We start from the raw sequence: 72,089 nt of genomic DNA, 5'->3' as shown, positions 1-72,089 counted from the left end.
ATGCTGTGATTGCGTTTCGCCCTGTCCTGTCGTGTTTTTGCTGTGATTGTGTATCGCCCTGTCCTGTCGTGTTTTTGCCTTCATCAGGTGCTGCGTGTGAGCGGGTGTCTCTGTCAACTACGGCCTGCGCCAGCGACCTGCAGTCTGTGGCCGCTTCTCCTGTCATTCCCCTCTACAGACTAGAGGATTTCTGTTGTTCCCTGTTTGGACTTGAATAAACTCTGTTTCTGTTAAGTCGCTTTTGGGTCCTCTATCACCAGCATGACAGGGATAGTTAAAGGCCAGAGGACCTGAGGGACCTACTGGATACATAACTTAAAGCATGTCTGACATGTATTGGGCTGCCCAGTCATGTATTGAGCTGCCCAGTCATGTATTGAGCTGCCCAGTCATGTATTGAGCTGCCCAGTCATGTATTGGGCTGTCCAGTCATGTATTGAGCTGCCCAGTCATGTATTGAGCTGCCCAGTCATGTATTGGGCTGCCCAGTCATGTATTGGGCTGCCCAGTCATGTATTGAGCTGCCCAGTCATGTATTGGGCTGTCCAGTCATGTATTGGGCTGTCCAGTCATGTATTGGGCTGTCCAGTCATGTATTGGGCTGTCCAGTCATGTATTGAGCTGCCCAGTCATGTATTGGGCTGCCCAGTCATGTATTGAGCTGCCCAGTCATGTATTGAGCTGCCCAGTCATGTATTGAGCTGTCCAGTCATGTATTGAGCTGCCCAGTCATGTATTGAGCTGTCCAGTCATGTATTGAGCTGCCCAGTCATGTATTGAGCTGTCCAGTCATGTATTGAGCTGTCCAGTCATGTATTGAGCTGTCCAGTCATGTATTGAGCTGCCCAGTCATGTATTGAGCTGCCCAGTCATGTATTGAGCTGTCCAGTCATGTATTGGGCTGTCCAGTCATGTATTGAGCTGTCCAGTCATGTATTGGGCTGTCCAGTCATGTATTGAGCTGTCCAGTCATGTATTGAGCTGTCCAGTCATGTATTGAGCTGTCCAGTCATGTATTGAGCTGCCCAGTCATGTATTGAGCTGTCCAGTCATGTATTGAGCTGCCCAGTCATGTATTGAGCTGTCCAGTCATGTATTGGGCTGTCCAGTCATGTATTGAGCTGTCCAGTCATGTATTGAGCTGCCCAGTCATGTATTGAGCTGTCCAGTCATGTATTGAGCTGCCCAGTCATGTATTGAGCTGTCCAGTCATGTATTGGGCTGTCCAGTCATGTATTGGGCTGTCCAGTCATGTATTGGGCTGCCCAGTCATGTATTGAGCTGCCCAGTCATGTATTGAGCTGTCCAGTCATGTATTGAGCTGCCCAGTCATGTATTGGGCTGCCCAGTCATGTATTGAGCTGTCCAGTCATGTATTGAGCTGCCCAGTCATGTATTGAGCTGTCCAGTCATGTATTGGGCTGCCCAGTCATGTATTGGGCTGCCCAGTCATGTATTGAGCTGCCCAGTCATGTATTGAGCTGCCCAGTCATGTATTGAGCTGCCCAGTCATGTATTGAGCTGCCCAGTCATGTATTGAGCTGTCCAGTCATGTATTGAGCTGCCCAGTCATGTATTGAGCTGTCCAGTCATGTATTGAGCTGCCCAGTCATGTATTGGGCTGCCCAGTCATGTATTGAGCTGTCCAGTCATGTATTGGGCTGCCCAGTCATGTATTGGGCTGCCCAGTCATGTATTGAGCTGCCCAGTCATGTATTGAGCTGCCCAGTCATGTATTGAGCTGCCCAGTCATGTATTGAGCTGCCCAGTCATGTATTGAGCTGTCCAGTCATGTATTGAGCTGCCCAGTCATGTATTGAGCTGTCCAGTCATGTATTGAGCTGCCCAGTCATGTATTGGGCTGTCCAGTCATGTATTGGGCTGTCCAGTCATGTATTGGGCTGTCCAGTCATGTATTGAGCTGTCCAGTCATGTATTGGGCTGTCCAGTCATGTATTGGGCTGTCCAGTCATGTATTGAGCTGTCCAGTCATGTATTGGGCTGTCCAGTCATGTATTGGGCTGCCCAGTCATGTATTGAGCTGTCCAGTCATGTATTGGGCTGCCCAGTCATGTATTGGGCTGCCCAGTCATGTATTGGGCTGTCCAGTCATGTATTGAGCTGTCCAGTCATGTATTGGGCTGCCCAGTCATGTATTGAGCTGTCCAGTCATGTATTGAGCTGTCCAGTCATGTATTGGGCTGTCCAGTCATGTATTGAGCTGTCCAGTCATGTATTGGGCTGTCCAGTCATGTATTGGGCTGTCCAGTCATGTATTGGGCTGTCCAGTCATGTATTGGGCTGTCCAGTCATGTATTGGGCTGTCCAGTCATGTATTGAGCTGTCCAGTCATGTATTGGGCTGCCCAGTCATGTATTGAGCTGCCCAGTCATGTATTGAGCTGTCCAGTCATGTATTGGGCTGTCCAGTCATGTATTGAGCTGTCCAGTCATGTATTGGGCTGCCCAGTCATGTATTGAGCTGCCCAGTCATGTATTGAGCTGCCCAGTCATGTATTGAGCTGCCCAGTCATGTATTGAGCTGCCCAGTCATGTATTGGGCTGTCCAGTCATGTATTGGGCTGCCCAGTCATGTATTGGGCTGTCCAGTCATGTATTGGGCTGCCCAGTCATGTATTGGGCTGTCCAGTCATGTATTGGGCTGTCCAGTCATGTATTGAGCTGTCCAGTCATGTATTGGGCTGTCCAGTCATGTATTGGGCTGCCCAGTCATGTATTGAGCTGCTCAGTCATGTATTGGGCTGCCCAGTCATGTATTGGGCTGTCCAGTCATGTATTGGGCTGTCCAGTCATGTATTGGGCTGTCCAGTCATGTATTGGGCTGTCCAGTCATGTATTGGGCTGTCCAGTCATGTATTGGGCTGTCCAGTCATGTATTGGGCTGTCCAGTCATGTATTGGGCTGTCCAGTCATGTATTGAGCTGTCCAGTCATGTATTGGGCTGCCCAGTCATGTATTGAGCTGCCCAGTCATGTATTGAGCTGTCCAGTCATGTATTGGGCTGTCCAGTCATGTATTGAGCTGTCCAGTCATGTATTGGGCTGCCCAGTCATGTATTGAGCTGCCCAGTCATGTATTGAGCTGCCCAGTCATGTATTGAGCTGCCCAGTCATGTATTGAGCTGCCCAGTCATGTATTGGGCTGTCCAGTCATGTATTGGGCTGCCCAGTCATGTATTGGGCTGTCCAGTCATGTATTGGGCTGCCCAGTCATGTATTGGGCTGTCCAGTCATGTATTGGGCTGTCCAGTCATGTATTGAGCTGTCCAGTCATGTATTGGGCTGTCCAGTCATGTATTGGGCTGCCCAGTCATGTATTGAGCTGCTCAGTCATGTATTGGGCTGCCCAGTCATGTATTGGGCTGTCCAGTCATGTATTGGGCTGTCCAGTCATGTATTGGGCTGTCCAGTCATGTATTGGGCTGTCCAGTCATGTATTGGGCTGTCCAGTCATGTATTGGGCTGTCCAGTCATGTATTGAGCTGTCCAGTCATGTATTGGGCTGTCCAGTCATGTATTGGGCTGCCCAGTCATGTATTGAGCTGCTCAGTCATGTATTGGGCTGTCCAGTCATGTATTGGGCTGCCCAGTCATGTATTGATTTTTTTTAAACAATATAAGAATCTTCAAATATATTCTAAAACTGACAGGCAGCCAGTGCAGAGACCTTAAAAGCAGAGAAATGTGGGTTCCCCATCTGGTCTTGGTCTGTCCTCGTATGAGTCCCTGTGGGTTGAGGACTACATACTTTGTGTGTCTGTGTGGTTGTGGAGCCGTTTAACCCAACTTCCTTAGTAGCTATAAATATAATGAATAACTGTCACTGTGTTTATTATTGGCAACCCTCGAGAGGCTAACCCCCCCCCCCCCCTGCCTCCTATTGTCTTTTGCCAGTGTGTAGTTTCGGCCCAGCCCGGGACAATAGAGGGTGTGTCCCGAATGGCACATCTATTCCCTATTTAGTGCATTACTTCGCCCTGTGGGCCCTGATCAAAAGTAGTATATTATATAGGGAATAGAATAGGGTTCCATTTGGTACATAACAGGATATATCCTCCTCTCCTTTCCTCCCCTTTCGTCTCCTCTACTCCTCCCCTCTACTCCTCTCCTTTCCTCCCCTTTCCTCTCCTCTCCTCCTCCCCTCTACTCCTCTCCTTTCCTCCCCTCTCCTCTCCTCCTCTCCTTTCCTCCCCTCTCCTCTACTCCTCTCCTTTCCTCCCCTCTCCTCCTCTCCTTTCCTCCCCTCTCCTCCTCTCCTTTCCTCCCCTCTCCTCTACTCCTCTCCTTTCCTCTCCTCTCCTCTCCTCCTCTCCTTTCCTCCTATCCTCCTCTGCTTTCCTCACCTCGCCTCCTCTCCTCTCCTTTCGCCTCCTCTTCTTTACTCCCCTCCTCTCCTATTCTCTACTTTCCTTTCCTCTCCTCTCCTCTCCTCCTTTCCTTTCCTCCCCTCTCCTCTCCTCTCCTCTCCTCTCCTCTCCTCTCCTCTCCTCTCCTCAAATCAAATCAAATCAAATCAAATCAAATCAAATCAAATCAAATGCATTTATATAGCCCTTCGTACATCAGCTGATATCTCAAAGTGCTGTACAGAAACCCAGCCTAAACCCCAAACAGCAAGCAATGCAGGTGTAGAAGCACGGTGGCTAGGAAAACTCCCTAGAAAGGCCAAAACCTAGGAAGAAACCTAGAGAGGAACCAGGCTATGTGGGGTGGCCAGTCCTCTTCTGGCTGTGCCGGGTGGAGATTATAACAGAATATGGCCAAGATGTTCAAATGTTCATAAATGACCAGCATGGTCGAATAATAATAAGGCAGAACAGTTGAAACTGGAGCAGCAGCATGGTCAGGTGGACTGGGGACAGCAAGGAGTCATCATGTCAGGTCGTCCTGGGGCATGGTCCTAGGGCTCAGGTCCTCCAAGAGAGAGAAAGAAAGAGAGAAGGAGAGAATTAGAGAACGCACACTTAGATTCACACAGGACACCGAATAGGACAGGAGAAGTACTCCAGATATAACAAACTGACCCTAGCCCCCCGACACATAAACTACTGCAGCATAAATACTGGAGGCTGAGACAGGACGGGTCAGGAGACACTGTGGCCCCATCCGAGAACACCCCCGGACAGGGCCAAACAGGAAGGATATAACCCCACCCATTTTGCCAAAGCACAGCCCCCACACCGCTAGAGGGATATCTTCAACCACCAACTTACCATCCTGAGACAAGGCTGAGTATAGCCCACAAAAATCTCCGCCATGGCACAACCCAAGGGGGGGGCGCCAACCCGGACAGGAAGATCACGTCAGTGAATCAACCCACTCAGGTGACGCACCCCTTCCAGGGACGGCATGAGAGAGCCCCAGTAAGCCAGTGACTCAGCCCCTGTAATAGGGTTAGAGACGGAGAATCCCAGTGGAGAGAGGAGAACCGGCCAGGCAGAGACAGCAAGGGCGGTTCATTGCTCCAGAGCCTTTCCGTTCACCTTCCCAATCCTGGGCCAGACTACACTCAATCATATGACCCACTGAAGAGATGAGTCTTCAGTAAAGACTTAAAGGTTGAGACCGAGTTTGCGTCTCTGACATGGGTAGGCAGACCATTCCATAAAAATGGAGCTCTATAGGAGAAAGCCCTGCCTCCAGCTGTTTGGTTAGAAATTCTAGGGACAGTAAGGAGGCCTGCGTCTTGTGACCGTAGCGTACGTGTAGGTATGTACGGCAGGACCAAATCAGAGAGGTAGGTAGGAGCAAGCCCATGTAATGCTTTGTAGGTTAGCAGTAAAACCTTGAAATCAGCCCTTGCTTTGACAGGAAGCCAGTGTAGGGAGGCTAACACTGGAGTAATATGATAAAAATGTTTGGTTCTAGTTAGAATTCTAGCAGCCGTATTTAGCACTAACTGAAGTTTATTTAGTGCTTTATCCGGGTAGCCGGAAAGTAGAGCATTGCAGTAGTGGAAGTGACAAAAGCACTTCTAGGAGCTCTCCTCCTCTTCTTTCCTCTCCTCCTCTTCTTTCCTCTCCTCCTCTCCTCTCCTCCTCTTCTTTCCTCTCCTCTCCTCCCCTCCTCTCCTCTCCTCCTCTCCTTTCCTCTCCTCCCCTCCTCTCCTCTCCTCTCCTATTCTCTACTCTCCTTTCCTGTTCCTTTCCCCCTTTCCTGCCGGCTAACTACAGAACTACTGCAGGAGGCTTTTCAGTTTGTTCTGTTACTTACAGACCCAAGTCACCAACAAATCTTCAGGATAATGTACACCCACACATACACCCACACACACACACACATACACCCACACACCCACACCCACACCCACACACACACCCCACACACCCACACCCACACACGCACACACCCAAACCCACACACCCACACACACACCCACACCCACACACCCACACACACACACACCCACACGCACACACCCACACACCCACACACACGCACACACCCGCAAGTAAGGGTTTCCTTGGCCTGGTTGTCTTAGCTACATGAGTTAGTGCTCTGGATATGGGGTGTTCTGCCCTCCAGGACACCTACACCACCCGATGTCACAGGAGGGCCAACAAAGATCATCAAGGACAACAACCAACCGAGCCACTGCCTGTTCACCCCGCTATCATCCAGAAGGTGCATCAAAGCTGTGGAACGAGAGACTGAAAAACAGCTTCTATCTCAAGGCCATCAGACTGTTAAATAGCCATCACTAGCCAGCTTCCACCCAGTTACTCAACCCTACACCTTAGAGGCTGCTGCCCTATGTACGTAGACTTGAAACCACTGGCCACTTTAATAAAGGAACTCTGGTCACTTTAGTAATGTTTACATATTTTTTGCATTACTCATCTCATATGTCTGTACTGTATTCTATTCTACTGTAGTCAATGCCACTCTGAGACTGCTCGTCCAAATATTTATATATTCTTAATTCCATTCCTTTACTTTGGATTACTGTGTATTGGTGTGAAATTGTTACATATTACTTGTTAGATAATACTCCACTGTCGGAGTTCGGAACACAAGCATTTCGCTACACCCGCAACAGCATCTGCTAACCATGTGTATGTGACCAATAACATCTGCTAACCATGTGTATGTGACCAATAACATCTGCTAACCATGTGTATGTGACCAATAACATCTGCTAACCATGTGTATGTGACCAATAACATCTGCTAACCATGTGTATGTGACCAATAACATCTGCTAACCATGTATATGTGACCATTAACATCTGCTAGCCATGTGTATGTGACCAATAACATCTGATAAACATGTATGTGACCAATAACATCGGCTAACCAAGTGTATGTAATCAATAACATCTGCTAACCATGTGTATGTGACCGATAACATCTGCTAACCATGTGTATGTGACCAATAACATCTGCTAACCATGTGTATGTAACCAATAACATCGGCTAACCATGTGTATGTGACCAATAACATCTACTAACCATGTGTATGTGACCAATAACATCTGCTAACCATGTGTATGTGACCAATAACATCTGCTAACCATGTGTATGTGACCATTAACATCTGCTAACCATGTGACCAATAACATCTGCTAACCATGTGTATGTGACCAATAACATCTGCTAACCATGTGTATGTGACCAATAACATCTGCTAACCATGTGTATGTGACCAATAACATCTGCTAACCATGTGTATGTGACCATTAACATCTGCTAACCATGTGTATGTGACCAATAACATCTGCTAACCGTGTGTATGTAACCAATACCATCTGCTAACCATGTGTATGTGACCATTAACATCTGCTAACCATGTGTATGTGACCATTAACATCTGCTAGCCATGTGTATGTGACCAATAACATCTGATAAACATGTATGTGACCAATAACATCGGCTAACCAAGTGTATGTAATCAATAACATCTGCTAACCATGTGTATGTGACCGATAACATCTGCTAACCATGTGTATGTGACCAATAACATCTGCTAACCATGTGTATGTAACCAATAACATCGGCTAACCATGTGTATGTGACCAATAACATCTACTAACCATGTGTATGTGACCAATAACATCTGCTAACCATGTGTATGTGACCAATAACATCTGCTAACCATGTGTATGTGACCATTAACATCTGCTAACCATGTGACCAATAACATCTGCTAACCATGTGTATGTGACCAATAACATCTGCTAACCATGTGTATGTGACCAATAACATCTGCTAACCATGTGTATGTGACCAATAACATCTGCTAACCATGTGTATGTGACCATTAACATCTGCTAACCATGTGTATGTGACCAATAACATCTGCTAACCGTGTGTATGTAACCAATACCATCTGCTAACCATGTGTATGTGACCATTAACATCTGCTAACCATGTGTATGTGACCAATAACATCTGCTAACCATGTGTATGTGACCAATAACATCTGCTAACCATGTGTATGTGACCAATAACATCTGCTAACCATGTGTATGTGACCAATAATATCTGCTAACCATGTGTCTGTGACCAATAACATCTGCTAAACATGTGACCAATAACATCTGCTAACCCTGTGACCAATAACATCTGCTAACCATGTGTATGTGACCAATAACATCTGCTAACCATGTGTATGTGACCAATAACATCTGCTAACCATGTGTATGTGACCAATAATATCTGCTAACCATGTGTCTGTGACCAATAACATCTGCTAACCATGTGACCATTAACATCTGCTAACCATGTGACCATTAACATCTGCTAACCATGTGACCATTAACATCTGCTAACCATGTGACCATTAACATCTGCTAACCATGTGACCATTAACATCTGCTAACCATGTGACCATTAACATCTGCTAACCATGTGACCATTAACATCTGCTAACCATGTGACCATTAACATCTGCTAACCATGTCACCATTAACATCTGGTAACCATGTCACCATTAACATCTGCTAACCATGTGTATGTGACCATTAACATCTGCTAACCATGTGACCAATAACATCTGCTAACCATGTGACCATTAACATCTGCTAACCATGTGACCATTAACATCTGCCAACCATGTGACCATTAACATCTGCTAACCATGTGACCATTAACATCTGCTAACCATGTGTATGTGACCAATAACATCTGCTAACCATGTGTATGTGACCAATAACATCTGCTAACCATGTGTATGTGACCAATAACATCTGCTAACCGTGTGTATGTAACCAATACCATCTGCTAACCATGTGTATGTGACCAATAACATCTGCTAACCATGTATGTGACCAATAACATCTACTAACCATGTGTATGTGACCAATAACATCTACTAACCATGTGTATGTGACCAATAACATCTGCTAACGGTGTGTATGTGACCAATAACATCTGCCAACCATGTGACCAATAACATCTACTAACCATGTGTATGTGACCAATAACATCTGCTAACGGTGTGTATGTGACCAATAACATCTGCTAACCATGTGTATGTGACCAATAACATCTGCTAACGGTGTGTATGTGACCAATAACATCTGCTAACCATGTGTATGTGACCATTAACATCTGCTAACCATGTGTATGTGACCAATAACATCTGCTAACCATGTGTATGTGACCAATAACATCTGATTTGATTTGATTTTGAGTGTCTGTTAAATATAAAACAAGTCTACAGCTTCCGACTGTAGCACTTACTGTAAAACCTCTCTTCTCAGCCCCGTCTTACTGTAAAACCTCTCTTCTCAGCCCCGTCTTACTGTAAAACCTCTCTTCTCAGCCCCGTCTTACTGTAAAACCTCTCTTCTCAGCCCCGTCTTACTGTAAAACCTCTCTTCTCAGCCCCATCTTACTGTAAAACCTCTTCTCAGCCACGTCTTACTGTAAAACCTCTTCTCAGCCCCGTCTTACTGTAAAACCTCTCTTCTCAGCCCCGTCTTACTGTAAAATCTCTTCTCAGCCACGTCTTACTGTAAAACCTCTTCTCAGCCACGTCTTACTGTAAAACCTCTCTTCTCAGCCCCGTCTTACTGTAAAACCTCTCTTCTCAGCCCCATCTTACTGTAAAACCTCTCTTCTCAGCCCCGTCTTACTGTAAAACCTCTTCTCAGCCACGTCTTACTGTAAAACCTCTCTTCTCAGCCCCGTCTTACTGTAAAACCTCTTCTCAGCCACGTCTTACTGTAAAACCTCTTCTCAGCCACGTCTTACTGTAAAACCTCTCTTCTCAGCCACGTCTTACTGTAAAACCTCTCTTCTCAGCCACGTCTTACTGTAAAACCTCTCTTCTCAGCCCCGTCTTACTGTAAAACCTCTCTTCTCAGCCCCGTCTTACTGTAAAACCTCTCTTCTCAGCCCCGTCTTACTGTAAAACCTCTCTTCTCAGCCCCGTCTTACTGTAAAACCTCTCTTCTCAGCCACGTCTTACTGTAAAACCTCTCGTCCCAGCCCCGTCTTACTGTAAAACCTCTCTTCTCAGCCCCGTCTTACTGTAAAACCTCTCTTCTCAGCCCCGTCTTACTTTAAAACCTCTCTTCTCAGCCCTGTCTTACTGTAAAACCTCTCTTCTCAGCCCCGTCTTACTGTAAAACCTCTCTTCTCAGCCCTGTCTTACTGTAAAACCTCTCTTCTCAGCCACGTCTTACTGTAAAACCTCTCTTCTCAGCCCTGTCTTACTGTAAAACCTCTCTTCTCAGCCCCGTCTTACTGTAAAACCTCTCTTCTCAGCCCTGTCTTACTGTAAAACCTCTCTTCTCAGCCCCGTCTTACTGTAAAATCTCTCTTCTCAGCCACGTCTTACTGTAAAACCTCTCTTCTCAGCCCTGTCTTACTGTAAAACCTCTCTTCTCAGCCCCGTCTTACTGTAAAACCTCTCTTCTCAGCCACGTCTTACTTTAAAACCTCTCTTCTCAGCCCTGTCTTACTGTAAAACCTCTCTTCTCAGCCCCGTATTACTGTAAAACCTCTCTTCTCAGCCCTGTCTTACTGTAAAACCTCTCTTCTCAGCCCCGTCTTACTGTAAAATCTCTCTTCTCAGCCACGTCTTACTGTAAAACCTCTCTTCTCAGCCCTGTCTTACTGTAAAATCTCTCTTCTCAGCCCCGTCTTACTGTAAAACCTCTCTTCTCAGCCACGTCTTACTGTAAAACCTCTCTTCTCAGCCCTGTCTTACTGTAAAACCTCTCTTCTCAGCCACGTCTTACTGTAAAACCTCTTCTCAGCCACGTCTTACTGTAAAACCTCTTCTCAGCCCCGTCTTACTGTAAAACCTCTCTTCTCATCCCCGTCTTACTGTAAAACCTGTCTTCTCAGCCCCGTCTTACCTCGTCTCGTCTCATTTGGCCTCGTCTCTGTTTCCTGGAAACCTATTGTACACACGGTAGCTGGCTGACAACATAACATTCCTGTGGTTTTTGGATTGAGTGGGATTTATAGTTTGTGTGTGTGTGTGTGTGTGTGTAAATAATTTGTTCATATCCTGCTATTGCAATACTGGAGACTCCGGGGCCCAATAAAAGTCTCAGAGTAGGAGTGCTATCAGATCATTATGATTAAAGGGGATCTGATGCTAGATTAGCCCTCCTACTCTAAATTACAGGCCTGGTCCAGGTGAAAGGTCCTTTTAAAATTGAATCTGTATCTGAGTGGAAGTGAAGTTCAGAATAGATAGTTAACTGTACTGTTGGAGCTAGAAACATTATATGTTACTGTACTGTTGGAGCTAGAGACATTAGATATTACTGTACTGTTGGAGCTAGAAACATTAGATATTACTGTACTGTTGGAGTTATAGACATTAGAAATTCCTGTACTGTTGGAGCTAGAGACATTAGATATTACTGTACTGTTGGAGCTAGAGACATTAGATATTACTGTACTGTTGGAGTTATAGACATTAGATATTACCGTACTGTTGGAGCTAGAGACACAAGCATTAGATATTACTGCACTGTTGGAGCTAGAAACACAAGCATTAGGTATTACTGTACTGTTGGAGCTAGAAACACAAGCATTAGATATTACTGTACTGTTGGAGCTAGAAACATTAGATATTACTGTACTGTTGGAGCTATAATCACAAGCATTAGATATTACTGTACTGTTGGAGCTAGAAACATTAGATATTACTGTACTGTTGGAGCTATAATCACAAGCATTAGATATTACTGTACTGTTGGAGCTAGAAACATTAGATATTACTGTACAGCATCTCAAATTCACCCTATTCCCTATATAGTGCAGTGCTTTTGGTCAGGGCCCATTGGGTGGTGTATATATGGAACAGGGTAGTATTTGAGACATACCCTTGGAGTGTTAGGAGGGTTATGGTCAGGGCCCATTGGGTGGTGTATATATGGAACAGGGTAGTATTTGAGACATACCCTTGGAGTGTTAGGTCAGGAAGCTGTTTATCAGTTGGCTCCGTGTCAAATTCTGACGTTTGCACTGTGGAAGGATGTGCAACAGGGTTAAGGGGTGAGTTAGACGGTTAGGGTCAAGATGCTGTTGTTTATCACTATTTGTAGTGTCAGATTCAGAGCAACAGGAATGTGTGTTGAAACGAGTGGATAGTTTGTTCCCTCGTAGCTTTTGGTACAGTTCAGACTCAGAGAAAGTTTCTCTCTAGTCTAGGAAAGGAGTACTTGAGAGGTGGCATGGCATTTGGCTACACGAGCAATAACATCTACTAAACGTGTATGTGACCAATACAATTTGATTTGAATTAGAGAGGTGGTATTGTATTGGCAGTGGTGTAAAGTACTTTAAGTAAAAAATACTTTCAAGTACTACTTAAGTAGTTTTATTAGGGTATCTGTACTTTACTTAACTATTTATATAGTATGTATTGTTTATTCCATGTGTAACTCTGTGTTGTTGACTTGTTAATTGTTTATTCCATGTGTTGTTGTTTGTGTCGAACTGCTTTGCTTTATCTTGGTCCAGGACACAGTTGTTAATGAGAACTTGTCCTACCTGGTTAAATAAAGTTGAAATAAAATAAAATAAAAAATATTTTTGACTACTTTTACTTTTACTGCATTACATTCCTGAAGGAAATCATGTACTTTTTACTCACATACATTTAACCTAACACCTAAAAGTACTAGTTACAATTTGAATGCTTAGCAGGACAGTAAAATGGTGTGAATAGGATTCCTCCCATTACCACCACACTAGAACCATGGTGTGAATAGGATTCCTCCCATTACCACCACACTAGAACCATGGTGTGAATAGGATTCCTCCCATTACCACCACGGTGTGAATAGGATTCCTCCCATTACCACCACACTAGAACCACGGTGTGAATAGGATTCCTCCCATTACCACCACACTAGAACCATGAGCTCTATTCAATCTGGAGCGTTGAGCCGTTACAGAGGTCATTCCCTATGGGACAGAGATATAGAGTGTTCACCAGTCCCTATGGGACAGAGATATAGAGTGTTCACCAGTCCCTATGGGACAGAGATATAGAGTGTTCACCAGTCCCTATGGGACAGAGATATGGAGTGTTCACCAGTCCCTATGGGACAGAGATATGGAGTGTTCACCAGTCCCTATGGGACAGAGATATAGAGTGTTCACCAGTCCCTATGGGACAGAGATATGGAGTGTTCACCAGTCCCTATGGGACAGAGATATGGAGTGTTCACCAGTCCCTATGGGACAGAGATATGGAGTGTTCACCAGTCCCTATGGGACAGAGATATAGAGTGTTCACCAGTCCCTATGGGACAGAGATATGGAGTGTTCACCAGTCCCTATGGGACAGAGATATGGAGTGTTCACCAGTCCCTATGGGACAGAGATATGGAGTGTTCACCAGTCCCTATGGGACAGAGATATGGAGTGTTCACCATTGCCTCCGCTAAAAGAGGGAATATTGGCTTTAAATGTCACTCTTTAAAGCAGAATTTCTGTGATTTCTGGCAGGGACTGGGAGATTAGTAAGGATTGAGGGAAAGATGAACGGAGCAATGTACAGAGAGATACTTGATAAAAACTTGCTTCAGATCGCTCCGGACCTCAGACTGGGGAGGCGGTTCACCTTCCAACAGGACAATGACCCTAAGCACACAGCCAAGACAATACAGGAGTGGCTTCTGCACAAGTCTCTGAATGTTCTTGAGTGTCCCAGACCGAGCCCGGTCTTGAACCCGATCGAACATCTCTGGAGAGACCTGAAAATAGCTGTGCAGTGATGCTCCCCATCCAACCTGACAGAGCTTGAGAGGATCTGCAGAGATGAATGGGAGAAACTCCCCAAATACAGGTGTGCCAAGCTTGTAGCGCCATACCCAAGAAGACTTGAGGCTGTAATCACTGCCAAAGGTGCTTCAACAAAGTACTTGAGGAAAGGGTCTGAATACTTAGCAAGATTTTATGAAAAACAGTTTTTGCTTTATCATTGTTGGGGTATTGTGATGTCATTATGGGGTATTGTGATGTCATTATGGGGTATTGTGATGTCATTATGGGGTATTGTGTGCAGATCGATGGTGAAAAAAAATATTTAATCAATTTTAGAATAAGGCTGTAGTGTAACAAAATGTTATACTGTACCAATATCAAATCCAATTTTTATTTATCACATACACATGGTTAGCAGATGTTAATGATGTTAAAATAATGCGAGTGTATGCGAAATGCTTGTGCTTCTAGTTCGAACCATGCAGTAATATCTAACAAGCAATCTAACCTAACAATTTTGACCACAACTACCTTATACACACAAGTGTAAAGGAATGAATGAGAATGTGTTCAGCTATGAATAAGTACTATAGGCTTCAATGACGCTGTAAGTACAAAAGAGAAACCTACTGTATACCAATTGTGGTTTAGATATTACTTCCTTTATTTGAACTAAGCCCCCAGTGAACCCTTTTCTTGCCACGGTTCACGACCTCTGTCCCCCATGTCTGTTGTCTGCGTATGACCCTGCTGTGCTAATAGTTGTTGTTGTGTGAGCTGCATGGATAACCTTCTGGTGACGACAGGCCATGTTCGTTCAACTCTTGTCTGTCGTGGGGATAAAGGGAATGAAGGAGCTGGGGTGTAGACTTACCACACAGAGACACACACACACACACATACCAGTGGAGGCTCCTCAGAGGAGGAAGGGGAGGACCATCCTACTTTTACTGTTGGAGCTAGAGACATTAGATATTACTGTACTGTTGGAGCTATAATCACATCATGTAGAATTACTTATCACTCTTCTGACTGAGGATCCAAGGCAAAGGTGAACCTGTGACCCATATGTTAGAATCTTTCATTCCAAGGTTGTAGCAACCTCATGATGGGTACAGGGGAACATTCTAGTATCATTTAGTAACCTAAACCTATCGCTGTTACATTGAACTGGGTGAATATGAATGACAGTAACCTAAACCTGTCACTGTTACATTGAACTGGGTGAATATGAATGACAGTAACCTAAACCTGTCACTGTTACATTGAACTGGGTGAATATGAATGACAGTAACCTAAACCTGTCACTGTTACATTGAACTGGGTGAATATGAATGACAGTAACCTAAACCTATCACTGTTACATTGAACTGGTGAATATGAATGACAGTAACCTAAACCTATCACTGTTACATTGAACTGGGTGAATATGAATGACAGTAACCTAAACCTGTCACTGTTACATTGAACTGGGTGAATGGAATATGAATGACAGTAACCAAATGTCACTGTTACATTGAACTAAGGTGAATCATGAATGACAGTATCCTAAACCTGGTCACTGTGCCATTGAACTGGGTGAATATGAATGACAGTAACCTAAACCTATCACTGTTACATTGAACTGGGTGAATATGAATGACAGTAACCTAAACCTGTCACTGTTAAATTGAACTGGGTGAATATAAAATAAATAAATCCTAAACGGGTCACTGTTACATTGAACTGGGTGAATATGAATGACAGTATCCTAAACCTGTCACTGTTACATTGAACTGGGTGAATATGAATGAAAGTAAATAAACCTGTCACTGTTACATTGAACTGGTGAATATGAATGAAGTAACCTAAACCTGTCACTGTTAAATTGAACTGGGTGAATATGAATGACAGTAACCTAAACCTAAACTGTTACATTGAACTGGGTGAATGAAAATAAAATAAAACCTGTCACTGTTACATTGAACTGGGTGAATAAAATGAATGACAGTAACCTAAACCTGTCAATGTTACATTGAAATGTGAATATGAATGACAGTAACCTAAACCTATCACTGTTACATTGAACTGGGTGAATGGAATATGATACAGGATAAATATGACAGTCATCCAATATAAATAAATAGAAATAAGGCCATGCTCATTAAAAATAAATAAATGCTGTAGCCATGGTAGACGTGCCAAATAAAAGGGGTAAACAGTTAGTGGAGAGAGCTACAAAATAAAATCAAATAAACATCGTATGCAGCACCACTAAAATGGAAAATAAATGATGGCCAAGTACGGGAGACCTGCTAAAATAAAATAAATAAATGTAAGTACGGGAGACCTGCTAAAATAAAATAAATAAATGTAAGTACGGGAGACCTGCTAAAATAAAATAAATAAATGTAAGTACGGGAGACCTGCTAAAATAAAATAAATAAATGTAAGTGATGGCCATACTCAGGAAGAATATATATTGTTGTCCCGCCTAATGCACGCACGCACACACACACACACACACACACACACACACACACACACACACACACACACACACACACACACACACACACACACACACACACTACTCTTTGTAAGCATGCAATATGAAAAAATATGGCAACTGTGGCTCTCAATCAAACCTTCATGTTTTATGGACCCAGCTGTTGTTGGGATGTTGTCTGATTTTATCAGCGTGGACCCAGCTGTTGTTGGGATGTTGTCTGATTTCATCAGCGTGGACCCAGCTGTTGTTGGGATGTTGTCTGATTTTATCAGCGTGGACCCAGCTGTTGTTGGGATGTTGTCTGATTTTATCAGCGTGGACCCAGCTGTTGTTGGGATGTTGTCTGATTTTATCAGCGTGGACCCAGCTGTTGTTGGGATGTTTGTCTGATTTTATCAGCGTGGACCCAGCTGTTGTTGGGATGTTTGTCTGATTTCATCAGCGTGGACCCAGCTGTTGTTGGGATGTTGTCTGATTTTATCAGCGTGGACCCAGCTGTTGTTGGGATGTTGTCTGATTTCATCAGCGTGGACCCAGCTGTTGTTGGAATGTTTCTCTGATGTCAAATGTTTTGTTCCTGTTAAACTACTCCTGCCATGTCTGAGCAGTCCATAAACAGAGACAAAACAGTTTAAACACTTTAAACTGCAGGAATGTTGGGCAGTCATTCTGTGGAGTGTGACCCTTTCACCTCTGAGTGTGAGGTAACACTTTGGGGAGGAGTAACAGAGCCCTGAGGGAGAGTGTCTAGAACTGAGACCCGGGGTTGGAACTGAGGCCCAGGGTTGGAACTGAGGCCCAGGGTTAGAATTGAGGCCCAGGGTTGGAACTGAGGCCCAGGGTTGTAACTGTGGGAACTGAGGCCCAGGGTTGGAGCTGAGGCCCGGAGTTCGGACTGAGGCCCAGGGTTGAAACTGGGACTGGGATTGGAACTGAGGCCCAGGGTTGAAACTGGGACCGGGATTGGAACTGAGGCCAAGGGTTGGAACTGTGGGAACTGAGGCCCAAGGTTAAAATTAAGGCTCGGGTTTGGAACTTTTGGAACTGAGAACTGGGGTTGGGACTGAGGCCCGGGGTTGGAGCTGAGGCCCAGGGTTGGAACTGAGGCCCAGGGTTGGAACTGAGGCCCAGGGTTGGAGTTGAGGCCCAGGGTTGGAACTGTGGGAACTGAGGCCCGGGGTTGTAGCTGAGCCGCGGGCTTGGAGCTGAGTCCCGGGGTTGGAGCTGAGTCCTGGGGTTGGAGCTGATGGAGCTGAGTCCCAGAGTTGGAATTGAGGCTCAGGTTTTGAACTGAGGCCCAGGGTTGGAACTGAGGCCCAGGGTTGGAACTGAGCCCAGGGTTGGAACTGAGTCCCAGGGTTGGAATTGAGAGTCGGGTTTGGAACTGAGTCCTGGGGTTGAAATGAGAACCAGGGTTGTAACTGAGGCCCGGGTTTGGGACTTTTGGAACTGAGAACTGGGTTTGGGACTGTTGAACTGAGAACTGGGGTTGTAACTGAGGCTCAGGGTTGGAGTTGAGGCCCAGGCTTGGAGCTGAGGCATAGGGTTGGAACTGTGGGAACCGAGGCCCGGGGTTGGAGCTGAGGCCCAGAGTTGGAACTGAGGCCCGGAGTTCGGACTGAGGCCCAGGGTTGAAACTGGGACCGGGATTGGAACTGAGGCCCAGGGTTGGAACTGTGGGAACTGAGTCCCAAGGTTAAAATTGAGGCTCGGGTTTGGAACTGAGTCCCGGGGTTGAATATGAGGCCCAGGGTTTGAACTGAGGCCCGGGTTTGGGACTTTTGGAACTGAGAACTGGGGTTGGGACTGAGGCCCGGGGTTGGAGCTGAGGCCAAGGGTTGGAACTGAGGCCCAGGGTTGGAACTGAGGTCCCAGGGTTGGAGCTGAGGCCCAGGGTTGGAACTGTGGGAACTGAGGCCCGGGGTTGTAGCTGAGTCCCGGGTTTGGAGCTGAGTCCCGGGGTTGGAGCTGAGTCCTGGGGTTGGAGCTGGGACCGGGATTGGAGCTTAGGACCAGGGTTAGGCCCAGTCCCTTGGCTGGAGCTGAGTCCTGGGGCTGGAGCTGAGTCCTGGGGCTGGAGCTGAGTCCTGGGGCTGGAGCTGAGTCCTGGGGCTGGAGCTGAGTCCTGGGGCTGTTGGAGCTGAGTCTTGGGGTTGGAGCTGAGGCCCAGGGTTGGAACTGTGGGAACTGAGGCCCGGGGTTGTAGCTGAGTCCCGGGCTTGGAGCTGAGTCCCGGGGTTGGAGCTGGGACCGGGATTGGAGCTTAGGACCAGGGTTAGGCCCAGTCCCTTGGCTGAAGCTGAGTCCTGGGGCTGGAGCTGAGTCCTGGGGCTGGAGCTGAGTCCTGGGGCTGGAGCTGAGTCCTGGGGCAGGAGCTGAGTCTTGGGGTTGGAGCTGAGTCCCTGGGCTGGAGCTGAGTCCCTGGGCTAGAGCTGAGTCCCTGGGCTGGAGCTGAGTCCCGGGGCTGGAGATGAGTCCCGGGGCTGGAGCTGAGTCCCGGGGCTGGAGCTGTGTCCCGGGGCTGGACCTGAGAGCCAGGGTAGGAACTGTGGGAACTGAGGCCCAGCGTTAGAACTGTTGGGGCTGTTGGAACTGAGGCCCAGGGTTTGATCTGTTGGGGTGAGGCCCAGGACTGTTGGGGTTGTTAGAACTGAGGCCCAGGACTATTGGGGCTGTTAGAACTGAGGCCCAGGGTTTGAACTGTTGGGGTGAGGCCCAGGACTGTTGGGGCTGTTAGAACTGAGGCCCAGGGTTTGATCTGTTGGGGTGAGGCCCAGGACTATTGGGACTGTTAGAACTGAGGCCCAGGGTTTGATCTGTTGGGGTGAGGCCCAGGACTATTGGGGCTGTTGGGGCTATTAGAACTGAGACCCAGTCTGCACATGCTGCTTTCCATTACAGTACCAACAGGACAGGCTAGTTATTCGTTTCATTATTGCTCTGATTAGGACTTTCCCAGGATAGGGAGTGTTCCCACACAGGATCATCTCTTACAGGGTAATCCTTACAGTATGCTACCAACCAGAACCAACAGGACTATCATGACACACTGACAGGGAGAACTGGAAACCTCACCTTATTCTCTGGAAGTCTAGAACACACAGTAGTATGAGTGGGCTTTTTTGATCTCATAGAATAATTCATTTTAATTTCAGTTAGTGTTGTAGCCCTGACTAGGCAAATACAGTCAGCAAACAAACACAACATTCTACCCGTTCGGGAAAAGAAATGAATTCCAAATAAATAAATATGGAAACAATGGGAATTACCAGGGGGAATTTCTACAGGAACAGACAGACAATACTTTCCTGTGGATTTATCAAATCAAATGTATTTATATAGCCCTTCTTACATCAGCTGATATCTCAAAGTGCTGTACAGAAACCCAGCCTAAAACACCCCAAACAGACAATGCAGGTGTAGAAGCACGGTGGCTAGGAAAAACTCCCTAGAAAGGCCAGAACCTAGGAAAAACTCCCTAGAAATGCCAGAACCTAGGAAAAACTCCCTAGAAAGGCCAGAACCTAGGAAAAACTCCCTAGAAAGGCCAGAACCTAGGAAAAACTCCCTAGAAAGGCCAGAACCTAGGAAAAACTCCCTAGAAATGCCAGAACCTAGGAAAAACTCCCTAGAAATGCCAGAACCTAGGAAGAAACCTAGAGAGGAAGCAGGAGTCAAGGGATGTCAGGAATCATAACGGTATCAGTTTAGAGTGAGTAAGGAGAGTTTACATGTCAGAGTATAAGTGTCTGTCTCAAATGACACCCTATTCCCTTCATAGTGACTTTAGGACTTTCCTTCATAGTACACTACTTTAGACGAGACCCCTATGGGCCCTGGTTTAAAAAAAGAGATCACTCTTACAGGGAATAGGGTGCCTTACTGTATAAGTCACTGTCAGTCAACCCAACACCTCACTGTATAAGTCACTGTCAGTCAACCCAACATCTCACTGTATAAGTCACTGTCAGTCAACCCAACACCTCACTGTATAAGTCACTGTCAGTCAACTCAACACCTCACTGTATAAGTTAGTCAGTCAACCCAACACCTCACTGTATAAGTCACTGTCAGTCAACTCAACACCTCACTGTATAAGTTAGTCAGTCAACCCAACACCTCACTGTATAAGTTAGTCAGTCAACCCAACACCTCACTGTATAAGTTAGTCAGTCAACCCAACACCTCACTGTATAAGTCACTGTCAGTCAACCCAACACCTCACTGTATAAGTTAGTCAGTCAACCCAACACCTCACTGTATAAGTTAGTCAGTCAACCCAACACCTCACTGTATAAGTCCCTGTCAGTCAACTCAACACCTCACTGTATAAGTCACTGTCAGTCAACCCAACACCTCACTGTATAAGTTAGTCAGTCAACCCAACACCTCACTGTATAAGTTAGTCAGTCAACCCAACACCTCACTGTATAAGTCACTGTCAGTCAACCCAACACCTCACTGTATAAGTCCCTGTCAGTCAACCCAACACCTCACTGTATAAGTCACTGTCAGTCAACCCAACACCTCACTGTATAAGTTACTGTCAGTCAACCCAACACCTCACTGTATAAGTTACTGTCAGTCAACCCAACACCTCACTGTATAAGTCACTGTCAGTCAACCCAACACCTCACTGTATAAGTCCCTGTCAGTCAACCCAACACCTCACTGTATAAGTTAGTCAGTCAACCCAACACCTCACTGTATAAGTCACTGTCAGGTCAACCCAACACCTCACTGTATAAGTCACTGTCAGTCAAAACACTCACTGTATAAGTCACTGTCAGTCAACCCAACCTCACTGTAAAGTCACTGTCAGTCAACCCAAATGCTCAGTATAAGTCACTGGAAAAACCCAACATCTCAGTATAAGGCCAGAACCTAGGAAAAACTCCTGTATAAGTCAAAGTCAACCCAGAATCTCAGGTATAAGTCAAAACCAACACCTCACTGTATAAGTCACTGTCAGTCAACTCAACACCTCACTGTATAAGTTAGAGTCAACCCAACACCTCACTGTATAAGTCACTGTCAGTCAACTCAACACCTCACTGTATAAGTTAGTCAGTCAACCCAACACCTCACTGTATAAGTTAGTCAGTCAACCCAACACCTCAGTATTTAGAGTCAACCCAACACCTCAGTATAAGTCACTGTCAGTCAACCCAACACCTCACTGTATAAGTTAGTCAGTCAACCCAACACCTCACTGTATAAGTTAGTCAGTCAACCCAACACCTCACTGTATAAGTCCCTGTCAGTCAACTCAACACCTCACTGTATTCACTTCAGTCAACCCAACACTCACTGTATAAGTTAGTCAGTCAACCCAACACCTCACTGTATAAGTTAGTAGTCAACCCAACACTCACTGTATAAGTCACTGTCAGTCAACCCAACACCTCACTGTATAAGTCCCTGTCAGTCAACCCAACACCTCACTGTATAAGTCACTGTCAGTCAACCCAACACCTCACTGTATAAGTTACTGTCAGTCAACCCAACACCTCACTGTATAAGTTACTGTCAGTCAACCCAACACCTCACTGTATAAGTCACTGTCAGTCAACCCAACACCTCACTGTATAAGTCCCTGTCAGTCAACCCAACACCTCACTGTATAAGTCACTGTCAGTCAACCCAACACCTCACTGTATAAGTCACTGTCAGTCAACCCAACACCTCACTGTATAAGTCCCTGTCAGTCAACCCAACACCTCACTGTATAAGTTAGTCAGTCAACCCAACACCTCACTGTATAAGTCACTGTCAGTCAACCCAACACCTCACTGTATATAGTCAGTCAACCGAACACCTCACTGTATAAGTCACTGTCAGTCAACCCAACACCTCACTGTATAAGTCACTGTCAGTCAACCCAACACCTCACTGTATAAGTCACTTTCAGTCAACCCAACACCTCACTGTATAAGTTACTGTCAGTCAACCCAACACCTCACTGTATAAGTCACTGTCAGTCAACCCAACACCTCACTGTATAAGTCACTGTCAGTCAACCCAACACCTCACTGTATAAGTCACTGTCAGTCAACCCAACACCTCACTGTATAAGTCAGTCAGTCAACCCAACACCTCACTGTATAAGTCACTGTCAGTCAACCCAACACCTCACTGTATAAGTCACTGTCAGTCAACCCAACACCTCACTGTATAAGTTAGTCAGTCAACCCAACACCTCACTGTATAAGTCACTGTCAGTCAACCCAACACCTCACTGTATAAGTCACTGTCAGTCAACCCAACACCTCACTGTATAAGTCCCTGTCAGTCAACCCAACACCTCACTGTATAAGTTAGTCAGTCAACCCAACACCTCACTGTATAAGTCACTGTCAGTCAACCCAACACCTCACTGTATAAGTTAGTCAGTCAACCGAACACCTCACTGTATAAGTCACTGTCAGTCAACCCAACACCTCACTGTATAAGTCACTGTCAGTCAACCCAACACCTCACTGTATAAGTCACTGTCAGTCAACCCAACACCTCACTGTATAAGTTACTGTCAGTCAACCCAACACCTCACTGTATAAGTCACTGTCAGTCAACCCAACACCTCACTGTATAAGTCCCTGTCAGTCAACCCAACACCTCACTGTATAAGTCACTGTCAGTCAACCCAACACCTCACTGTATAAGTCACTGTCAGTCAACCCAACACCTCACTGTATAAGTCACTGTCAGTCAACCCAACACCTCACTGTATAAGTCACTGTCAGTCAACCCAACACCTCACTGTATAAGTTAGTCAGTCAACCCAACACCTCACTGTATAAGTCACTGTCAGTCAACCCAACACCTCACTGTATAAGTCACTGTCAGTCAACCCAACACCTCACTGTATAAGTCCCTGTCAGTCAACCCAACACCTCACTGTATAAGTTAGTCAGTCAACCCAACACCTCACTGTATAAGTCACTGTCAGTCAACCCAACACCTCACTGTATAAGTCACTGTCAGTCAACCCAACACCTCACTGTATAAGTCACTGTCAGTCAACCCAACACCTCACTGTATAAGTCACTGTCAGTCAACCCAACACCTCACTGTTGCATGCCTTTAATTACTCACATGTTGTCGTCCTCTCTGTGTGTTGTCCCAACCACACGCTCGCTCGTACACACACACACACACGCACACACGCACGCACGCACGCACGCACGCACGCACGCACGCACACACACACACACACACACACACACACACACACACACACACACACACACACACACACACACACACACACACACACTGATAACAGGCTGGGAGCCCTTGACTCGTGACACCCCTTGACTCCTTTAAAAGTAAACAGAGAATTCTCTAGTTTTTATCTCACTCCGGGGATTCAGTGGAAAGACATGTCGGCCTCCATCTCCATCTCTCTCTCTCCCATTCTCTCTCTCTCTCTCTCTCTCTCTCTCTCTCTCTCTCTCTCTCTCTCTCTCTCTCTCCTCTCTCTCTCCTCTCTCTCTCTCTCTCTCTCCTCTCTCTCTTGTTCTTCTCTTGTCTTTCTCTCCCACTCCTCATCTCCCCCTCTCTCTCTCTCCCTCTCTCTCATTCTCTCCCTCTCTCTCATTCTCTCCCTCTCTCCCTCTCTATCATTCTCTCCCCTCTCTCTCTCTCTTGTTCTTTCTCTCCCACTCCTCATCGCCCTCTCTCAATCTCTCTCTCCCCTCTGTCTCTCTCTCTCTCTCTCTCTCTCTCTCTCTCTCTCCCTCTCTGTCTCCTCTCTGTCTCTGTCTCTGTCTCTCTCTCTCTCTCTCTCTCTCTCTCTCTCTCTCTCTCCTCCCTATCTCTCCTGTCTCTCTCCATACCCCCTCTCTCTCTCTCTCTCTCTCTGTTAATTACCAAGTGTCAGATGTTGTTATCTGCTATCAGACCCTTCAGCCATATCTGACTTAAGGTGCGTTCCACTCCCCAGAACACACACACTCTCTCCATGACCAGCCTCCTATCTGGGTATTTCCAGTAAATGAAGAACTTTGTTCAGACATGATTTGAAGTTGTTCACTCATACTTTCACTTTGTCTTTATCAGGGATGTTGTAATTTCACAGTTGCACAGTATAGTATGTCCAGAAATAATGACTACCAATGTCAACAAGCCAATGACCATGTCCATAAAGGCTACATCTTTCTGCTTGCATGGTGAGGACTGTGGTGAGGCCTGTGGTGAGGACTGTGGGGAGGACTGTGTGGAGGACTGTGGGAGGCCTGTGGAGAGGACTGTGGGAGGACTGTGGTGAGGACTGTGGAGGACTGTGGGAGGACTGTGGTGAGGACTGTGGGAGGACTGTGGGAGGCCTGTGGAGAGGACTGTGGGGAGGACTGTGGGGAGGCCTGTGGGGAGGACTGTGGAGAGGCCTGTGGAGAGGACTGTGGAGAGGACTGTGGGAAGGACTGTGGAGAGGACTGTGGAGAGGACTGTGGGAAGGACTGTGGAGAGGACTGTGGAGAGGACTGTGGAGAGGACTGTGGGAAGGACTGTGGAGAGGACTGTGGTGAGGACTGTGGGAAGGACTGTGGGAGGACTGTGGTGAGGACTGTGGAGAGGACTGTGGAGAGGACTGTGGGAAGGACTGTGGAGAGGGCTGTGGAGAGGACTGTGGAGAGGACTGTGGAGAGGACTGTGGGAAGGACTGTGGAGAGGACTGTGGAGAGGACTGTGGAGAGGCCTGTGGTGAGGACTGTGGGAGGACTGTGGAGAGGACTGTGGAGAGGCCTGTGGTGAGGACTGTGGGAAGGACTGTGGGGAGGACTGTGGTGATAATTGTGCTTTAACTCCAGCCCTAGTTTTCGCTGACCAGGTAATTCTTCCTTGGTCTGGAAAACACCCGTGTGGCAGACATGTTGGCCCTAGTTTGGACACAGATATGATTGGGCTCTTTTCAACTCCAATACTGTCATTGTCAATCAAATGTATTTAAATTCCTCTGAGGAGTGGCCAGTCCTCTTCTGGCTGTGCCGGGTGGAGACTATAACAGTACGTGGCCATTTAAGGACAGATTGTTCTTACATTTACATTTACATTTAAGTCATTTAGCAGACGCTCTTATCCAGAGCGACTTACAAGATGTTTAAACGTTCATAGATGACCAGCAGGGTCAAATAATAATCACAGTGGTTGTCGAGGGTGCAACAGGTCAGCACCTCAGGAGTAAATGTCAGTTGGCTTTTCATAGCCGATCAATCAGAGTTAGAGACAGCAGGTGCGGTAGAAAGAGAGTCGAAAACAGCAGATCTGGGACAGGTAGCACGTCCGGTGAACAGGTCAGGGTTCCCTAGCCGCAGGCAGAACAGTTGAAACTGGAGCAGCAGCACGACCAGGTGGACTGGGAACAGCCAGGAGTCATCAGGCCTGGTAGTCCTGAGGCAAGATCCTAGGGCTCCAGGAGAGGGAGAAATAGAGGGAGCATACTTAAATTCACACAGGACACCGGATAAGACAGGAGAAATACACCAGATATAACAGACTGACCCTAGCCCCCTGGCACATAGACTATAGCAGCATAAAGACTGAGACAGGGGTGGGTCAGGGGGACACTGTGGCCGCGTCCAACGATACCCCCGGACAGGGCCAAACAGGCAGGATATAACCCCAACCAACATATGCGAAAGCAAAGCCCCCAACACCAATAGAGGGATATCAACAGACCACCAACCTACTACCCTGAGACAAGGCTGAGTATAGCCCAAGAAGATTTCCTCCACCGCGCGAGCCCGAGGGGGAGCAAAAAATGTGTTTGGCATGACAACGAGTGACAAGGAGTTGGCATGATTGAAATGGCGACGTTGGCATTGATTTGTTATAAGGGACTGACTGTTGTTACTTTCTGTTCTGTTCCAGATCAGTTATACAGAGCTATGCTGATGTGGTGAAATAACTGGTTTTGGGTAGGAGGAGGAGAGGTGGAGGAGGAGGAGGAGGAGGAGGAGGAGGGGAGGAGGAGGAGGAGGAGGAGGAGGAGAAGGTGGAGGAGGAGGGAGGAGGAGGAGGAGGAGGAGGAGGAGGGAGGAGGAGGAGGAGGGGAGGAGGAGGAGGAGGAGGAGGAGGAGGGAGGAGGAGGAGGGAGGAGGAAGGAGGAGGAGGAGGAGGAGGAGAAGGAGGAGGAGGAGGAGGAGGAGGAGGAGGAGGAGGAGAAGGTGGAGGGAGGAGGAAGGAGGAGGAGGAGGAGGAGGAGGAGAAGGTGGAGGGAGGAGGAGGAAGGAGGAGGAGAAGGTGGAGGAGGGAGGAGGAGGAGGAGGAGGAGAAGGAGGAGGAGGAAGGAGGAGGAAGGAGGAGGAGGAGGAGGGAGGTGGAGGAGGAGGAGGAGGAGGAGGAGGAAGGAGAAGGAGGAGGAGGAGGAGGGAAGGAGGAGGAGGAGGAGGAGGAGGAGGAGGAGGAGGAGGAGGAGGAGGAGGAGGAGGAGGAGGAGGAGGAGGAGGAGGAGGAGGAGGAGGAGGAGGAGGAGGAGGAGGAGGAGGAGGAGGAGGAGGAGGAGGGAGGAGGAAGGAGGAAGGAGGGGGAGGAGGAGGAGGGGAGACTAGGGGAATAAATGGAGGATGTTTCCATGACAGACTGACCAGGTGAATCCAGGGGAAATATACGATCCCTTATTGATGTCACTTGTTAAATCCACTTCAATCAGTGTAGATTCATGGCATTCAAGGTTAGAGAATGTTTTTTATGCCTTGAGACAATTGAGACATGGATTGTGTAAATATGCCATTCAGAGGGTGAACGGGCAAGACCAAATATTTAAGTGCATTTAAACAGGGTATGGTAGTAGGTGCACCGGTTTGTGTCAAGAACTGCAACGCTGCTGGTTTTTCACACTCAACAGTTTCCCGTGTGTATCAAGAATGGTTCACCACCCAAAGGACATCCAGCCTCCTTCACACAACTGTGGGAAGCAGTGGAGTCAACATGGGGGGGTCAACTGGAGTCAACATGGGCCAGCCTCCCAGTGGGAAGCAGTGGAGTCAACATGGGGGGGTCAACCGGAGTCAACATGGGCCAGCATCCCTGTGGAATGCTTTCCACACCTTGTAGAGTCAACATGGGGCCAGCATCCCTGTGGAACGCCTTCAACACCTTGTAGAGTCCACATGGGGCCAGCATCCCTGTGGAACGCTTTCCACACCTTGTAGAGTCAACATGGGCCAGCATCCATGTGGAACACTTTCCACACCTTGTAGAGTCAACATGGGGCCAGCATCCCTGTGGAACACTTTCCACACCTTGTAGAGTCAACATGGGCCAGCATCCCTGTGGAACACTTTCCACACCTTGTAGAGTCCACATGGGGCCAGCATCCCTGTGGAACGCTTTCCACACCTTGTAGAGTCAACATGGGGCCAGCATCCCTGTGGAATGCTTTCCACACCTTGTAGAGTCAACATGGGCCAGCTTCCCTGTGGAACACTTTCCACACCTTGTAGAGTCCACATGGGGCCAGCATCCCTGTGGAACGCTTTCCACACCTTGTAGAGTCAACATGGGGCCAGCATCCCTGTGGAATGCTTTCCACACCTTGTAGAGTCAACATGGGCCAGCATCCCTGTGGAATGCTTTCCACACCTTGTAGAGTCAACATGGGGCCAGCATCCCTGTGGAACGCTTTCCACACCTTGTAGAGTCAACATGGGCCAGCATCCCTGTGGAACACTTTCAACACCTTGTAGAGTCAACATGGGCCAGCATCCCTGTGGAATGCTTTCCACACCTTGTAGAGTCAACATGGGGCCAGCATCCCTGTGGAACACTTTCCACACCTTGTAGAGTCAACATGGGGCCAGCATCCCTGTGGAACACTTTCCACACCTTGTAGAGTCAACATGGGGCCAGCATCCCTGTGGAACACTTTCCACACCTTGTAGAGTCAACATGGGCCAGCATCCCTGTGGAACTCTTTCCACACCTTGTAGAGTCAACATGGGGCCAGCATCCCTGTGGAACTCTTTCAACACCTTGTAGAGTCTATGCAACTCAATATTAGGAAAGTGTTCCTAATGTTTCCTACCCTCAGTGACTGGTTGGGTAAGTAATGTTATTCGTCACACACACGCACACACACACACACACACACACACACACACACACACACACACACACACACACACACACACACACACACACACACACACACACACACACACACACACACACACACACACACACACACACACACACACACACACACACACACACACACACACACACACACACACACACACACACACACACACACACGTTCACACACTCCATCGTCAGCCCATTCCAGTGCTAACCCAGTGTTATTAGCCCCGGGGTGCTTTCGATTCATTGAAGACAGAGTGAGGCTGTTGTTTACCAGCTCTTGTGGCTCTTGTTTGTCTAATAACTTCCTGCCAGAGTGATGACTTAACACAATGTTCTGTCTCCCACACTATTAGCTGGATTTTACTGGTCATTCCTTTTTAGCCAGACAACCAATTAGTCTCTCTCGCTCTCCCTCTCTGTCTCTCTCTCTCTCGCTCTCCCTCTCTGTCTCTCTCTCTCCATCTCTCTCTGTCTCTCTCTCTGTCTCTCTCTCTGTCTCTCTCAATTTTGATTCAATTCAATTCAAGGGCTTTATTGGCATGGGAAACATGTGTTAACATTGCCAAAGCAAGTGAGGTAGACAACATACAAAGTGAATATATAAAGTGAAAAACAACAAAAATTAACAGTAAACATTACACATACAACAGTTTCAAAACAGTAAAGACATTACAAATGTCATATTATATATATATATATATATATATATATATATATATATATATATATACAGTGTTTTAACTATGTACAGATGGTTAAAGGACACAAGATAAAATAAATAAGCATAAATATGGGTTGTATTTACAATGGTGTTTGTTCTTCACTGGTTGCCCTTTTCTCGTGGCAACAGGTCACAAATCTTGCTGCTGTGATGGCACACTGTGGAATTTCACCCAGTAGATATGGGAGTTTTTCAAAATTGGATTTGTTTTCAAATTCTTTGTGGATCTGTGTAGTCTGAGGGAAATATGTCTCTCTAATATGGTCATACATTGGGCAGGAGGTTAGGAAGTGCAGCTCAGTTTCCACCTCATTTTGTGGGCAGTGAGCACATAGCCTGTCTTCTCTTGAGAGCCATGTCTGCCTACGGCGGCCTTTCTCAATAGCAAGGCTATGCTCACTGAGTCTGTACATAGTCAAAGCTTTCCTTAAGTTTGGGTCAGTCACAGTGGTCAGGTATTCTGCCGCTGTGTACTCTCTGTTTAGGGCCAAATAGCATTCTAGTTTGCTCTGTTTTTTGGTTAATTCTTTCCAATGTGTTAAGTAATTATCTTTTTGTTTTCTCATGATTTGGTTGGGTCTAATTGTGCTGCTGTCCCGGGGCTCTGTAGGGTGTGTTTGTGTTTGTGAACAGAGCCCCAGGACCAGCTTGCTTAGGGGACTCTCCTCCAGGTTCATCTCTCTGTAGGTGATGGCTTTGTTATGGAAGGTTTGGGAATCGCTTCCTTTTAGGTGGTTGTAGAATTTAACGGCTCTTTTCTGGATTTTGATAATTAGTGGGTATCAGACTAATTCTGCTCTGCATGCATTATTTGGTGTTCTACGTTGTACAGTGAGGATATTTTCGCAGAATTCTGCGTGCAGAGTCTCAATTTGGGTGTTTGTCCCATTTTGTGAAGTCTTGGTTGGTGAGCGGACCCCAGACCGTACAACCATAAAGGGCAATGGGCTCTATGACTGATTCAAGTGTTTTTAGTCAGATCCTAAGTGGTATGTTGAAATTTATGTTCCTTTTGATGGCATAGAATGCCCTTCTTGCCTTGTCTCTCAGATCGTTCACAGCTTTGTGGAAGTTACCTGTGGCGCTGATGTTTAGGCCAAGGTATGTATAGTTTTTTGTGTGCTCTAGGGCAACAGTGTCTAGATGGAATTTGTATTTGTGGTCCTGGTGACTGGACCTTTTTTGGAAAACCATTATTTTGGTCTTACTGAGATTTACTGTCAGGGCCCAGGTCTGACAGAATCTGTGCAGAAGATCTAGGTGCTGCTGTAGGCCCTCCTTGGTTGGTGACAGAAGCACCAGATCATCAGCAAACAGCAGACATTTGACTTCGGATTCTAGTAGGGTGAGGCCGGGTGCTGCAGACTTTTCTAGTGCCCGCGCCAATTCGTTGATATATATATGTTGAAGAGGGTGGGGCTTAAGCTGCATCCCTGTCTCACCCCACAACCCTGTGTGAAGAAATGTGTGTATTTTTTGCCAATTTTAACCGCACATCTTTCGACTCTCCCTCTCTCCATCTCACTTTCTCTTTGTCTCTATCTCTAAATTCAATTCAATTCAAGGGGCTTTATTGGCATGGGGGAAACATATGTTTAACATTGCCAAAGCAAGTGAAATAGATAATAAACAAAAGAGAAACAAACAATAAAAAAGTTGAACATTCCCAGACGTTCCAAAAGTCATATTATGTATATATACAGTGTTCTACAGATGTGCAAATGAGAGAGACTGAAAAACAGCTTCTATCTCAAGGCCATCAGACTGTTAAACAGCCACCACTAACATTGAGTGGCTGCTGTCAGCATACTGACTCAAACCTCTAGCCACTTTAATAATGGAAAAATTGATGTAATAAATGTATCACTAGCCACTTTAAACAATGCCACTTCATATAATGTTTACATACCCTACATTACTCATCTCATATATATATACTGTACTCTATACCATCTACTGCATCTTGCCATCTTTATGTAATACATGTATCACTAGCCACTTTAAACAATGCCACTTCATATAATGTTTACATACCCTACATTACTCATCTCATATGTTTATACTGTACTCTATACCATCTACTGTATCTTGCCTATGCCGTTCTGTACCATCACTCATTCATATATCTTTATGTACATATTCTTATTCATTCCTTTACACTTGTGTGTATAAAGTAATTGCTGTGAAATGTTTTGTTTAGATTACTCATTGGATATTACTGTATTGTCGGTACGAGAAGCACAAGAATTTCGCTACACTCGCATTAACATCTGCTAACCATGTGTATGTGACAATTAGTTATGTTAAAACTCTAAACCCAGTTTAGTTCTGTTAACTATAAACCCAGCTTAGTTCTGTTAACTCTAAACCCAGTTTAGTTCTGTTAACTCTAAACCCAGCTTAGTTCTGTTAACTCTAAACCCAGTTTAGTTCTGTTAACTCTAAACCCAGTTTAGTTCTGTTAACTCTAAACCCAGTTTAACTCTAAACCAAGGTTAGTTCTGTTAACTCTAAACCCAGTTTAGTTCTGTTAACTCTAAACCAGTTTAGTTCTGTTTACTCTAAACCCAGCTTAGTTCTGTTAACTCTAAACCCAGTTTAGTTCTGTTAACTCTAAACCCAGGTTAGTTCTGTTCTGTTAACTCTAAACCCAGTTTAGTTTAGTTCTGTTAACTCTAAACCCAGTTTAGTTCTGTTAACTCTAAACCCAGGTTAGTTCTGTTAACTCTAAACCCAGTTTAGTTCTGTTAACTCTAAACCCAGGTTAGTTCTGTTAACTCTAAACCCAGGTTAGTTCTGTTAACTCTAAACCCAGCTTAGCAGTCTGAGGGAGAGGGAGGGCGGGGGGGGGGGGTAGTTAGCCAGCAGAAATATAGTGATATGGTTTGGAACGTAACATTCTAACCTGTGGTAAAATACTAGGTCCAGGAACCCAATCTCGTGTTAGAATTGACCGTGTCAGTGTTATACTGGATATCTCCTCCATCTGTTTTTCCTGTAGGGCCTGTGACCATCGAAGAAGAGGGCTTATGGCTCATAGTGGTCTGTAGGAGAGTAGAAACCCTTCTGGTTCCAGATCTATTTGTGCTGTCATGCCTTCACTGAGACAATGACCCATAGAGGTCTGCAAGAGTTGGTGCCAAACAGCACAAAAAGATTTGTGACCAGGCTGGCGTGACCATTGGGCTAGAGACTCTGCAGCCCTCCTCTCCTCTCCTCTCCTCTCCTCTCCTCTCCTCTCCTCTCCTCTCCTCTCCTCTCCCTCCCCCCCTCCCCCCCCTCTCCCCTCCCTCCCTCCTCCCCTCCCCCTCCTCCTCTCCTCTCCCTCTCTCCCTCCCCTACCCTCCCTCTCCTCCCTCTCCCTCCCCTCTCCTCCCTCCCCTCCTCTCCCTCCTCTCCCCCTCTCCTCTCCTCTCCCCCCTCTTCTCCCCTCCCCTTCTCTTCTCTTCTCTTCTCTTCTCCCCTCCCCTCCTCTCCTCTCCTCTCCTCTCCCCCCTCCTCCTCCCCTCCCCTCTCCTCCCCTCTTCTACCCTCCCCTACCCTCCCCTCCTCCTCTCCTCTCCTCTCCCCTCCCCTCCTCTCCTCTCCTCCCCTCCCCCCTCCCCCCTCTCCTCCTCTCCTCTCCTCTCCCCTCCCCCTACCCTCCTCTCCCCTCTCCTCCCCTCCTCTCTCCTCCCCTCTCCTCCTCCCCTCCCTCCTCCCTCTCCCTCTCTCCTCTCCTCTCCCTCCCCCCCTCCTCTCCTCTCCCCTCTCCTCTCCTCTCCTCTCTCTCTCTCTCCTCTCTCTCTTCTTCCGTCCTGACCCACTCACCGTCCTGACCGACTCACCCACTCATCGTCCTGACCCACTCACCGTCCTGACCCACTCACCATCCTGACCCACTCACCGTCCTGACCGACTCACCTTCCTGACCCACTCAGTCCCTGACCCACTCACCGTCCTGACTGACTCACCGTTCTGACCCACTCACCGTCCTGACCCACTCACCGCCCTGACCGACTCACCGTCCTGACCCACTCACCGCCCTGACTGACTCACAGTCCTAACCCACTCACAGTCCTAACCCACTCACCGTCCTGACCGACTCACCGTCCTGACCCACTCACCGTCCTGACCCACTCACCGTCCTGACCCACTCACCGTCCTGACCGACTCACAGTCCTGACCGACTCACAGTCCTGACCGACTCACCGTCCTGACCGACTCACAGTCCTGACCGACTCCACCGTCCTGACCGACTCACCGCCCTTACTGACTCACTGCCCTGACCCACTCACCGCCCTGACCAACTCACCGCCTGACCGACTCACCCACTCACCGCCCTGACCGACTCACCCACTCACCACCCTGACCGACTCACCGCTCTGATCAACTCACCGCTCTGACCGACTCACTCACTAATCGCCCTGACCGACTCACCGCCCTTACTGACTCACTGCCCTGACCGACTCACCGCCCTGACCGACTTACCCACTCACCGCCCTGACCGACTCACTCACTAATCGCCCTGACCGACTCACCCACTCACTGCTCTGATCAACTCACCCACTCACCGCTCTGATCAACTCACTGCTCTGACCGACTCACCCACTCACCGCTCTGATCCACTCACCGCCCTGACCCACTCAGTCCCTGACCCACTCACCGTCCTGACCGACTCACCGTTCTGACCCACTCACCGTCCTGACCCACTCACCGCCCTGACCGACTCACCGTCCTGACCCACTCACCGCCCTGACTGACTCACAGTCCTAACCCACTCACAGTCCTAACCCACTCACCGTCCTGACCGACTCACCGTCCTGACCCACTCACCGTCCTGACCCACTCACCGTCCTGACCCACTCACCGTCCTGACCGACTCACAGTCCTGACCGACTCACAGTCCTGACCGACTCACCGTCCTGACCGACTCACAGTCCTGACCGACTCACCGCCCTTACTGACTCACTGCCCTGACCCACTCACCGCCCTGACCAACTCACCGCCTGACCGACTCACCCACTCACCGCCCTGACCGACTCACCCACTCACCACCCTGACCGACTCACCGCTCTGATCAACTCACCGCTCTGACCGACTCACTCACTAATCGCCCTGACCGACTCACCGCCCTTACTGACTCACTGCCCTGACCGACTCACCGCCCTGACCGACTCACAGTCCTGACCGACTCACCGCCCTTACTGACTCACTGCCCTGACCCACTCACCGCCCTGACCAACTCACCGCCTGACCGACTCACCCACTCACCACCCTGACCGACTCACCGCTCTGATCAACTCACCGCTCTGACCGACTCACTCACTAATCACCCTGACCGACTCACCGCCCTTACTGACTCACTGCCCTGACCGACTCACCGCCCTGACCGACTCACCCACTCACCGCCCTGACCGACTCACCCACCCACCGCCCTGACCGACTCACCCACTCACCCACTCACCGCCCTGACCGACTCACCCACTCACCCACTCACCGCCCTGACCGACTCACCCACCCACCGCCCTGACCGACTCACCCACTCACCCACTCACCGCCCTGACCGACTCACCCACTCACCCACTCACCGCCCTGACCGACTCACCCACTCACCGCTCTGATCAACTCACCCACTCACCGCTCTGATCAACTCACCGCCCTGACCGACTCACCCACTCACCGCCCTGATCAACTCACCCACTCACCTCTCTGACCGACTCACCGCCCTGATCAACTCACCCACTCACCTCTCTGACCCACTCACCGCCCTGACCGACTCACCCACTCACCGCCCTGACCGACTCACCCACTCACCGCCCTGACCGACTCACCCACTCACCGCCCTGACCGACTCACCCACTCACCGCCCTGACCGAGTCACTGCCCTGACCGACTCACCCACTCACCTCTCTGATCAACTCACCGCCCTGACCGACTCACCCACTGACTACAACCTTTAGCTGTCCTTGTGAATATGATCAAACCAGGGAGACTTGGCCATAATAACTCATGTTATAACCAGGGAGGCTTGGCTATAACAACTCATGTTATAACCAGGGAGGCTTGGCTATAATAACTCATGTTATAACCAGGGAGGCTTGGCTATAATAACTCATGTTATAACCAGGGAGGCTTGGCCATAACAACTCATGTTATAACCAGGGAGGCTTGGCCATAATAACTCATGTTATAACCAGGGAGGCTTGGCCATAGACCACCTGTGGATTGTACTGCTGGTATATTATAGCCATCAACAATAGTAGTTAACCATTCATCATTTGTCTAGTCAGATTTACTGATGTTGCATTGCATTCCAAATAAAGCTTACATTATTTTGCAACTTATATTTTAGCAGGTTGTTGGTGGAGGTGAAACAGAGACAAAGGACTGTTGGTGGGGGTGGAACAGAGACAAAGGACTGTTGGTGGGGGTGGAACAGAGACAAAGGACTGTTGGTGGGGGTGGAACAGAGACAAAGGACTGTTGGTGGGGGTGAAACAGAGACAAAGGACTGTTGGTGGGGGTGAAACAGACTAAGGATTGTTGGTGGGGGTGAAACAGAGACAAAGGACTGTTGGTGGGGGTGAAACAGAGACGAAGGACTGTTGGTGGGGGTGGAACAGAGACAAAGGTCTGTTGGTGGGGGTGAAACAGACTAAGGATTGTTGGTGGGGGTGAAACAGACTAAGGATTGTTGGTGGGGGTGAAACAGAGACAAAGGACTGTTGGTGGGGGTGGAACAGAGACAAAGGACTGTTGGTGGGGGTGAAACAGAGACAAATGATTTTTGGTGGGGGTGGAACAGAGACGAAGGACTGTTGGTGGGGGTGAAACAGAGACAAAGGACTGTTGGTGGGGGTGAAACAGACTAAGGTGTGTTGGTGGGGGTGGAACAGAGACAAAGGACTGTTGGTGGGGGTGGAACAGACTAAGGATTGTTGGTGGGGGTGAAACAGACTAAGGAGGAAGAATAGTGTGTTTTTAGAAGGTACATAGCACAGACTAAAGAAGAAGGTACATAGCACAGATTAAAGAAGATGAAGGTACATAGCACAGATTAAAGAAGATGAAGGTACATAAGCACAGACTAAAGAAGAAGAAGGTACATAGCACAGACTAAAGAAGAAGAAGGTACATAGCACAGACTAAAGAAGAAGAAGGTACATAAGCACAGACTAAAGAAGAAGAAGGTACATAGCACAGAAACCACAAGTGCAGATGTTAGGGAAGTTTCTCGGTTTGTTTGCAGAAGCAAAGTCCTAACTGTCATTTTCAGGCAACAGACAAGAGTCTGAATCCACAATGGCAGCCTATTCCGATAGGCGCCGGTCAAAAGTAGTGTACTACATAGGGGATAGGGTCCCATAGGGTTCTGGTCAAAAGTAGTGCACTACATAGGGGATAGGGTCCCATAGGCGCCGGTCAAAAGTAGTGTACTACATAGGGGATAGGGTCCCATAGGGTTCTGGTCAAAAGTAGTGCACTACATACTGCAAGGGATTGCGTGCCATTTCAGACACAACCCATGAACATCTGTTCTCTTCCTCCTCCTATTTTTGGTAACAGCGTTGTTCCTCCCTCTCCAGTGTCCTCATAACCACAAACACTGTGAACACATACCTTATTGGACAGTCATTATTACATTTACATTACATTTAAGTCATTTAGCAGACGCTCTTATCCAGAGCGACTTACAAATTGGTGCATTCACCTTATGACATCCAGTGGAACAGTCACTTTACGATAGTGCATCTAAATCTTAAAGGGGGGGAATACTTATCCTATCCTAGGTATTCCTTAAAGAGGTGGGGTTTCAGGTGTCTCCGGAAGGTGGTGATTGACTCCGCTGTCCTGGCGTCGTGAGGGTGTTTGTTCCACCATTGGGGGGCCAGAGCAGCGAACAGTTTTGACTGGGCTGAGCGGGAGCTGTACTTCCTCAGTGGTAGGGAGGCGAGCAGGCCAGAGGTGGATGAACGCAGTGCCCTTGTTTGGGTGTAGGGCCTGATCAGAGCCTGGAGGTACTGAGGTGCCGTTCCCCTCACAGCTCCGTAGGCAAGCACCATGGTCTTGTAGCGGATGCGAGCTTCAACTGGAAGCCAGTGGAGAGAACGGAGGAGCGGGGTGACGTGAGAGAACTTGGGAAGGTTGAACACCAGACGGGCTGCGGCGTTCTGGATGAGTTGAAGGGGTTTAATGGCACAGGCAGGGAGCCCAGCCAACAGCGAGTTGCAGTAATCCAGACGGGAGATGACAAGTGCCTGGATTAGGACCTGCGCCGCTTCCTGTGTGAGGCAGGGTCGTACTCTGCGAATGTTGTAGAGCATGAACCTACAGGAACGGGCCACCGCCTTGATGTTGGTTGAGAACGACAGGGTGTTGTCCAGGATCACACCAAGGTTCTTAGCGCTCTGGGAGGAGGACACAATGGAGTTGTCAACCGTGATGGAGAGATCATGGAACGGGCAGTCCTTCCCCGGGAGGAAGAGCAGCTCCGTCTTGCCGAGGTTCAGCTTGAGGTGGTGATCCGTCATCCACACTGATATGTCTGCCAGACATGCAGAGATGCGATTCGCCACCTGGTCATCAGAAGGGGGAAAGGAGAAGATTAGTTGTGTGTCGTCTGCATAGCAATGATAGGAGAGACCATGTGAGGTTATGACAGAGCCAAGTGACTTGGTGTATAGCGAGAATAGGAGAGGGCCTAGAACAGAGCCCTGGGGGACACCAGTGGTGAGAGCGCGTGGTGAGGAGACAGATTCTCGCCACGCCACCTGGTAGGAGCGACCTGTCAGGTAGGACGCAATCCAAGCGTGGGCCGCGCCGGAGATGCCCAACTCGGAGAGGGTGGAGAGGAGGATCTGATGGTTCACAGTATCGAAGGCAGCAGATAGATCTAGAAGGATGAGAGCAGAGGAGAGAGAGTTAGCTTTAGCAGTGCGGAGCGCCTCCGTGATACAGAGGAGAGCAGTCTCAGTTGAATGACTAGTCTTGAATCCTGACTGATTTGGATCAAGAAGGTCATTCAGAGAGAGATAGCGGGAGAGCTGGCCAAGGACGGCACGTTCAAGAGTTTTGGAGAGAAAAGAAAGAAGGGATACTGGTCTGTAATTGTTGACATCGGAGGGATCGAGTGTAGGTTTTACCTCATTGGTCAGTCATTATCATGCTGATACCTTATTGGACAGTCGTTATTATGCTGATACCTCATTGGTCAGTCATTATCATGCTGATACCTTATTGGACTGTCATTATCATGCTGATACCTTATTGGACTGTCATTATCATGCTGATACTACCAACTAAGGCCCAGTACCACCCTACTTACACAGTTTCTGGGAAAGAGAATGTTTTCTCAACCTCCCCTAGGGAAAGAGCTCTTCTGACCTCAATGGGGCTTCTGACCTCAATGGTGCTTCTGACCTCAATGGGGCTTCTGACCTCAATGGGGCTTCTGACCTCAATGGGGCTTCTGACCTCAATGGGGCTTCTGATCTCAATGGGGCTTCCTGCTTACATTAATATATGATAGTCCAGAACTCCTCAATTAAACTTTATTTATGGGTATAAGATGTATTGATGTCAACACAACTAGTAACGTATTGATGCCAACACAACTAGTAATGTATTGATGTCAACACAACTAGTAATGTATTGATGTCAACACAACTAATAATGTATTGATATTAACACAACTAGTAATGTATTGATGTCAACACAACTAGTAATGTATTGATGTCAACACAACTAATAATGTATTGATGTCAACACAACTAATAATGTATTGATATTAACACAACTAGTAATGTATTGATGTCAACACAACTAGTAATGTATTGATGTCAACACAACTAGTAATGTATTGATGTCAACACAACTAGTAATGTATTGATATTAACACAACTAGTAATGTATTGATGTCAACACAACTAGTAACGTATTGATGTCAACACAACTAGTAATGTATTGATGCCAACACAACTAGTAATGTATTGATGTCAACACAACTAGTAATGTATTGATGCCAACACAACTAGTAATGTATTGATGTCAACACTTCATATGCTGTCTCTCTTCCTGGTATGATCTTTGACCCATTTCTGTTCAGGCATTTGGCTGGCCGCCTGACCACACTGATAAGGACCCTTGTCGATCTGGGACAGAATACACACAACCTGCAGACACGGAATGCATCCTAAAATGGCACTTTATTCCCTACTTAGTACACTACTTTTGTACACACCTAAAGTAGTGCATTAAATAGAGAACAGGGTGCCATTTGGGATGCCCATACTGTCAGCTTCTGACTGTTTTACATGTTTACCCGTCAGGTATGGTTCTGAATCTCCTCTAACTAGAATGGGGAAGTATAAGTCAAATTCTCCACCGTATTCCTTGAACCAGTACATAGAACCTCATCAGGGGTGACAGGGTAGCCTAGTGGTTAGAGTGTAGAGGTGGCAGGGTAGCCTAGTGGTTAGAGTGTAGAGGTGGTAGGGTAGCCTAGTGGTTAGAGTGTAGAGGCGGCAGGGTAGCCTAGTGGTTAGAGTGTAGAGGGGGCAGGGTAGCCTAGTGGTTAGAGTGTAGTGGTTAGAGTGTAGAGGTGGCAGGGTAGCCTAGTGGTTAGAGTGTAGAGGCGGCAGGGTAGCCTAGTGGTTAGAGTGTAGAGGAGGCAGGGTAGCCTAGTGGTTAGAGTGTAGAGGTGGCAGGGTAGCCTAGTGGTTAGAGTGTAGAGGTGGCAGGGTAGCCTAGTGGTTAGAGTGTAGAGGTGGTAGGGTAGTCTAGTGGTTAGAGTGTAGAGGCGGCAGGGTAGCCTAGTGGTTAGAGTGTAGAGGCGGCAGGGTAGCCTAGTGGTTAGAGTGTAGAGGTGGCAGGGTAGCCTAGTGGTTAGAGTGTAGAGGTGGCAGGGTAGCCTAGTGGTTAGAGTGTAGAGGCGGCAGGGTAGCCTAGTGGTTAGAGTGTAGAGGTGGCAGGGTAGCCTAGTGGTTAGAGTGTAGAGGCGGCAGGGTAGCCTAGTGGTTAGAGTGTAGAGGTGGCAGGGTAGCCTAGTGGTTAGAGTGTAGAGGCGGCAGGGTAGCCTAGTGGTTAGAGTGTAGAGGTGGCAGGGTAGCCTAGTGGTTAGAGTGTAGAGGCGGCAGGGTAGCCTAGTGGTTAGAGTGTAGAGGTGGCAGGGTAGCCTAGTGGTTAGAGTGTAGAGGCGGCAGGGTAGCCTAGTGGTTAGAGTGTAGAGGTGGCAGGGTAGCCTAGTGGTTAGAGTGTAGAGGTGGCAGGGTAGCCTAGTGGTTAGAGTGTAGAGGCGGCAGGGTAGCCTAGTGGTTAGAGTGTAGAGGTGGCAGGGTAGCCTAGTGGTTAGAGTGTAGAGGCGGCAGGGTAGTCTAGTGGTTAGAGTGTAGAGGGGGCAGGGTAGCCTAGTGGTTAGAGTGTAGAGGTGGCAGGGTAGTCTAGTGGTTAGAGTGTAGAGGTGGCAGGGTAGCCTAGTGGTTAGAGTGTAGAGGAGGCAGGGTAGCCTAGTGGTTAGAGTGTAGAGGTGGTAGGGTAGCCTAGTGGTTAGAGTGTAGAGGCGGCAGGGTAGCCTAGTGGTTAGAGTGTAGAGGTGGCAGGGTAGCCTAGTGGTTAGAGTGTAGAGGTGGTAGGGTAGCCTAGTGGTTAGAGTGTAGAGGCGGCAGGGTAGCCTAGTGGTTAGAGTGTAGAGGTGGCAGGGTACCCTAGTGGTTAGAGTGTAGAGGTGGTAGGGTAGCCTAGTGGTTAGAGTGTAGAGGTAGGGTGGCCTAGTGGTTAGAGTGTAGAGGCGGCAGGGTAGTCTAGTGGTTAGAGCGTAGGAGCGGCAGGGTAGCCTAGTGGTTAGAGTGTAGAGGAGGCAGGGTAGCCTAGTGGTTAGAGTGTAGAGGCGGCAGGGTAGCCTAGTGGTTAGAGTGTAGAGGTGGCAGGGTAGCCTAGTGGTTAGAGTGTAGAGGTGGCACGGTAGCCTAGTGGTTAGAGTGTAGAGGAGGCAGGGTAGCCTAGTGGTTAGAGTGTAGAGGAGGCAGGGTAGCCTAGTGGTTAGAGTGTAGAGGTGGCAGGGTAGCCTAGTGGTTAGAGTGTAGAGGAGGCAGGGTAGCCTAGTGGTTAGAGTGTAGAGGTGGCAGGGTAGCCTAGTGGTTAGAGTGTAGAGGTGGCAGGGTAGCCTAGTGGTTAGAGTGTAGAGGTGGCACGGTAGCCTAGTGGTTAGAGTGTAGAGGTGGCAGGGTAGCCTAGTGGTTAGAGTGTAGAGGTGGCAGGGTAGCCTAGTGGTTAGAGTGTAGAGGTGGCAGGGTAGCCTAGTGGTTAGAGTGTAGGGGCGGCAGGGTAGCATAGTGGTTAGAGTGTAGAGGTGGCAGGGTAGTCTAGTGGTTAGAGTGTAGAGGTGGTAGGGTAGCCTAGTGGTTAGAGTGTTGGACTAGTAACCGGAAGGTTTCAAGTTCAAACCCCCGAGCTGACAAGGTACAAATCTGTCGTTCTGCCCCTGAACAGGCAGTTAACCCACTGTTCCTAGGCCGTCATTGAAAATAAGTTAAATAAAGGTTTTAGAAAATCATGCCACCCCCCTTCTCTAATTATATCAACAGTGCAATATGTCTGTTTAGAAAGAAGCAGACACTATGTATAAGTCAAAACAACGCCCCTCCTATTTCTCCTCAGGTCAGTACGTAGGAATTCCTGGAATTATCAAGAGAAGGACTGATATGATACCGGATTCCTCTCTTCCGGCACGAACAGTGTCATTTGTCAGGCTGGAAAAATACAGTTAAACTATCATTTGTTTTTGTCGTTTGCATTAAATGAAAAACTAAAGATACAATGAAAGACTGATACCCCCCCCCTTTCTCTAAGATCAACAGAGTGATATTATATATTCCTGTAATGCAGTAACACTTTATATTATGAGTAAATCCTAATCCGCATTCACCTGTAATGCAGTAATGCTCTGTGTTAGGAGTAAATGCTGTCTTGTTGCAGTCATCTGTTCTCTTCATACTATTTGGACAAGTCTGTGAATCAGGAGATTAAAGACAGAAGGACTGCTGGGATATCAGTGGTGGGATTTGTCTTCCTAGAATACAGTAAATGGGGCGGTTTGTTTATACTTTGCAGTGAAGTGTCTGACAGTGACCAGGCCTACTTTTGGCAGTGCGTTTAGACTGAAGCACACAATCTGTGTCAGGTCCAAACTGTCTCCTTCTCGTATAAATAGGAAATTCCTGCAATTATCACATTTTTTTTAAAATCGTTACATTCCCTTCTGGGATATTAAAAGATTAAAAGATCTGTCTCCCCTTTAAATATAGTAAAGTTCCATATGTTAGCAGTATATGTGTTTCATGTGGTATTAATTCATTTCCTGTCTGAGCTATATGGTCTGCGTTGTGTTCCATGTGGTATTAATTCATTTCCTGTCTGAGCTATATGGTCTGCGTTGTGTTCCATGTGGTATTAATTCATTTCCTGTCTGAGCTATATGGTCTGCGTTGTGTTCCATGTGGTATTAATTCATTTCCTGTCTGAGCTATATGGTCTGCGTGGTGTTTCATGTGGTGTTAATTCATTTCCTGTCTGAGCTATATGGTCTGCGTGGTGTTTCATGTGGTATTAATTCATTTCCTGTCTGAGCTATATGGTCTGCGTTGTGTTTCATGTGGTGTTAATTCATTTCCTGTCTGAGCTATATGGTCTGCGTGGTGTTTCATGTGGTATTAATTCATTTCCTGTCTGAGCTATATGGTCTGCGTGGTGTTTTATGTGGTATTAATTCATTTCAGCTGTTTGTCTGAGCTATATGGTCTGCGTGGTGTTTCATCTGTGGTATTAATTCATTTCCTGTCTGGACAGCATTTAGTGGTATGGTCTGAAATACAATGTGGTGTTTTATGGGTGTTTCAAATAGTGACACCTAACGCAAAACAGACTTTCAAAATAAAGGTTTCAGCTGTTTGTTTTGCAGCAGAGGAAAGAGCTGAACTTTAACACGGACACATGACAAACAACACACACGGGGAACACACGGACACACACCAATAGGGGAGGTAAATAAACAGGTGACACACACACACACACACACACACACACACACACAGGGTGACAAACACAGGGTGACAAAGTGGGACAGGGTGACAAACACAGGGTGACACACCTGGCCAAGTCACATGGCCGAGCTTCTTCTCAAACGGTCGGAGTTAGAGAATCTCTCTCTTTCAGTCTGTCCTCGGGTCTATTTCAATAAGGTCATTGCAAAATCTGCAGTGACTCCAATTTAGGATGTCTCACATTTTACTTACGGTGAATCAAAATATTGGACATGCATTTAAGTGGTAATAAGGAGTACATTGAAATACAATGACTTGTTGTTGTTGTTGTTTTGTGTCACACTCATCAAATAATGTATATTACACTCAAAACAGACTTTCAAACATAAAGAATTGAGCAGGGTGACAAAGAGCTGACAAAGTGGGAGCAGGGTGATATTGGGAGCAGGGTGACAATGTGGGGAACAGACAGGAACAGCGTCAGAACACGGGTAACACGGACACATGACAAACAATGCAGCAGACGGGGAACAGAGCGGAGGGGAACTGACACCAATAGGGGAGGTAAATAAACAGGTGACTGACTGAGTCCAGGTGAGTCCAATATCGCTGATGCGCGTGACAATGTGGGAGCAGGGTGACAAAGTGGGAGCAGGGTGACAAAGTGGGAGCAGGGTGACAAAGTGGGAGCAGGGTGACAATGTGGGAGCAGGGTGACAATGTGGGAGCAGGGTGACAAAGTGGGAGCAGGGTGACAATGTGGGAGCAGGGTGACAAAGTGGGAGCAGGGTGACAAAGTGGGAGCAGGGTGACAATGTGGGAGCAGGGTGACAATGTGGGAGCAGGGTGACAAAATGGGAGCAGGGTGACAAAGTGGGAGCAGGGTGACAATGTGGGAGCAGGGTGACAATGTGGGAGCAGGGTGACAAAGTGGGAGCAGGGTGACAAAGTGGGAGCAGGGTGACAATGTGGGAGGTAGAGAGAGAGGGTGACAATGTGGGAGCAGGGTGACAATGTGGGAGCAGGGTGACAATGTGGGAGCATGGGGGTGACAAAGTGGGAGCAGGGTGACAAAGTGGGAGCAGGGTGACAATGTGGGAGCAGGGTGACAAAGTGGGAGCATGGGGGGTGACAAAATGGGAGCAGGGTGACAAAGTGGGAGCAGGGTGACAATGTGGGAGCAGGGTGACAATGTGGGAGCAGGAGTGACAAAATGGGGGTTGGTTAATAAGTAACTCCTGGGTAGAGAGAGATGGGGGGTTGATTGAGTAACTCCTGGCTAGAGAGAGATGGGGGTTGATTGAGTAACTCCTGGCTAGAGAGAGATGGGGGTTGATTGAGTAACTCCTGGCTAGAGAGAGATGGGGGGTTGATTGAGTAACTCCTGGCTAGAGAGAGATGGGGGGTTGATTGAGTAACTCCTGGCTAGAGAGAGATGGGGGGTTGATTGAGTAACTCCTGGGTAGAGAGAGATGGGGGGTTGATTGAGTAACTCCTGGCTAGAGAGAGAGAAGGTAGACATGCTGTCCTGGGGCAACATGGTTCTCTTGCTCATCTAGAGAAGCAAGCACGGCCTTTGTCCCAAATGCACCCTCTTATGCCATAGTGCACTACTTGGTCCTAGTCATGCCCATAACCTCTGGGCTGTTCCACTTTCATGGTCTACTATTATAACACCATGATGTACAGTAGGCCTATATCACACTATTACTTACAGTAACACCTAATCCATGACGTTATCTGATTGGTCAAAAGGAAACCCACATTGACATTAAGTCTTCGTGCAGCATGGGGGGGGCCTGGTGCCGGCTTCCAACCTTACCCACTCTTTTGACCCCATAAATCCCCTCACTTCTGCACCCTAACCCTTGACCCCCTGCGACCTTTGCCCACTGCACCTTGAACTCTGTGCCCTCTCCGATGACATACAGGAAGCCTGCACTGCCTTATCGGAGCCACACCAACACAGCAATGTTGTTACCTAGCCGCATCATATTAACTGTCTTTCCCAACACTACACAGCAATGTTGTTACCTAGCGACGACATATTAGCTGTCTTTCCCAACACTACACAGCAATGTTGTTACCTAGCCACCTTATATTAACTGTCTTTCCCAACACTACACAGCAATGTTGTTACCTAGCGACGACATATTAACTGTCTTTCCCAACACTACACAGCAATGTTGTTACCTAGCGACGACATATTAACTGTCTTTCCCAACACCACACAGCAATGTTGTTACCTAGCGACCTTATATTAACTGTCTTTCCCAACACTACACAGCAATGTTGTTACCTAGCGACGACATATTAACTGTCTTTCCCAACACCACACAGCAATGTTGTTACCTAGCGACCTTATATTAACTGTCTATTCCAACACTACATAGCAATGTTGTTACCTAGCGACGACATATTAACTGTCTTTCCCAACACTACACAGCAATGTTGTTACCTAGCGACGACATATTAACTGTCTTTCCCAACACTACACAGCAATGTTGTTACCTAGCGACGACATATTAACTGTCTTTCCCAATACCACACAGCAATGTTGTTACCTAGCGACGACATACACTTCTCGCTCGACACAACTATTTTGTAGTCATTTGGCAGACACCCTTATCCAGAGCAACTTACAATCATGCATGTTTACCAACATGACAATACTACAATGTCTCCCAGTCCCGTCTCTAGTATACAGAGCAATGTTGTGTACAACCTACATTATACTACTGTATGTCTTTAAAAACGTCTTCTGGATCAGTGTCCCGTTCCCAGGACATAGACATATCTGATATTGGCAGAAAGCTTACATTCTTGTTAATCTAACTGCACTGTCCACTTTACAGTAGCTATTACAGTGAAATAATACCATGCTATTGTTTGAGGAGAGTGTTACAATTTGGGCTGTCTTGATACAACATTTTGAACAGAAATGCAATTGTTCATTGGATCAGTCTAAAACTTTGCACATACACTGCTAGTGGCCATGATCTAAATTGCACCTGGGATGGAATAATAAATTATGGCCTTTCTCTTGCATTTCAAAGATGATGGTACAAAAAATACAAAAGAACAGTTTGATTTTTCTTTGCATTATCTTTGTGTGATATTCTACTACATTCCTTTCACATTACCATAAATGTCAAAGTGTTTCCTTTCAAATGGTACCAAGAATATGCATATCCTTCCTACATACCTACACTACTGTCTGTCTTTAATAAACACCTGCATTACTCTACTGTCTGTCTTTAATGAACACCTACATTACTCTACTGTCTTTAATAAACACCTGCATTACTCTACTGTCTGTCTTTAATTAACACCTACATTACTCTACTGTCTTTAATAAACACCTACATTACTACACTGTCTGTCTTTAATAAACACCTACATTACTCTACTGTCTTTAATAAACACCTACATTACTCTACTGTCTTTAATCAACACCTACATTACTCTACTGTCTGTCTTTAATAAACACCTACATTACACTACACTGTCTTTAATACACACCTACATTACACTACACTGTCTTTAATACACACCTACATTACACTACTGTCTTTAATAAACACCTACATTACTCTACTGTCTGTCTTTAATACACACCTACATTACTCTACTGTCTGTCTTTAATAAACACCTACATTACTCTACTGTCTTTAATAAACACCTACATTACTCTACTGTCTTTAATAAACACCTACATTACACTACACTGTCTTTAATACACACCTACATTACACTGTCTTTAATACACACCTACATTACTACACTGTCTTTAATAAACACCTACATTACACTACACTGTCTTTAATAAACACCTACATTACTTTACTGTCTGACTTTAATACACACCTACATTACTACACTGTCTTTAATAAACACCTATATTACTCTACACTGTCTTTAATACACACCTACATTGCACCACACTGTCTGTCTTTAATAAACACCTACATTACTCTACTGTCTTTAATAAACACCTACATTACTACACTGTCTGTCTTTAATAAACACCTACATTACTCTACTGTCTTTAATAAACACCTACATTACTCTACCGTCTTTAATAAACACCTACATTACTCTACTGTCTTTAATAAACACCTACATTACTCTACTGTTTTTAATCAACACCTACATTACTCTACTGCCTGTCTTTAATAAACACCTACATTACACTACACTGTCTTTAATACACACCTACATTACACTACACTGTCTTTAATACACACCTACATTACACTACACTGCCTTTAATAAACACCTACATTACTCTACTGTCTTTAATAAACACCTACATTACTCTACTGTCTGTCTTTAATACACACCTACATTACTCTACTGTCTGTCTTTAATAAACACCTACATTACTCTACTGTCTTTAATAAACACCTACATTACTCTACTGTCTTTAATAAACACCTACATTACACTACACTGTCTTTAATACACACCTACATTACTCTACTGTCTTTAATACACACCTACATTACTACACTGTCTTTAATAAACACCTACATTACTCTACTGTCTTTAATACACACCTACATTACACTACACTGTCTTTAATACACACCTACATTACACTACACTGTCTTTAATAAACACCTACATTACTCTACTGTCTTTAATACACACCTACATTACTACACTGTCTTTTATAAACACCTACATTACTCTACTGTCTTTAATAAACACCTACATTACTACACTGTCTTTAATAAACACCTACATTACACTACACTGTCTTTAATAAACACCTACATTACTTTACTGTCTGTCTTTAATACACACCTACATTACTACACTGTCTTTAATAAACACCTACATTACTCTACACTGTCTTTAATACACACCTACATTGCACTACACTGTCTTTAATACACACCTACATTACTCTACTGTCTGTCTTTAATACACACCTACATTACACTACACTGTCTTTAATACACACCTACATTACACTACTGTCTTTAATAAACACCTACATTACTCTACTGTCTTTAATAAACACCTACATTACACTACTGTCTTTAATAAACACCTACATTACACTACTGTCTTTAATAAACACCTACATTACACTACTGTCTTTAATAAACACCTACATTACTCTACTGTCTGTCTTTAATAAACACCTACATTACTCTACTGTCTTTAATAAACATCTACATGACTCTACTGTCTTTAATAAACACCTACATTACACTACTGTCTTTAATAAACACCTACATTACTCTACTGTCTTTAATAAACACCTACATTACTCTACTGTCTTTAATAAACACCTACATTACTCTACTGTCTTTAATAAACACCTACTGTCTTTAATAAACTACATTGTCTGTCTTTAATAAACACCTACATTACACTACTGTCTTTAATAAACACCTACATTACTCTACTGTCTGTCTTTAATAAACACCTACATTACTATACTGTCTTTAATAAACACCTACATTACTCTACTGTCTTTAATAAATACCTACATTACTCTACTGTCTTTAATAAACACCTACATTACTCTACTGTCTGTCTTTAATAAACACCTACATTACTCTATTGTCTTTAATAAACACCTACATTACACTACTGTCTTTAATAAACACCTACATTACTCTACTGTCTGTCTTTAATAAACACCTACATTACTATACTGTCTTTAATAAACACCTACATTACTCTACTGTCTTTAATAAATACCTACATTACTCTACTGTCTTTAATAAACACCTACATTACTCTACTGTCTGTCTTTAATAAACACCTACATTACTCTATTGTCTTTAATAAACACCTACATTACTCTACTGTCTTTAATAAACACCTACATGACTCTACTGTCTTTAATAAACACCTACATTACTCTACTGTCTGTCTTTAATAAACACCTACATTACTATACTGTCTTTAATAAACACCTACATTACTCTACTGTCTGTCTTTAATAAACACCTACATTACTCTACTGTCTGTCTTTAATAAACACCTACATTACTCTACTGTCTTTAATAAACACCTACATTACTCTACTGTCTTTAATACACACCTACATTACTCTACTGTCTGTCTTTAATAAACACCTACATTACTCTACTGTCTGTCTTTAATAAACACCTACATTACTCTACTGTCTTTAATAAACACCTACATTACTCTACTGTCTGTCTTTAATAAACACCTACATTACTCTACTGTCTTTAATAAACACCTACATTACTCTACTGTCTTTAATAAACACCTACATTACTCTACTGTCTTTAATAAACACCTACATTACTCTACTGTCTGTCTTTAATAAACACCTACATTACTCTACTGTCTTTAATAAACACCTACATTACTCTACTGTCTTTAATAAACACCTACATTACTCTACTGTCTGTCTTTAATAAACGCCTACATTACTCTACTTTCTTTAATAAACACCTACATTACTCTACTGTCTTTAATAAACACCTACATTACTCTACTGTCTGTATTTAATAAACACCTACATTACTCTACTGTCTTTAATAAACACCTACATTACTCTACTGTCTTTAATAAACACCTACATTACTCTACTGTCTGTCTTTAATAAACACCTACATTAATCTACTGTCTTTAATAAACACCTACATTACTCTACTGTCTTTAATAAACACCTACATTACTCTACTGTCTGTCTTTAATAAACACCTACATTACTCTACTGTCTTTAATAAACACCTACATTACCCTACTGTCTGTCTTTAATAAACACCTACATTACTCTACTGTCTTTAATAAACACCTACATTACTCTACTCTGTCTCTCCTCTCTTGACTGGATGGAACTGTTTACCAATACTCAGTTTGAAATCTACTGTCTCTAATCTGCAATGTTGTTTAGCTAAATGATATCATTACACTACTCTGTCTCCCATCTCTACCGTCTCTCTACACTGAAATATCTACCTACTCTACTCTGTCTCTCTACACTGAAATATCTACCTACTCTACTCTGTCTCTCTACACTGAAATATCTACCTACTCTACTCTGTCTCTCTACACTGAAATATCTACCTACTCTACTCTGTCTCTCTACACTGAAATATCTACCTACTCTACTCTGTCTCTCTACACTGAAATATCTACCTACTCTACTCTGTCTCTCTACACTGAAATATCTACCTACTCTACTCTGTCTCTCTACACTGCAATGTTGTTTACTACATGACACAGTTCTGTCCACAGAACTGGAAAAACTACAAGGTGTTCTCTCACAGTCAGTCACTAGTCTATAGCTGTTGAACTAGATGTTTTGGATAATTAGCTGCACAGTGATTGTCTGTATGCTATATGCTTGGCTTAAAGTGACTGATTGTATTATATTATCTTATTTTGGTTATAAAAGAAGAATCTATTTTGAAAACCTCTTTTATAAACCCATTATCCATTGTGTGTGAATATAATCGACAACAACAACAAAAAGAGCTCCAGCTGTCGTCTACTGTTGCCTAGTGATGTTACATTTCCGGAACTGAGAAAATTCTATCTTGGTGTTGACACAAAACGGTTTCCTTTTTTAGTTTTGTAACAATATCTTTCACATGAATATTCAACTTTTGCATTTTTTTTTATTATTGTTTTTTATTTCCGGCAAGCGGTGATTAGTGACATAAAACACCCGATTCCCGTGTCAGTGCATTGTCTTGTACGGGACGATATACAATAAAGTGCCTACTATGAGTTTAGGATTTAAAAATCTCCTCAGGCACACACAGTATACTGTATACTCACAAACACTTCTTAGACCCGCCTGTTTTCAGATACATACACAATACAAAATATCAAAACTAACATCACTGAGATACACAAAGCATTCCATAGCCTGATATTTCTCAAGTTTAATGAAATCGAGGCCATGGTAATAAAGTTATCGCAGCCATGAAAACACATTCATTGGTAGCTACATGTTACACTCTGTTAAGAGTCCTGTTCTCTCTCTCTCTCTCTCTCTCTCTCTCTCTCTCTCTCTCTCTCTCTCTCTCTCTCTCTCTCTCTCTCTCCCTCTCTCTCTCTCTCTCTCTCTCTCTCTCTCTCTCTCTCTCTCTCTCTCTCTCCCTCTCTTTCTCTCTCTCTTTCTCATTCTCTCTCTCTCTCTCTCTCTCTCTCATTCTCTCATTCTCTCTCTCTCTTTCTCATTCTCATTCTCTCTCTCGTTCTCGTTCTCGTTCTCATTCTCATTCTCATTCTCATTCTCTCTCTCTCTCTCGTTCTCTTCTCTCTCTCTCTCTCTCTCTCTCTCTCTCTCTCTCTCTCTCTCTCTCGTTCTCATTCTCTCTCTCACTCTCGTTCTCTCTCTCTCGTTCTCATTCTCTCTCTCTCTCTCTCTCTGTCTCTCTCTCTCTCTCTCTCTCTCTCTCTCTCTCTCTCTCTCTCTCTCTCTCTCTCTCTCTCTCTCTCTCTCTCACCAGTGATCACAATCCATTCCAAATCATATTTTTCTGAAGTTTAATAACTTCTGTCTGGCACAATTATTGTGCAAAAACAGTTCTAATTCCACAAGGGGATGTTAGTTAGTTATATTAAATTAACATATTAACTAACAGGGGATCAAATAAGACAACCTGTATACTGTAGACTGTCTGGTACATATAGCATGGACAGTCACAGGGGCTTGGTCCATGTTGCAGCCCTGAGATAAACACTGAAATCCTATACGTATGTCCTCTTTCCTTGCTGGTGCCTCAGCCCTCCTCCTCCAAGCCCCTTCCAATGTCTCCAATGTCTCCCAGAGGCTTGCTGATAATCCATTGTGTTTGATGTTAATCCATTGTGTTTGATGTTAATCCATTGCGTGTGTAATGTCTGTATGTGTATTTGCATGTATCAATTAAATTCACAAGTCTTAAGTCCAGACCTACAGATAGATAGAACCATTTAGAGACCCTGTGTGCTGCTGCTAGCAACCAGCCAGCCAGTCAGTTAACCAGTCAACCAGCCAGCCAGTCAGTTAACCAGTCAACCAGCCAGCCAGTCAGTTAACCAGTCAACCAGCCAGCCAGTCAGTTAACCAGTCAACCAGCCAGCCAGTCCGTTAACCAGTCAACCAGCCAGCCAGTCAGTTAACCAGTCAACCAGCCAGCCAGTCAGTTAACCAGTCAACCAGCCAGCCAGTCCGTTAACCAGTCAACCAGCCAGCCAGTCAGTTAACCAGTCAACCAGCCAGCCAGTCTCCACATCCCTATTGTCTGGTGGAGCCAGACAGACAGACAAACAGCCAGCCAACCAGCCATCCAGTCAGCCAGTCAGTCAACCAGCCAGTCAGCTAACCAGTCAACCAGCCAGCCAGTCCGTTAACCAGTCAACCAGCCAGCCAGTCCGTTAACCAGTCAACCAGCCAGCCAGTCTCCACATCCCTATTGTCTGGTGGAGCCAGACAGACAGACAACCAACCAGCCAACCAGCCATCCAGTCAGCCAGTAAGCCTGCCATACAGCCAGCCAGTCAGCTAACCAGTCAACCAGCCATCCAGTCAGCCAGTAAGCATGCCATACAGCCAGCCAGTCAGCTAACCAGTCAACCAGCCAGTCAGCTAACCAGTCAACCAGCCATCCAGTCAGCCAGTAAGCCTGCCATACAGCCAGCCAGTCAGTTAACCAGTCAACCAGCCAGCCAGTCAGTTAACCAGTCAACCAGCCAGTCAGCCCGTAAGCCTGCCATTCAGCCAGCCAGTCAGTTAACCAGTCAACCAGCCATCCAGTCAGTTAACCAGTCAACCAGCCATCCAGTCAGCCAGTAAGCCTGCCATACAGCCAGCCAGTCAGCTAACCAGTCAACCAGCCATCCAGTCAGCCAGTAAGCATGCCATACAGCCAGCCAGTCAGCTAACCAGTCAACCAGCCAGTCAGCTAACCAGTCAACCAGCCATCCAGTCAGCCAGTAAGCCTGCCATTCAGCCAGTCAGTTAACTAGTCAACCAGCCAGTCAGCTAACCAGTCAACCAACCAGTCAGCTAACCAGTCAACCAGCCATCCAGTCAGCCAGTAAGCCTGCCATTCAGCCAGTCAGTTAACTAGTCAACCAACCAGTCAGCTAACCAGTCAACCAGCCAGTCAGCTAACCAGTCAACCAGCCAGTCAACCAGCCAGTCAGCTAACCAGTCAACCAGCCATCCAGTCAGCCAGTAAGCCTGCCATACAGCCAGTCAGTCAGCTAACCAGTCAACCAGCCAGCCAGTCAGTCCCTCCACACCCCCCAGTGTCACACAGAAGACTCTGTGTTGTTAAACACCTTGTCTTTCAGTGTCCTCAGGCTGCAGTGGAAGTTGGCGCTGGTCTCACTCTGCAGTGCCTCAGAGAACTTAATATCGTACGTCTGGCTGATCGTGGACTTCCTCTTGATAGAGTTCTGGATGGTCTCCGAGGTAAAGTAGTAGATGATCGGGTCAAAACAGCAGTTAGACACAGCAATACAGAGAGCGATGGGATAGATAGTTCGGACCACGGTCTCTGAAGCGCAGCCCTTCAGCGTCCCAGTTCGAACCAGGGCATAGAAGACTAGGTTGACGTTATAAGGGATGAAACAGAAGCAGAAGATGAAGAGATGAACCACGATCATTCGAAGGATCTTGGTTTTGTTGAGTTTCCCCCCACGGCTGATGGTCTGGGGTCTCCTCAGGGTCTGGAGTACCATGACGGAACATACCACGTTGAGGAGCAAGGGGATCAGGAAACCCACCGTCTCGATGAAGATCACCACCTTGGAGAGGTGGGACTTCCACTGAGTGGATGAGAAGTTCTCGAAACAGAACCGTGCGGTGGAGTGGTTGTGGTGTGGCGATGTGGTCTCCAGTTTAAACCCTGTCGGTAGACTCCCTGCCAACACCAGAACCCAGACCGCCACGCACACCATCTTAGCGTTCCTCTTTGTTCTCAACGCCCGTGACCTGAGCGGGTGAACGATGGCCAGGAACCGATCCACACTAATACAAGTGAGGAATAGAATACTCCCGTACATATTGGTATAAAATAATGAGACGGAGAGCTTGCAGAGTATCCCGCCGAACGGCCAGTCCTGGTTAAGGAAGTAGAAGACCCTGAGAGGCAGTGTGAAGACGAAGAGAAGGTCCGACACCACTAGGTTGATCATGTAGGTCGTCGTCTCGTTCCTCAACTTGAGAGTACAGGTGAATATATACATGGCTGCCATGTTAGTGATCAACCCCACAATGAACACCAGGCTGAACACGGTGCTGTAGAGAGGATACTTAAAACCATCATTCTTGGTGCAGTTGGAACCGCCTGAGGAGACGGAGGAGTTGAGGTGGTGCAGCAGAGGAGTGACGCTCGATCTGATAATCTCACCAAGACCGTATTTCATCAGGGTGAAGTTGTCTGTCGACATGGCCAGTGGGATCAGGGTGGTATTGTTCATGTTGTTGAGGAAGCAAGGGAACACTGAGGGGGGGGGGTGGTGTCGGTGGTTTGGGAGAGGGGGGGGGTGGGGTGTGTAACAACTATACAAGGAAAGTATTTCACTCAATTCTTGGTCCCCAATCCGCCACGAATGTCCAGCGAGGCACAACACAAAGGCAGAACACAAAACGCCTCTAAACCGTGTAAACTCTTGAACAAACCGTTAAAACACCAAAGTTTTCATTCCAAAATCTCCAGGATCACTGTGTTTCCTACCCCATTTTGTTGACATGTTGTTGACGTTGGAAGAGGACCCCTTCCTTCCCCATAGGACTGGGGATCCGCGCTGCAGCTTCCACCTACCTCCCCTCCCCCTGTCCCCTGCCGGCAGGACTCCCCGAGGCTGCAGGACTAACTGGCTGAGACAGAGAGCTGTACTTACTCAGACAGCAGCCAGCCACTCAGGCAGCCACAAAAAAATTTTTAAAATGTTTTACTACGCTCAGAATAAGTCCTGTAACCGTTCTCCGGTCCAAGTCCTCGCAGAGAAGAAAGCTTAAATATAATATAATAATTCACTTGTGGAGAGTTCTTTATAGTAATATATATAATAATATATTATAATAATATAGTAACCCTTCTCCTCTTTTCTTGTTGAAATGTTTATCAATACAGTCCACGATCCTCCTTTGTCCTCTTTGTTTGAAAATGATCCAGGCTTTCCACCCTCGTTGTCCTGTCGTGAAGCAGTTGACGGTGTCTCTGTGCTGGTGTCACTCTAAAGTTAAACCGCCGTGTTTGCTTTGTCCTGAGCGTAGAGTGGAGACCGAGAGAATGTACGGTCCTCCCTCAGTCCTCCGTGTGGGTGTGTGTGTGTGTGAGTGAGTGAGTGAGAGAGAGAGAGACTCTGTTTCTCTTCAAGGTCTATTTCCTGCCCTCTCCTCTGTCTGTCTCTCTCTCTCTCTCTATTTTTCTCTCTCCCCTCTGTTTTTGTCTGTGACAGCCTCAAGGGTATTGTACAGCTCACACATGCAGCTTGTGGTATACGAACACTTACTTCTCTTCCTGCCTGCCTGCCTGCCTACCTGCCTGCCTGCCTGCCTGCCTGCCTGCCTGCCTGCCTGCCTGCCTGCCTGCCTGCCTGCCTGCCTGCCTGCCTGCCTGCCTGCCTGCCTGCCCTGCCCTGCCCTGCCCTGCCCTGCCCTGCCTGCCTGCCTGCCTGCCTGCCTGCCTGCCTGCCTGCCTGCCTGCCTGCCTGCCTGCCTGCCTGCCTACCCTGCCCTGCCCTGCCCTGCCCTGCCCTGCCCTGCCCTGCCCTGCCCTGCCCTGCCCTGCCCTGCCTGACTACCCTGCCCTGCCTGCCTGCCTGCCTGCCTGCCTGCCTGCCTGCCTGCCTGCCTGCCTGCCTGCCCCTCCCTCCCTCCCTCCCTCCTTGCAGACAGTTATTTTGTGGTCTAAGAGGAGAGGATAGGCAGTTGTTTAGCTCCTCCCCCCTCTTCTCTTTGTCTGTTGACTGTGTGTGTGTGTGCGTGTGTGTGTGTGTGTGTGGGGGGGGCGCTCCATTTAACCCTTTCCGTGTCCCTTACTCCCTATAGTTAGACCTTGTTCCAAAGGGGGACTAAATATGGAATAGGGTGTCATTTGGGACAGACAGAGTTTAGACAGGTCCAGTGGGAAGTATTGAGTTGAACAGTTCCGTTGTTTAGTGACAGGGTGAGTTTGGGCAGCTGTACTTCTCATTAAGAGGCTGTGTTGTATTCTGAAAGGACCTTTAACACTGAGGGGGAATAAACAACTATTCACTGCTGCTTTAGATGCCTTAGTCAGTCAACAAGAGGTCAGGGCTCTCTCTCCCTCTCTCACTGTCTCTCTCTCTCGCTCTCTCTCCCTCTCTCTCCTCTCTCTCTCCTCTCTCTCTCTTCCTCTCTCTCTCCTCTCTCTCTCTCTTCCTCTCTGTCTCTCTGTCTCTCTCTCTCTCTCTCTCTCTCTCTCTCTCTCTCTCTCTCTCTCTTCTCTCTCTCTCCCTCTCTCTCTTCTCTCTCCCTCTCTCTCCATCTCTCTCTCTCTTCTCTCTCCCTCCCTCTCTCTCTCTCTCATCTCTCCTCTCTCTCTCTCTCCTCTCTCTCCCTCTCTCTCTTCCTCTCTCCCTCTCTCTCCTCTCTCTCTGTCTCTCTCTCTCCTCTATCTCTCTTCTCTCTCCCTCCCTCTCTCTCTCTCTCTCTCTCTCCCTCTCTCTCTCCCTCTCTCTCTTCCTCTCTCTCTCCCTCTCTCTCTTCCTCTCTCCCCTCTCTCTCCCTCTCTCTCCTCTCTCTGTCTCTCTCTCAATTCAATTAAATTCAATTGACTTTATTGACATGGCAAGTTCATTATTACTTACACTGTCAAAGTATACATATCGAAAAAAAAATATATATATATATATATATATATATATATTTATATATAAATAAATGGCAATAATATTAGTAGTAGTGGACATGGGATTACCATTAACAACAACTACAACAACAATATTAATGAGAACAACAATACATTAAAGCAATGGTAGTAGACCAGTGTCAACATGACTGAGAAGACACATGACCTGGCAGTAGACCAGTGTCAACATGACTGAGAAGACACATGACCTGGTAGTAGACCAGTGTCAACATGACTGAGAAGACACATGACCTGGTAGTAGACCAGTGTCAACATGACTGAGAAGACACATGACCTGGTAGTAGACCAGTGTCAACATGACTGAGAAGACACATGACCTGGTAGTAGACCAGTGTCAACATGACTGAGAAGACACATGACCTAGTAGTAGACCAGTGTCAACATGACTGAGAAGACACATGACCTGGTAGTAGACCAGTGTCAACATGACTGAGAAGACACATGACCTGGTAGTAGACCAGTGTCAACATGACTGAGAAGACACATGACCTGGTAGTAGACCAGTGTCAACATGACTGAGAAGACACATGACCTGGTAGTAGATCAGTCTCAACATGACTGAGAAGACACATTACCTGGTAGTAGACCAGTCTCAACATGACTGAGAAGACACATGACCTGGTAGTAGATCAGTCTCAACATGACTGAGAAGACACATGACCTGGTAGTAGACCAGTGTCAACATGACTGAGAAGACACATGACCTGGTAGTAGACCAGTGTCAACATGACTGAGAAGACACATGACCTGGTAGTAGACCAGTGTCAACATGATTGAGAAGACACATGACCTGGTAGTAGACCAGTGTCAACATGACTGAGAAGACACATGACCTGGTAGTAGACCAGCGTCAACATGACTGAGAAGACACATGACCTGGTAGTAGACCAGCGTCAACATGACTGAGAAGACACATGACCTGGTAGTAGACCAGTGTCAACATGACTGAGAAGACACATGACCTGGTAGTAGACCAGTGTCAACATGACTGAGAAGACACATGACCTGGTAGTAGACCAGTGTCAACATGACTGAGAAGACACATGACCTGGTAGTAGACCAGTGTCAACATGACTGAGAAGACACATGACCTGGTAGTAGACCAGCGTCAACATGACTGAGAAGACACATGACCTGGTAGTAGACCAGTGTCAACATGACTGAGAAGACACATGACCTGGTAGTAGACCAGTGTCAACATGACTGAGAAGACACATGACCTGGTAGTAGATCAGTCTCAACATGACTGAGAAGACACATTACCTGGTAGTAGACCAGTCTCAACATGACTGAGAAGACACATGACCTGGTAGTAGACCAGTCTCAACATGACTGAGAAGACACATGACCTGGTAGTAGATCAGTGTCAACCTGACTGAGAAGACACATGACCTGGTAGTAGATCAGTCTCAACATGACTGAGAAGACACATGACATGGTATGAAAGACAAAACAAAGCAAGATGGGAAATATTATTGACACTACATGGCACTTTTCACTGGCTGTCCCTCAGGTTTTGGCAGGAGGACACACATTTGGCTGCCAAAACTGCACATTTTGGCTTTTCACCCAATAAATATTAGATTTTTTCTTCATATTTTATAGTTTCAAATTCTTTGTATTGAATCATAATTTTGGGAAAGAAATATTCTCTTAGGTCTGAGTATTTGTCACAGTGTAGTAGGACATGCAGCTAGCTCCGTCTCTACCTCTCCTCTGTAGCAGAGTGAGCACACTCTCTCCTCTCTCTCTCTTTCTCTCTGTCTCTCTCTTCTGTCTCCCTCTCTGTCTCTCTCTCCTCTGTCTCCCTCTCTGTCTCTCTCTCTCTGTCTCTCTCTCCTCTGTCTCTCTCTCTCTCTGTCTCCCTCTCTGTCTCTCTGTCCTCTGTCTCCCTCTCTGTCTCTCTCTCTGTCTCTCTCTCTCCTCTCTCTCTTTCTCTCTGTCTCTCTCTCTTCTGTCTCCCTCTCTGTCTCTCTCTCCTCTGTCTCTCTCTCCTCTGTCTCCCTCTCCTCTGTCTCTCTCTCTCTCTCTCTGTCTCCCTCTCTGTCTCTCTCTCTGTCTCTCTCTCTCTCTCTCTCTCTCTGTCTCTCTCTCTCTCTCTCTGTCTCTCTCCTCTCAATTCAATTCAATTCAATTCAAGGGTCTTTATTGGCATGGGAAACATGTGTTAACATTGCCAAAGCAAGTGAGGTAGATAATATACAAAAGTGAAATAAACAAATACAAATGTCATATTAAATATATATATTTACAATGGTGTTTGTTCTTCACTGGTTGCCCTTTTCTCGTGGCAACAGGTCACAAATCTTGCTGCTGTGATGTCACACTGTGGAATTTCACCCAGTAGATATGGGAGTTTATCAAAATTGGATTTGTTTTCGAATTCTTTGTGGATCTGTGTAATCTGAGGGAAATATGTCTCTCTAATATAATACATTGGGCAGGAGGTTAGGAAGTCTCTCTCCTCTCTCTCTGTCTCTCTCTGTCTCTCTCTCTCTCTCTCTCTCTCTCTCTCTCTCTCTCTCTCTCTCTCTCTCTCTCTCTCTCTCTCTCTCTCTCTCATAAATTCAAAGGGCTTTATTGGCATGGGGGAAACATATGTTTACATTGCCAAAGCAAGTGAAATAGATAATAAACTAAAGTTAAATAAACAATAAAAAATGTACAGTAAACATTACACACTGTCTTAAAGAAGTTTTAAAAAAGCACTGCTCTGTCCATCTCTCTCTCTCTCTCTCTCTCTCTCTCTCTCTCTCTCTCTCTCTCTCTCTCTCTCTCTCTCTCTCTCTCTCGCTCTCTCTCTCTCCTCCCTCCCTCCCTCCCTCCCTCCCCTCCCTCCCTCCCTCCCCCCCTCCCTCCCTCCCTCCCTCCCTCCCTCCCTCCCTTTCTCCCTCCCTCCCCTCTCTCCCTCCCTCTCTCTCTCTTTCTCTCTCTCTCTCCCCCTCTCTCTCTCTCCCCCTCCCTCCCTCCCTCTCTGTCCCTCCCTCCCTCCCCCTCCCTCCCTGCTTCTCTCTCTCCCTCCCTCTCTCCCTCCCTGCTTCTCTCTCTCCCTCCCTCTCTCCCTCCCTGCTTCTCTCTCTCCCTCCCTCTCTCGCTCGCTCTCTCTCCCTCCCTCCCTCCCTGCTTCTCTCTCCCTCCCTCCCTCCCTCCCTCTCCCTCCCTTTCTCTCTCCCTCCCTTTCTCTCTCCCTCCCTCCCTCTCTTTCTGTCTCCCTCCCTCCCTCTCTCTCTCTTTCTCTCTCTCTCTCCCCCTCCCTCCCTCTCCCTCCCTCCCTCCCTCCCTCCCTCCCTCCCTCCCTCCCTCCCTGCTTCTCTCTCTCCCTCCCTCCCTCCTCTCTGTCCCTCCCTCCCTCCCTCTCCCTCCCTCCCTCCCTCCCTCCCTCCCCTCCCTCCCTCCCTGCTTCCCTCCCTCCCTCCCTCCCTCTCTGTCCCTCCCTCCCTCTCTGTCCCTCCCTCCCTCCCTCCCTGCTTCTCTCTCTCCCTCCCTCTCTCTGTCCCTCCCTCCCTCTCCCTCCCTGCTTCTCTCCCTCTCTGTCCCTCCCTCCCTGCTTCTCTCTCTCCCTCCCTCCCTCCCTCCCTTCCTCTCTTCCTTCCTCCCTCCCTCTCTTCCTCCCTCCCCCCCTCTCCCTCCCTCCTTTAGCAGACTCTTTAATCCAAAGCGATTTACGCCATGACCGTGTGTTTTTGCCATTCAACCGGTGTGTTCAGGTGAGACAGAGACAGGAGGGCAGAGCAGGTCAACGTAGGTGTGGTACTAATCCTCTGGAACTTCATTTAAATCCAAACCCAGAATTCAGTTGAATTTATAAGTGATTCTCTTCATTGTTCTGTGTTATTTCGCTAGATATCCTATTCATTTATAACCGTTTCCTAATTCCAAATTCAATGGTTATTGATGAAAGTGATGTGTCATTTTTTTAAAGATTCTCAGCATTTCACAACAGTGAGATGGGGATGCCGTTGGGCTAATGGGTTGTTGACACTGATCATCAGTACTTTGCAACGTGTTAGAACAGTTTGAATGGGCACAGCGTTTATCACACTTTTTTTTTTTTTTTTTTTATTAAAAAATTAAAACGCCAATCCTAGGATTGGACACCATTTGAACTACTATCATTGCATCATTCGTAAAAATAAAATAAAAAACACAACAAGCACCTGAACCGAAGATTGGATTCTCACTTCGCTTTGCCACCTTTAAATCTAATTCCTCATTCTTTGGAGAAATGTACTTTTACACCACATGACTTTGCAGCACAGCAAACCCCAAATTTCGACAAAACAAATATAGGACAGCGAGACAATGTTTATGACCACTGTCTCTTTCTTCACCTCCAGCCGGTCACGACAAACACCGTCAAGGTCGCAAAGAAATGTTTTACAAAAACATGGGACCATTGTCCTCGGAGCAAAAAAAAAGGACAAAAACTTTCCACTCAGCACATTAAAAAACCAGCGCTTCACATGCGATTCAGTCAATGTGTGGTTGTGGCTAAGCACAAACATGTGGTAAGTAATCCCAGAACCGTTAAACCTTCCCACAATGCCAGGAAACAGCCAACTGCCTCCAGGCCCCAAGGCCAAGGCATTCAGTCTTCAAATATGAAGACAAAACAAAAACATCAAGTCAGAATGTGAAATCATTATGTCATGTGATCAATGCTATGTACGGTGTGAGGTGAGGGACAAAGGGCAACTTTAATAGATGGACACGGCTGTATAATCTGGTGCAAAAGTGTAGTAGTTAGACAGTATCCTGGTGTTGTAGTTAGACAGTATCCTGGTGTTGTAGTTAGACAGTATCCTGGTGTTGTAGTTAGACAGTATCCTGGTGTTGTAGTTGTCTCAGGCTGGTGTTGTAGTTAGACAGTATCCTGGTGTTGTAGTTGTCTCAGGCTGGTGTTGTAGTTAGACAGTATCCTGGTGTTGTAGTTAGACAGTATCCTGGTGTAGTAGTTAGACAGTATCCTGGTGTAGTAGTTAGACAGTATCCTGGTGTTGTAGTTAGACAGTATCCTGGTGTTGTAGTTAGACAGTATCCTGGTGTTGTAGTTGTCTCAGGCTGGTGTTGTAGTTAGACAGTATCCTGGTGTTGTAGTTAGACAGTATCCTGGTGTTGTAGTTAGACAGTATCCTGGTGTTGTAGTTGTCTCAGGCTGGTGTTGTAGTTAGACAGTATCCTGGTGTTGTAGTTAGACAGTATCCTGGTGTTGTAGTTAGACAGTATCCTGGTATTGTAGTTGTCTCAGGCTGGTGTAGTAGTTAGACAGTATCCTGGTGTAGTAGTTAGACAGTATCCTGGTGTTGTAGTAGTTAGACAGTATCCTGGTGTTGTAGTTGTCTCAGGCTGGTGTTAGTAGTTAGACAGTATCCTGGTGTAGTAGTTAGACAGTATCCTGGTGTTGTAGTTAGACAGTATCCTGGTGTTGTAGTTAGACAGTATCCTGGTGTTGTAGTTAGACAGTATCCTGGTGTTGTAGTTAGACAGTATCCTGGTGTTGTAGTTAGACAGTATCCTGGTGTTGTAGTTAGACAGTATCCTGGTGTTGTAGTTAGACAGTATCCTGGTGTTGTAGTTAGACAGTATCCTGGTGTTGTAGTTAGACAGTATCCTGGTGTTGTAGTTAGACAGTATCCTGGTGTTGTAGTTAGACAGTATCCTGGTGTTGTAGTTAGACAGTATCCTGGTGTTGTAGTTAGACAGTATCCTGGTGTTGTAGTTAGACAGTATCCTGGTCTGAACATTCAGTTGACTCAGCCTGGTGTTGTAGTTAGACAGTATCCTGGTGTTGTAGTTAGACAGTATCCTGGTGTAGTAGTTAGACAGTATCCTGGTGTAGTAGTTAGACAGTATCCTGGTGTTGAACATTAAGTTGACTCAGCCTGGTGTTGTAGTTAGACAGTATCCTGGTGTTGTAGTTAGACAGTATCCTGGTGTTGTAGTTAGACAGTATCCTGGTGTTGTAGTTAGACAGTATCCTGGTGTTGTAGTTAGACAGTATCCTGGTGTTGTAGTTAGACAGTATCCTGGTGTTGTAGTTGTCTCAGGCTGGTGTAGTAGTTAGACAGTATCCTGGTGTTGTAGTTAGACAGTATCCTGGTGTTGTAGTTAGACAGTATCCTGGTGTTGTAGTTAGACAGTATCCTGGTGTTGTAGTTAGACAGTATCCTGGTGTTGTAGTTAGACAGTATCCTGGTGTTGTAGTTAGACAGTATCCTGGTGTTGTAGTTGACAGTCATCCTGGTGTTGTAGTTAGACAGTATCCTGGTGTTGTAGTTAGACAGTATCCTGGTGTTGTAGTTAGACAGTATCCTGGTGTTGTAGTTGTCTCAGGCTGGTGTTGTAGTTAGACAGTATCCTGGTGTAGTAGTTAGACAGTATCCTGGTGTTGTAGTTAGACAGTATCCTGGTGTTGTAGTTAGACAGTATCCTGGTGTTGTAGTTAGACAGTATCCTGTGTGTAGTTGTCTCTGGCTGGTGTTGTAGTTAGACAGTATCCTGGTGTTGTAGTTAGACAGTATCCTGGTGTTGTAGTTAGACAGTATCCTGGTGTTGTAGTTAGACAGTATCCTGGTGTTGTAGTTAGACAGTATCCTGGTGTTGTAGTTAGACAGTATCCTGGTGTTGTAGTTAGACATCCTGGTGTTGTATCCTGGTGTTGTAGTTAGACAGTATCCTGGTGTTGTAGTTAGACAGTATCCTGGTGTTGTAGTTAGACAGTATCCTGGTGTAGTAGTTAGACAGTATCCTGGTGTAGTAGTTAGACAGTATCCTGGTGTTGTAGTTAGACAGTATCCTGGTGTTGTAGTTAGACAGTATCCTGGTGTTGTAGTTAGACAGTATCCTGGTGTAGTAGTTAGACAGTATCCAGGTGTTGTAGTTAGACAGTATCCTGGTGTTGTAGTTAGACAGTATCCTGGTGTTGTAGTTAGACAGTATCCTGGTGGTAGTTAGACAGTTGTCTGGTGTTGTAGTTCAGTATCCTGGTGTTGTAGTTAGACAGTATCCTGGTGTTGTAGTTGTCTCAGCCTGGTGTAGTAGTTAGACAGTATCCTGGTGTTGTAGTTAGACAGTATCCTGGTGTTGTAGTTAGACAGTATCCTGGTGTTGTAGTTAGACAGTATCCTGGTGTTGTAGTTAGTTAGTTCTCACAGTATCCAGTATCCTGGTGTTGTAGTTAGACAGTATCCTGGTGTTGTAGTTGTCCTGGTGTAGTAGGCTGGTGTAGTAGTTAGACAGTATCCTGGTGTTGTAGTTAGACAGTATCCTGGTGTTGTAGTTAGACAGTATCTTGGTGTTGTAGTTGTCTCAGGCTGGTGTTGTAGTTAGACAGTATCCTGGTGTTGTAGTTGTCTCAGGCTGGTGTTGTAGTTAGACAGTATCCTGGTGTAGTAGTTAGACAGTATCCTGGTGTTGTAGTTAGACAGTATCCTGGTGTTGTAGTTAGACAGTATCCTGGTGTTGTAGTTAGACAGTATCCTGGTGTTGTAGTTAGACAGTATCCTGGTGTTGTAGTTAGACAGTATCCTGGTGTTGTAGTTAGACAGTATCCTGGTGTTGTAGTTAGACAGTATCCTGGTGTTGTAGTTAGACAGTATCCTGGTGTTGTAGTTGTCTCTGGCTGGTGTTGTAGTTAGACAGTATCCTGGTGTTGTAGTTAGACAGTATCCTGGTGTTGTAGTTAGACAGTATCCTGGTGTTGTAGTTAGACAGTATCCTGGTGTTGTAGTTAGACAGTATCCTGGTGTTGTAGTTAGACAGTATCCTGGTGTTGTAGTTAGACAGTATCCTGGTGTTGTAGTTAGACAGTATCCTGGTGTTGTAGTTAGACAGTATCCTGGTGTTGTAGTTGTCAGTATCCTGGTGTTGTAGTTAGACAGTATCCTGGTGTTGTAGTTAGACAGTATCCTGGTGTTGTAGTTAGACAGTATCCTGGTGTAGTAGTTAGACAGTATCCTGGTGTAGTAGTTAGACAGTATCCTGGTGTTGTAGTTAGACAGTATCCTGGTGTTGTAGTTAGACAGTATCCTGGTGTTGTAGTTGTCTCAGGCTGGTGTTGTAGTTAGACAGTATCCTGGTGTTGTAGTTGTCTCAGCCTGGTGTAGTAGTTAGACAGTATCCTGGTGTTGTAGTTAGACAGTATCCTGGTGTTGTAGTTAGACAGTATCCTGGTGTTGTAGTTAGACAGTATCCTGGTGTTGTAGTTAGACAGTATCCTGGTGTAGTAGTTAGACAGTATCCTGGTGTTGTAGTTGTCTCAGGCTGGTGTAGTAGTTAGACAGTATCCTGGTGTTGTAGTTAGACAGTATCCTGGTGTAGTAGTTAGACAGTATCTTGGTGTTGTAGTTGTCTCAGGCTGGTGTTGTAGTTAGACAGTATCCTGGTGTTGTAGTTGTCTCAGGCTGGTGTTGTAGTTAGACAGTATCCTGGTGTAGTAGTTAGACAGTATCCTGGTGTTGTAGTTAGACAGTATCCTGGTGTTGTAGTTAGACAGTATCCTGGTGTTGTAGTTAGACAGTATCCTGGTGTTGTAGTTAGACAGTATCCTGGTGTAGTAGTTAGACAGTATCCTGGTGTTGTAGTTAGACAGTATCCTGGTGTTGTAGTTAGACAGTATCCTGTCTCATCCTGTTGTAGTTAGACAGTATCCTGGTGTTGTAGTTAGACAGTATCCTGGTGTTGTAGTTAGACAGTATCCTGGTGTTGTAGTTAGACAGTATCCTGGTGTTGTAGTTAGACAGTATCCTGGTGTTGTAGTTAGACAGTATCCTGGTGTTGTAGTTAGACAGTATCCTGGTGTTGTAGTTAGACAGTATCCTGGTGTTGTAGTTGGACAGTATCCTGGTGTTGTAGTTAGACAGTATCCTGGTGTTGTAGTTAGACAGTATCCTGGTGTTGTAGTTAGACAGTATCCTGGTGTTGTAGTTAGACAGTATCCTGGTGTTGTAGTTAGACAGTATCCTGGTGTTGTAGTTAGACAGTATCCTGGTGTTGTAGTTAGACAGTATCCTGGTGTTGTAGTTAGACAGTATCCTGGTGTTGTAGTTAGACAGTATCCTGGTGTTGTAGTTAGACAGTATCCTGGTGTTGTAGTTAGACAGTATCCTGGTGTTGTAGTTAGACAGTATCCTGGTGTTGTAGTTAGACAGTATCCTGGTGTTGTAGTTAGACAGTATCCTGGTGTTGTAGTTAGACAGTATCCTGGTGTAGTAGTTAGACAGTATCCTGGTGTTGTAGTTAGACAGTATCCTGGTGTTGTAGTTAGACAGTATCCTGGTGTTGTAGTTAGACAGTATCCTGGTCTGAACATTCAGTTGCCTCAGGCTGGTGTAGTAGTTAGACAGTATCCTGGTGTTGTAGTTAGACAGTATCCTGGTGTTGTAGTTAGACAGTATCCTGGTGTTGTAGTTAGACAGTATCCTGGTGTTGTAGTTAGACAGTATCCTGGTGTTGTAGTTAGACAGTATCCTGGTGTTGTAGTTAGACAGTATCCTGGTGTTGTAGTTAGACAGTATCCTGGTGTTGTAGTTAGACAGTATCCTGGTGTTGTAGTTAGACAGTATCCTGGTGTTGTAGTTAGACAGTATCCTGGTGTTGTAGTTAGACAGTATCCTGGTGTTGTAGTTAGACAGTATCCTGGTGTTGTAGTTAGACAGTATCCTGGTGTTGTAGTTAGACAGTATCCTGGTGTTGTAGTTAGACAGTATCCTGGTGTTGTAGTTGTCAGTATCCTGGTGTTGTAGTTAGACAGTATCCTGGTGTTGTAGTTAGACAGTATCCTGGTGTTGTAGTTAGACAGTATCCTGGTGTTGTAGTTAGACAGTATCCTGGTGTTGTAGTTAGACAGTATCCTGGTGTTGTAGTTAGACAGTATCCTGGTGTTGTAGTTAGACAGTATCCTGGTGTTGTAGTTAGACAGTATCCTGGTGTTGTAGTTAGACAGTATCCTGGTGTTGTAGTTAGACAGTATCCTGGTGTTGTAGTTAGACAGTATCCTGGTGTTGTAGTTAGACAGTATCCTGGTGTTGTAGTTAGACAGTATCCTGGTGTTGTAGTTAGACAGTATCCTGGTGTTGTAGTTAGACAGTATCCTGGTGTTGTAGTTAGACAGTATCCTGGTGTTGTAGTTAGACAGTATCCTGGTGTTGTAGTTGTCTCAGCCTGGTGTTGTAGTTAGACAGTATCCTGGTGTTGTAGTTAGACAGTATCCTGGTGTTGTAGTTAGACAGTATCCTGGTGTTGTAGTTAGACAGTATCCTGGTGTTGTAGTTAGACAGTATCCTGGTGTAGTAGTTAGACAGTATCCTGGTGTTGTAGTTGTCTCGGGCTGGTGTTGTAGTTAGACAGTATCCTGGTGTAGTAGTTAGACAGTATCCTGGTGTAGTAGTTAGACAGTATCCTGGTGTTGTAGTTAGACAGTATCCTGGTGTTGTAGTTAGACAGTATCCTGGTGTTGTAGTTAGACAGTATCCTGGTGTTGTAGTTAGACAGTATCCTGGTGTTGTAGTTAGACAGTATCCTGGTGTTGTAGTTAGACAGTATCCTGGTGTAGTAGTTAGACAGTATCCTGGTGTAGTAGTTAGACAGTATCCTGGTGTAGTAGTTAGACAGTATCCTGGTGTTGTAGTTAGACAGTATCCTGGTGTTGTAGTTAGACAGTATCCTGGTGTTGTAGTTAGACAGTATCCTGGTGTTGTAGTTAGACAGTATCCTGGTGTAGTAGTTAGACAGTATCCTGGTGTAGTAGTTAGACAGTATCCTGGTGGTGTTGTAGTTAGACAGTATCCTGGTGTTGTAGTTAGACAGTATCCTGGTGTTGTAGTTAGACAGTATCCTGGTGTTGTAGTTAGACAGTATCCTGGTGTTGTAGTTAGACAGTATCCTGGTGTTGTAGTTAGACAGTATCCTGGTGTTGTAGTTAGACATTATCCTGGTGTTGTAGTTAGACATTATCCTGGTGTTGTAGTTAGACAGTATCCTGGTGTTGTAGTTGTCTCGGGCTGGTGTTGTAGTTGTCTCGGGCTGGTGTTGTAGTTAGACAGTATCCTGGTGTTGTAGTTAGACAGTATCCTGGTGTAGTAGTTAGACAGTATCCTGGTGTTGTAGTTAGACAGTATCCTGGTGTTGTAGTTAGACAGTATCCTGGCGTTGTAGTTAGACAGTATCCTGGTCTGAACATTCAGTTGCCTCAGGCTGGTGTAGTAGTTAGACAGTATCCTGGTGTTGTAGTTAGACAGTATCCTGGTGTTGTAGTTAGACAGTATCCTGGTGTTGTAGTTAGACAGTGTCCTGGTGTTGTAGTTAGACAGTATCCTGGTGTTGTAGTTAGACAGTATCCTGATGTTGTAGTTAGACAGTATCCTGGTGTTGTAGTTAGACAGTATCCTGGTGTAGTAGTTAGACAGTATCCTGGGCTGAACATTCAGTTGTCTCAGTCTGCACAGGAGGTACAGTAGTTGCAGGCTTTTTAAAAATTGATGTTCTGTGTATTGGCATGTAAAAGAGTGTGCAGTCCATGATAGTTCCCAGGTACCTAAAATCTCTCTCTCTCTCCCTCCCTCCCTCCCTCCCTCCCTCTCCCTCCCTCCCTCCCCTCCCTCCCTCCCTCCCTCCCTCCCTCCCTCACTGTGTTTGCCTTCCTCCGGAAATCAATGAGCAGTTTTTTTTTTTTGAGTGTGAGGAGCAATTGTTATTGCATCAGTCATGAACCATATTTACTTCTGTTGGGAAATGCAGTGTGTCAACAGTCCCCAGTCAGAGCCTCTCAGGTCAGTCCCCAGTCAGAGCCTCTCAGGTCAGTCCCCAGTCAGAGCCTCTCAGGTCAGTCCCCAGTCAGAGCCTCTCAGGTCAGTCCCCAGTCAGAGCCTCTCAGGTCAGTCCCCAGTCAGAGCCTCTCAGGTCAGTCCCCAGTCAGAGCCTCTCAGGTCAGTTCCCAGTCAGAGACTCTCAGGTCAGTCCCCAGTCAGAGCCTCTCAGGTCAGTCCCCAGTCAGAGCCTCTCAGGTCAGTCCCCAGTCAGAGCCTCTCAGGTCAGTCCCCAGTCAGAGACTCTCAGGTCAGTTCCCAGTCAGAGACTCTCAGGTCAGTCCCCAGTCAGAGCCTCTCAGGTCAGTCCCCAGTCAGAGCCTCTCAGGTCAGTCCCCAGTCAGAGCCTCTCAGGTCAGTCCCCAGTCAGAGTCAGAGACCTCTCTCAGGTCAGTCCCCAGTCAGAGCCTCTCAGGTCAGTCCCCAGTCAGAGACTCTCAGGTCAGTTCCCAGTCAGAGACTCTCAGGTCAGTCCCCAGTCAGAGCCTCTCAGGTCAGTCCCCAGTCAGAGCCTCTCAGGTCAGTCCCCAGTCAGAGCCTCTCAGGTCAGTTCCCAGTCAGAGCCTCTCAGGTCAGTCCCCAGTCAGAGCCTCTCAGGTCAGTCCCCAGTCAGAGCCTCTCAGGTCAGTCAATGCTTATTTACAATGACAGCCTACCAAGGTCAAACCCTAACAACACTGGGCAAATTGTGCTCTGCCCTGTGGGACTCCCAATCACGGCCGGTTGTGATACAGCCTGGACTCTTTGGAACTTACAGCATGAACTGTCATGTTGTCCAACGAATCAAAAGGATCAGAGAATGAATCTAGTATTAAAAGCAGAAGCTACAACTAGCTAGCACTGCGGTGCATAAAATGTGGTGAGTCGTTGACTCAAAGAGAAAGACAGACAGTAGTTGAACAGTTAAAATAGACAAGAGAGAATGTTTTTCCTTTCACGTACTCAGTTTATTAGGTACAACACCACATTCACCAAAATGGTTGGCGCCTACAGACCGTGAGTCACGTGGCCATGGGTTGCTACATAAAGCCTGCGGATGATTGAATGGTCCTGATTGAATGGTCCTTCTGTAGCTCAGTTGGTAGAGCATGGCGCTTGTAATGCCAGGGTAGTGGGTTCGATCCCCGGGGCCACCCATACGTAGAATGTATGCACACACGACTGTAAGTCGCTTTGGATAAAAGCGTCTGCTAAATGGCATATATTATTATTATTATTATTATTATTATTATTATATTATGATAGCATGAGAAAAACGAGTGACCTAAGCGACTCTGAGTGTGGTATGATTGTCGGTTCTAGTATCTCAGAAACGAAGCCGACCTCCTGGGCTTCTCGCGCACAAATGTATCTAAGGGTTGACAGAGAATTGGTGTGACAAACAAAAAGCATCAGATATCAGGAGTCCTCTAGTTATAGAATCACCCCTGGAGATAACAGGAGTCCTCTAGTTATAGAATCACCCCTGGAGATAACAGGAGATAACAGGAGTCATCTAGTTATAGAATCACCCCTGGAGATAACAGGAGTCCTCTAGCTATAGAATCACCCCTGGAGATAACAGGAGAAAACAGGAGTCCTCTAGCTATAGAATCACCCCTGGAGATAACAGGAGATATCAGGTGTCCTCTAGCTATAGAATCACCCCTGGAGATAACAGGAGTCCTCTAGCTATAGAATCACCCCTGGAGATAACAGGAGTCCTCTAGCTATAGAATCACCCCTGGAGATAACAGGAGATAACAGGAGTCCTCTAGCTATAGAATCACCCCTGGAGATAACAGAAGTCCTCTAGCTATAGAAGCACCCCTGGAGATAGCAGGAGATAACAGCAGTCATCTAGCTATAGAATCACCCTTGGAGATAACAGGAGTCCTCTGGCTATAGAATCACCCTTGGAGATAACAGGAGATATCAGGAGTCCTCTAGCTATAGAATCACCCTTGGAGATAACAGGAGATAACAGGAGTGATCTAGCTATAGAATCACCCTTGGAGATAACAGGAGATAACAGGAGTCCTCTGGCTATAGAATCACCCCTGGAGATAACAGGAGATATCAGGAGTCCTCTAGCTATAGAATCACCCCTAGAGATAACAGGAGATAACACGAGTCCTCTAGCTATAGAATCACCCCTGGAGATAACAGGAGTCCTCTAGCTATAGAATCACCCTTGGAGATAACAGGAGATAACAGGAGTCCTCTAGCTATAGAATCACCCCTGGAGATAACAGGAGTCCTCTAGCTATAGAATCGCCCCTGGAGATAACAGCAGTCCTCTAGCTATAGAATAACCCCTGGAGATAACAAGATATATCAGGAGTCCTCTAGCTATAGAATCACCCCTGGAGATAACAGGAGTCCTCTAGCTATAGAATCACCCCTGGAGATAACAGATATCAGGATTCCTCTAGCTATATAATCACCCCTGGAGATAACAGGAGTCCTCTAGTTATAGAATCACCCCAGGAGATAACAGGAGATATCAGGAGTCCTCTAGTTATAGAATCACCCTTAGAGATAGCAGGAGATAACAGGAGTCCTCTGGCTATAGAATCACCCCTGGAGATAACAGGAGTCCTCTAGCTATAGAATCGCCCCTGGAGATAACAGCAGTCCTCTAGATATATAGAATCGCCCCTGGAGATAACAGGAGATATCAGGAGTCTTCCAGCTATAGAATCACCCCTGGAGATAACAGGAGATATCAGGAGTCCTCCAGCTATAGAATCACCCCTGGAGATAACAGGAGATATCAGGAGTATTCTAGCTATAGATTCACCCCTGGAGATAATATGAGTCCTCTAGCTATAAAATCACCCCTGGAGATAACAGGAGTCCTCTAGCTATAGAATAACCCCTGGAGATAACAAGATATATCAGGAGTCCTCTAGCTATAGAATCACCCCTGGAGATAACAGGAGATATCAGGAG

The 72,089-nt window shown here is 46.2% G+C and overlaps 2 protein-coding genes and 1 long non-coding RNA gene across 3 annotated transcripts; all 3 read right to left on the bottom strand.

The window, feature by feature from the left end:
• Positions 1 to 17,354: 17,354 nt before the first annotated feature.
• On the bottom strand, positions 17,355 to 24,605 carry LOC123993823 (leucine-rich repeat extensin-like protein 5). The gene is made up of 3 exons (XM_046296292.1): positions 24,595 to 24,605; positions 18,451 to 19,217; positions 17,355 to 18,364 (listed from the first exon to the last, which is right to left on the bottom strand). The coding sequence occupies exons 1-3, from the start codon at positions 24,603 to 24,605 to the stop codon at positions 17,355 to 17,357; spliced, it is 1,788 nt and encodes a 595-aa protein (XP_046152248.1).
• A 23,287-nt stretch (positions 24,606 to 47,892) lies between these two features.
• On the bottom strand, positions 47,893 to 50,543 carry LOC123993866. Its single transcript, XR_006831528.1, has 3 exons — positions 49,518 to 50,543; positions 48,890 to 49,483; positions 47,893 to 48,846 (listed from the first exon to the last, which is right to left on the bottom strand). It is a non-coding gene; the product is annotated as an uncharacterized LOC123993866 (long non-coding RNA).
• Positions 50,544 to 53,639: 3,096 nt separating this feature from the next.
• Positions 53,640 to 56,019, bottom strand: lpar6a (lysophosphatidic acid receptor 6a). The gene is made up of 2 exons (XM_046296326.1): positions 53,724 to 56,019; positions 53,640 to 53,691 (listed from the first exon to the last, which is right to left on the bottom strand). The coding sequence occupies exon 1, from the start codon at positions 54,929 to 54,931 to the stop codon at positions 53,759 to 53,761; it is 1,173 nt and encodes a 390-aa protein (XP_046152282.1). The 5' UTR covers positions 54,932 to 56,019; the 3' UTR covers positions 53,640 to 53,691; positions 53,724 to 53,758.
• Positions 56,020 to 72,089: the final 16,070 nt, after the last annotated feature.

Source organism: Oncorhynchus gorbuscha, linkage group LG13, assembly GCF_021184085.1.
Source record: "Oncorhynchus gorbuscha isolate QuinsamMale2020 ecotype Even-year linkage group LG13, OgorEven_v1.0, whole genome shotgun sequence".
NCBI lineage: Eukaryota > Metazoa > Chordata > Actinopteri > Salmoniformes > Salmonidae > Oncorhynchus > Oncorhynchus gorbuscha.
This window is presented reverse-complemented; position numbering and strand designations above follow the sequence as displayed.

Excerpts from the sequence above, each read along its gene's own strand:
- LOC123993823 (XM_046296292.1), bottom strand. Across the intron at positions 18,365-18,450 it reads AGTCCCAAACCCGGGCCTCA|TTCCAACCCTGGGCCTCAGT; the intron begins GTTCAAACCCTG and ends CAGTTCCCACAG.
- lpar6a (XM_046296326.1), bottom strand. The coding sequence starts at position 54,931 with ATGAACAATACCACCCTGATCCCACTGGCCATGTCGACAGACAACTTC.